General features: G+C 47.5%; 3 protein-coding genes across 8 annotated transcripts in view; 1 reads left to right on the plus strand and 2 right to left on the minus strand.

The window, feature by feature from the left end:
- The window catches only part of PKNOX2 (PBX/knotted 1 homeobox 2), a 316,850-nt gene extending 309,021 nt beyond the window's left edge, over positions 1–7,829 (minus strand). Inside the window, exon 1 of the mRNA XM_039250244.1 lies at positions 7,779–7,829. The gene's annotated coding sequence lies outside the window, so the exon portion shown is untranslated. The remainder of the gene's footprint in view (positions 1–7,778) is intronic.
- Positions 7,830–8,823: 994 nt separating this feature from the next.
- Positions 8,824–25,426, plus strand: TMEM218 (transmembrane protein 218). 5 transcript variants are annotated; one of them, XM_039250257.1, is made up of 5 exons: positions 8,824–8,912; positions 9,793–9,897; positions 20,324–20,433; positions 21,317–21,419; positions 24,686–25,426. In XM_039250257.1, the coding sequence occupies exons 3-5, from the start codon at positions 20,324–20,326 to the stop codon at positions 24,818–24,820; spliced, it is 348 nt and encodes a 115-aa protein (XP_039106188.1). In that variant the 5' UTR covers positions 8,824–8,912; positions 9,793–9,897; the 3' UTR covers positions 24,821–25,426. The 5 variants fall into 5 exon arrangements, with proteins under 5 accessions (XP_039106188.1, XP_039106186.1, XP_039106184.1 ...); XM_039250255.1 differs by having other exon boundaries at positions 8,852–8,912; positions 9,709–9,897; XM_039250253.1 differs by lacking the exon at positions 8,824–8,912 and adding an exon at positions 8,926–8,993.
- Positions 25,427–32,072: 6,646 nt separating this feature from the next.
- Positions 32,073–56,522, minus strand: SLC37A2 (solute carrier family 37 member 2). Of its 2 annotated transcripts, XM_039250219.1 has the most exons (19): positions 56,151–56,522; positions 43,360–43,441; positions 42,782–42,875; positions 42,572–42,650; positions 40,830–40,965; positions 40,303–40,379; positions 39,510–39,676; positions 38,861–38,904; positions 38,420–38,572; positions 37,991–38,081; positions 36,587–36,649; positions 36,179–36,264; positions 35,620–35,668; positions 35,349–35,422; positions 34,988–35,066; positions 34,747–34,844; positions 34,398–34,462; positions 34,140–34,196; positions 32,073–32,641 (listed from the first exon to the last, which is right to left on the minus strand). In XM_039250219.1, the coding sequence occupies exons 1-18, from the start codon at positions 56,207–56,209 to the stop codon at positions 34,166–34,168; spliced, it is 1,527 nt and encodes a 508-aa protein (XP_039106150.1). In that variant the 5' UTR covers positions 56,210–56,522; the 3' UTR covers positions 32,073–32,641; positions 34,140–34,165. The 2 variants fall into 2 exon arrangements, with proteins under 2 accessions (XP_039106150.1, XP_039106151.1); XM_039250220.1 differs by lacking the exon at positions 34,140–34,196 and having other exon boundaries at positions 56,151–56,521.
- Between the last annotated feature and the right edge of the window lie 8,784 nt (positions 56,523–65,306).

Raw genomic sequence — 65,306 nt, forward strand, 5'->3', positions numbered from 1 at the left:
AATAAATGTGCAGAAGAGTTAGAAGCTTCAGTTAATCATAAGCTTTAAAAGCAAACAGATGTGACCAATAACATTCTAAGGACACTGCAGTGCCTGATGGTTGTGGAGTATCCAGCTCGAAAGAAGCAGTAATAGCATTACTGCCCTCCAAACTTACGTGATGTATTATGATGAATTCTAGCACCAGATTCTAAAAGATGCCTTAATATGTCACAGTTCAAGTCCAGCCTGAAAGCAAGCAAGCAAACAAACAAACAAATCACAGTTCATCCAGATCGCTGTAACCAGGAAGGTGAAGGAGTCTAGAAACAATGAAATAAATCAAGAACAGGAGACCTCTGTGTGTGCTTAACTTGGAAAGCTGAAAACTAAGGGAAGATTTCACTGGTATCTTCAAATATTTCAGAAGTGGCCTTTCATATGTTGCTACAAATGGCAAAGATAGACACAGGGGGTAGGACTTAGGAGGAGGCAGAATTTGGCTCAGTGTAAGAAAGAACTTTGTAAGATTCACAGCCACCCAACAATCAAGTGGGAAGCCTTGGGAGGTTGAGAACTCTCTGACCCTTAATGTATTCAAGTGGAGGCCAGATAACTAAGTAAATATCTACCAGAGACTTACAGAAGAGAGCAAGACGTCTAAATTCCTCATCATGTCATATGAGCCCTTCATGACACAGATCCCAGTGACACCCCTCGCCCAACTTCATCTTCTGCCCTTACCCACCTCCCATGTCTTCAGCCCCAGCCCATTCCATACCACGGACACTCTGAACTCCTCACCTGTCACCTGTTTGCTATTCTGTCTCATGCTGCGAAATATTTGCATGTGCCGTTCCCTGTCCCTAGAACCGTTTCCTTCTTATCCTCTGCGGCTAATTTCCAGTCATCCATAAAGACCCAGTTCAAGTATCAACCTTCCCTGACTCCTCTGTTCCCTGCCCTGTACTTAGGAAGCACCCTAGATTTCCCTCTGATGTAGCCTTTATTGCACAGAGTGCTTTTTCTTGTTTGTCTCAAACAACAGAATGTGAACAATTTGAAGGAAAAGACTATGTCTCATCTCCGTGCCTCCCGTTTCTAGAAAACTGCCTGATGGAGGGCAGATGTTCAGTTTTTGAAGTGAATTGCATCAGGCCTTTATTCCTTAGGTCAAAACATGACCAAGGGTCAGGCAAGATGTAGAGTTTACTGGAGGGGCAATCATCTCCAGAAACAGAGGGTTTAGAGAAATGACCCATTCCGGGAAGGGCCATCCTTCTCAACCGTGGACCACCTAAATAATTACACATTGTGCTTCCTTTTTCTTTAAGGAATCTGGCTTCCCTGCCTTCATTTCTCAAGCCCCCAGCCCTTTGTCACCCCCCTCTTTCTTCTCCTTGATCCCGACTTAACATGCTCCCTGTGTCTCCTGTGTCAACTGGGGGAATATTTTGGCAATGCAATCAAAGAACCAATTCTATTTATCATCATTTATTTATTAGATTAACTTAAGTCACATCTACTGCCCTCAAGGCCTCTGAGTTTGTGTAGCAAACTCATGTTAATATTTTCTATTGAGGATGGTTTGGCATGGTGCCCCAAAGGTTAGCAAAACACGGTTCTGGGGCAGAAAATCCCAGAACTGAAATCCTCAAGGCTTCTCTTCCTCCTTAAGGACAGGGATTCTTGCCAACAAAAAAAATGGGGAATATTTATGAGACTACCATCTCAAGCTGTGCCATACCTAGGTATTTGTGTGCTTCTCAGAGAATTATATTCCTAATCCTGATTTACCTCTTAGATGTCCTTCCTAAGTAGTAGGTCTTTCAATCCCAGAGCACAGCACCAATCTATAAAAAGCCTTTCAATCCGAGTAGCTGGGAGCTCAAATAAGATTTGTGTTCATATTTTAAAATCCCTCCATTTTGGCCATCTCCTCTGACTCAGAGCCTAAGAATTTGTGACTACACTATCTACAGCCTCAGCCTGACCCTGTTCTGAAATGTCCGGATGGAACAGACTGAGCGCTCGCTGGCGTGACCTCAGCCCAACGGGGGCATTTTTCAGCCGCTGCTCAGGCACAGTGAACTTCCCCTCTTGTAAGGAAGCATGGAGCCCAGGCCTGTCAGGGTCTGTAACGATGCCTCCAGACATCTGCTCATCCAGAAACCCCACGGTTCTTCTAATACTCTCACACTTGCCCATAGAGCATCATGGGTTTCCTTCCCCCACCCACCAAATGTTCCTGTACAGACTCCAGCTGAGTTTTGCCATATATATCCACCCAGCAGCTGCCTGGCATGTGCCTCTCTCTAGGGCTGCCGGCCTCTCCTCCTTCACAAGAGTTTAGGAAATCAGAACGCACGGAATCCTTCTCTTGCTGGTCGGTCGCTTGATGTCAGCTGTCCGCAGAGACAGCGGCTGGACTGTGAACCCAGAGGCTAGGGCCACTGGCAGCAGTGGTAACAGCTCTTTCTGCCATAAGAAGCTTTCTATCCTCCTCCCCGTCCATAGGAGAACAAAGGGACATTAAACTCCACCTTATCATCACCCTTGGCACTCTCCAGGAGAAGATGCCAGTTTGCAGAGAACAAAGAAATCCCACCTCCATGAGAGATGAGGAGAAATAGAAGGAGCCTTCTCACTCCACACGGTGGGGATGAAGCACCAAAAGCTGATCAAGGGCTTGGTATGATGGGAATCAGGCCGCACTCTGGCCATCCATTGCACTGACCGGTATTCGGCACGCTCATTCTGTTGTTGTTTTTGGCCAGTCAGATCAAGTCGCCCCTCTGCTCAAAACTCCTCCAGATGCTTCCCATGTCACCCAGGGAAAAGCCCAGGGCTCACAAGACCTCCTGTGGACCTCCCCCAATGCCAGCCACACTGCCCTCCTTTGCTCTCCTTGGAATGTGCCTGTGGACCTACCCCTGAGGGCCTTTTGCCTGCTTGGCCATTGGCTCTTCACTCTCTCACTTCCTTGAGGTCGCTGCTAAGACTTCACCGCAGCAGAGAGATCTTCCTTCACGACCCTGTGTAAGATCACACTCCTCAACCTACATACCCCTTCATTATTCTTCATTCCTTCATCCTGCTTTTCTTCCTCAGAGCACTTGAAAGCAGCAGGTATTTTACATGTTTATTTGCTGCTTATCTGGCTCCCACTAGAATGTAAGTGCCATGAGAGCAGGGACTTTTTCGGTTCATTCTTTATCCCCACAGGCTGAAAGCCATCCAGGAATACTCAGTATAAACATTTGTCAGATGAATGAACACATGAATGAGTGGCCCTCCCCCTAGGCATCCATACTAATGACATATGAGCACTTGCCTTGAGCCAATAAGCAGGCAGTGCCTGACCAGGAAATGGAGACTCTTGCCCTCTAGCCCAGCTACTCCCCTATTTTCCAGAACTCCAGCTTTTCAGCTGATTACTAGCATAATGCGAATTCAACTGTCTCTCTGCCAACCAGCCTTTTCCTGTTCTCCAGCTTAACAGACCTTAGAACTCCTTCTAGCATGAAACACCTTCCCAACTATCAAACAAGCCAAATGGACCCCATCTTTAGGTGGCTGAGTATACTAAAACATTTAACTTGGTACTCCTTTTTTTAATGTTTATTTACTTTTAAGAGAGAGAGAGAGAGAGAGAGAGAGTGCAAGCAGGGGAGGAGCAGAGAGAGACACACACACAGCTCTCCAAGCTGTCAGCACAGAGCCTGATGTGGGGCTCAAACTCGTGAACCAGGAGATCATGACCTGAGCAGAAGTCAGACACTTAACTGACTGAGCCACCCAGGCACCCCTAATTTGTTATTATTTTTTAAAAAGTATTTTATTTAATTTTGAGAGAGAGAGGCAGAGGATGAGTGGGGGAGGGACAGAGAGAGAGGGAGATACAGAATCCGAGGCAGGCTCCAGGCTCTGAGCTGTCAGCACAGAGCCCGACACGGGGCTCAAACTTGTGAACTACAAGATCATGACCCGAGCCGAAGTTGGACGCTCAACCGACTGAGCCACCTAGGCACCCCTAATTTGGTATTTTCTAATGTTAAAGCCAAACAAGTTCTTCCTTGTACGGACAAAGCAGTCCCTTTAGAAAACAGACAAAATACCTGGCTGTCAGTTGCTGAGCCAACAGGTTGAGTTTTCTCTGAGGGATATCCTGATTTGTAACAACGGACAAAAAATTCAGAAACCCAAAGCCTGTTACTTGTCTCATCCGTTTCTGAGTCCCACCAAAGAGGGAACTTCCTTTCTTCCAACCAGGGAAGCAGAGGCTTTCACAAGACACAGTTTACAGTGATGCTGAAGGAAGCTGTCCAGGTTTGGTTTCGATCCTATTGTCCTACTCTGTCACCTCCCTTATCTCCCAGAATCCAGGCTTAATAATTTACGGTGGAAAGACATTTAATAAATAAACGGCCAGATTGGAGTCGTCAGCTCTGCACAATGGGGCTGTGTGCATCTTCCGCTCGGCTTCAGCAACCGCTCTCCCTGGCTTGCTTCAGCTAGAACAATCCCATTTGCTATTTTCATAAAATTAGCTCCTCTGCAGTTTCTATTAATCAGAACATTCTTTGGAGAGAATGATACTGGGATTTCATCACCATCTGAGTTCAACCGTTATGTGAATCCGATGAATTTTTATGACCTCTATGAGTGGCAGAGAAGGTAAAAAACTTGGGTGGGCTGATGTAAGTGGGCACAGAGTTCTTCTCCTCATATCAGCTGAGGTCTCACAGACAGCAGAACCCAGGTCAGTCTCCCCCGTCACACATCTGAGCAGCTTTCACTCCCCAAACGCGTCTCTTTTTATAGATCTGTAATTCTGAATCTTCTTGGGGTCCTGGGCTCTTAAAAATCTTACAAAAGATATGGATACTGTCCCCGGGAAAGCCTACATATGCACACACACACTAACTCTTACCATTCAGGGGGACTGTGGGCACTCCCCTCTCCTCCCCACACATGTGGTCCATCCATGTACTTCAGAGCAGTAACTGCCACCTATAGCTTCTTAATCATCCTTATCTCCCTGAAGAAACTTAGACTGGAGTAGAAACTCAGCCACCTCTGAATTCCTTTGTTGAAGAGATTTTTTTAAAAGAGAAAAAGAGCATGGAAGTGAGAAGGTTTTTTCATGATGGTCATACACCTTTTGAGAGATGAGAAAACATGAAAAAGAGAAGACACTTCATATTGGCTGAAATAATGAAAGCCCAAGTCCAAATCATAAATTGATTATAGTGCACTGCTATTTGTCCAGATGAGCCACGAAATCAAAATGTGGAAAAATGTGATGAGTTCTCCTTGCCTCCTGACTATATAACACCTATCCCATCGGGTGTAGGATAAGCTCTACATAAGAAAAGACTCAGCATGGATGAAAGAAACCTTGGACCCGTGGAACCAGGATTCTAGTACTAGCTCAGTTCACAGACTGAGTGATTTGGGGCAAGAAATAACTTATCTCTGTCAGTGTTCATTTTTGTTTTCTTTTGCTTTTTAACATGGTTTCCAAAGTCTGTTTCAGTACCAACATTCCATGGGGCCTGATTCATCAGAGGCATCCAAGACAGAATGGCTCAAAACATTGTCATAAGGGCCCAGCAATAAATATGTTAGGCTTATGGGCCATACAGTCACAGTGTTAATTACTCAGCTCTGCTGTTGTAAAGTGAAAGCCACCACAGATACCTCGCAAGCATGCCTGTGTTCCAATACAACTTTACTTATAGACACTGAGCCTTTAATTTCACATCATTTTTGCACCTTTCTCCTCCCCACCCCCCAACCATTTAAAAATGGAACATTCATTCTTAGCTTGCAGGTCATACAAAAAACAGATGGTGGGTCAGATTGGGCCCCCAGACCACAGTTGGCTGACCCCTGGTCTATAGCATCAGGTGAATATTATGATCTGGAAAACACGGGGAGAATTCTGGATGAGGTTGGAAAGCCAGTAACCTGCGTTCAACAACTGACAATAGTATTGGGAGAAATTTTTGTTTGCCCAGTTGCCTAATTAGCAGAAGAGAACAATAGTAGCTTTGTGTCTCAGCTAATAACTAACAAGTACGTAAGTTTTGGGTACATTTTCAGACCTACAGAAATGCTCACATAACCAGACATCAGAAAGTGTACATAAAAGATTCAGGACTCTCTGACAGAAAAAAAAAATTGACTATAAAATGAGCCAGAAAACTCCATGTCTTCTCCTGAAATCCCTCTTTGCACGCCATTTTCTAATGACCTGTTTTTGCTACCTTTACCTCTATCAGACAGCATAACAAATGATTTTACACATTAAAGACAGAGGAAAATTAGACACTGGTTTCTATTGTTATTGCTCGAGCTTTTTGGTTTGTTTAGGAGGAAAGAAAATTGTAATTAAATGATGGGCATATATATATGGCAGCTATGTACAAGCACAGTATTAGCGATACGTACACAGCAGAGATTTGGAGCCACGTGGAGAGGCACTACATAACACTTGACATAGGAGACAATTTTTAAAAAGAGAAAGATTGGATAGGCAAGTAATCAGTCTTCTCTAGAGTGAACTTTGATTAAGGGATGGCAAAAGATGGAGCACTACAGTGACAGCCCTCCTCTCAATTTCAAAGAGAGGGTAGAATATCATTATTTAATCAGAAAACTCACACCTCCTTCCAGTTAGGGGGTGAGATATGGGTGGGGCTTGCGGGGCAGGTCCCTTGATGTGAGAGGGACTAAAAAGTCCCCACATTCAGGAAGATGTAAGAGCTTTGGAGTGCCCTCTCAGCCATGCCTTATTCTTTTTTTAATTTTTTTTTTTAAGGTTTTTATTTATTTCTAGGAGAGAGAGAGAGAGACAGCGTGAGCAGGGGAGGGTCAGAGAGAGAGGGAGTCACAGACTGAAACAGGCTCCAGGCTCTGAGCTGGCAGTCAGCACAGAGCCCGACGCGGGGCCCGAACCCACGAACCGCGAGATCATGACCTAAGCGAAAGTCGGACGCTTAACCGACTAAGCCACCCAGGCGCCCCAGCCATGCCTTATTCTTAACTCACAATTAAGTCAGCCTGATCAATAGATGTGGAAGAAGGTTAACTTTCCCAATCTCAAACTTTTGAACACTGTCTCCTCAAAACACAAAGAACTCAGAACTGGTCCTGACCAGCTTGTCTAAACAGTGTTCTTTTTCCATTATCTGCCTCCATTCTAGCTTAGACCAGTCTGCACATTGCTCCCCAGATACTCAGTGCTCCTTCTCATCTGTCTCTTTGTTCAGATTGTTTTCTCTCCCTGGATTCCCTTCCATATCTGTTCCACCTTTTCCATCACTACCCAGATGCCAGGGCCCAGCTTTAGTTCTAGCTATACCATGAAGACCCTCATTAACGTCAGCCAAAACAATATTTCCCCCCAAATAATACAAGAGAAACTACAAAATGCTCTGCAAATATGACGTACTATTATTACTATTTTGGGGAGCATTCAAGTTTGGCACATGGTATATCTTCTCTAAAAGTGTCTCCTAATTGTTTCATATGCTGTTGGCGGTAACAACGCACAGCCTGTTAAGGAAGGCAGGAATCACATGGTAATTTTTTTGTATCCTCAGAGTCCCTACCAGTGCTTAGCTACAGTGACCATTCAATTCCAATGAAATGAATTAACTAAAATAACGGCTTTCTTAACCTCAAAGCTTCTCATTGGGCCAAGTGGTAAGTTGTTAAACACATAAAAAGTAGTCGGTTAAGACGTATGACTGCAGACGAAACCCTGAAAGTAGACTAAATTTGAGACTTACATTCCGTGGATTTCAATCATCCTCTTCCGTTTTACTCATAAAGCTATGACTCAGGCCCTAAAGTCCCTAAATCAGAGATTCAGTGTTCCAAGACTGAATGGTTTGCTTAACGGTGTTTCAGAATTTTGTCTCAGGTCAAAGGTTCAAATACTGCAGTTCTCAACTTTGGTATTGTTTGTTTTGATCGGTGTCTGTTTTCGTTTCCTGATTCAGCAGTGGAGTACGCATCCACGGTCCTATTTCCTTTGGTTGGCCTGATTTATGGATGTTTTGGTCTAACAGCCATACATAGCTTTGGGACAAAATCACGGCAAGTTTTAGTCTGCAGTTAGGTTAAGTTCAGTTCCAGCTGCCTGGAGGTGTGGCTACAGATTTACTTGACGACCCTGGGCCTTGCTTCCTCAGTCTGCCCCATGAGAAAAACGACCCTTGCCATAGTCTACTTCCTAAGGCTACCGGAATAACCCTAAATAAAATAAGGCGAGGTAAGGACAAATGAAAACATGATGCTGTCACACTTGTGCTTCGGCCTCTGTTCCCTCTGCGGGGTGGAGTGGAGGCGGGGTTTAGGGACTCAATACCTGGGCCTGACCCCACCTCTCCAAGGCTTAATCTGACTTGCACCAGAGTCCCGCGGCCCACCCGAACCACTGTGTCGGGGACTGAGACGTCCGTCAGAATCCCAAACAGACATTAACGTATAGATTGCTGTACAAATCGGACTTCGCGATGAGGGGAAGGTGTTGCCTTCGTCCGCTTCTCAACCTGGCTCTACAGTCTCCATAGTAACACCAAGGCCGGGAGAAGGCGCTCTCTCCCGCCTAACAACCCGCCCCCAGGATAGACTGACCAATGGTCCTATGGGTTACCTAAGGGATAGTGTGATTGACACCGGGGTGGGACGGGGGGGCGGAGCCATGACTGCCTCGATCCAATCGAATTTGAGGTCTGTCTCGACCAAAAGCACCAACCAATCGAAGGACGAAAAGAAGAGCGACGTGCCCACCCACCACGCTCGCCGTTGCCTGGAGGCCCTGAGGACGTAAGCAAATAAGAAGGAAGCTGGGCGTTGAAAACGCGACGCTGATTAGCGGATCTGGAGTCTCCTGGATGGAAACCTACTTGTGATTCGTCGTAAGTAGATCAAAGCCCCTGTGGGGTAGAACTGGCCGGACAGAGAGGTTTGAGTAGGGGACCTGGGAGAAGCAGAGCCAGGTGAGGGGGAGGTGAGAAAAGTGGGGGCGGCTGAGAAGGGAGAAGGGCGGAGTCTGGGGCTGAGGAGAATGGAAGGAAGCGTGGGTGGATGGCTGTGCGTGGTCTCCCAGATCACCCTTACCAGATCTGAGACCCAAGGCCTGGTGGCTAATAAATACTTAATTGGGAGATTAATTAGGAAAGAAGGAATGGTTTTTGTGCTCCTAAGAAAGTGAAATGTTAGGGCCTGATTCCAATACTTCATGATCGAGACCTTCATCCTTCCAGCTACTGGGAGGTAGCCGGGCGAACATTCTTCACCTGAGACCTGGAGGCAAGGTTTTCCTGCGCCAGTTTGAACCAGCTACAGGACTGGGGAGTGACGCTAGAGCCCTGGTTCCAGGGGTATTGACGATCCAGCACTAGGGTGCTGCTGTCCGGAAAGCCCATGGTGATGTAGCTTATAGTCGCTGCGGCACCTTCAAGTCCAAACACCGCCCAGGAAAGGGGGTGGAAGGACAGGATCTGGATCCATTGATCCCCTTTTTCTCTCAGTGCGTTAAGCGATGATGCCATATGGATGGCATTAGGTAGCTCCACGATTGATTTCTCCCAGGCTTTCATTCTACTTAATTACAAAGGTGGGAGCATTATCCTAATATATTAAAATTAAAGGCGTAGTGAAATGCTTAATGTAGAAAAATAAATGACCCCCTCCCCCCATTATATGTTGAAGGTTTGGAAGGCTATAAAGGAAACGAAAAAAGAATCCTCCAAGAAGGGCCATGCACTCCTGTAATCCCTGTTTTCTGCCTTCAAGGGCTTGGGCCAGTGACAATCCAAGAATGGATGAGCTAGCTGTCTCCCACCACCAGCAGCACTAGGGCCAAGTTACCGTCCATGGAATCCACGTTTGTACTGAACCGTAAGTCATCTTGTAATGGCCGTTAGTATTCTCACCCATGATGGACAGCGCTGGTGAACTGTGTATTCATCTATAAGGCTGTATATGCCAGCGTCAGGGAACTTAATGTATGCCTCTCTGTCCGTTTTCTCTGAGAGCTGCACGAAAGGGTATGAGAACCAATGGTGAATGAATGAGGACCACACTATACATACCTCTAAAAGTTTTGAACAATCTCTTTCCAAAGAAAGACCTCACAGCGTGAGCACTGTGGGGGGGGGGGGGGGGGGGGAATTGGCCTCATAGCTGTTCTGGTTATCAGCTACTAAACAGGGTGTTCAAATTGAAACATCATTTTATTCCGATTCTAGTCTACCTGCTTTAAATGCCATAGACTTAGGTAAATGGACTTACTCTGGAAGCCAGGTTGGCTAAAGCATCCATTCTCAAGGTTTGAAAAAGTCCTGAACATTAATCAAAAACACCATTGTTTTCATTATTTTACATATTTATAAATACATATTTTATTACAAGTATTTTTCCCACACTGAATTTACAAGATAAAATGACTAGATGTTCACTCCTTTCCAACAACAGCACTCTATATACTATATCCAGCCTTTCCTTTAGATTGGTTATAAAGTGATGAACCTCATTCTTTTTTTTTTTAATCTTTATTTATTTTTGAGAGACAGAGACAGAGTGTGAGGGGGGAGGAACAGAGAGAGAGGGAGACACAGAATCCAAAGCGGGCTCCAGGCTCTGAACTCTCAGCACAGACCCCGATGCAGGGCTTGAACCTACGAGCCGCAAGATCATCTGAGCCGAAGTCAGACACTTAACCAACTGAGGCACCCATGTGCCCTGTGATGAACCTCATTCCTGTAAGAGCTTGGGGATATTTATTTCATTACTTTAGAGCCATGTCCTATACGGACCCCAGTGTCTCATGAACCTTTAAGCTTCCATGGGGGATTGAAGTGCAATGTTTCTAATAGAAGCTACTTCGGCTACCGCTTGCCCCGGATTCTAGGCGTTAACGTTGGTCCACATTTTACAGGTTAATTGTGCAACACCCAAATCAGCAGCGATTAAACTTAACTAGTTATCGTCTTAGAGTGGTACAGGTCAGCCCAGTCAACCAGCAGGAAACCTGAGTCCTCTCTCCCACTTTTCCCTCCACCCTTTCCATTTTCACAGGTAAGGCAGGAGGCCAGACCTTCGTCATCTCTTACCAGAGAGTCCCCTATTGGTCATTAATCTCTGGTCTCTGATCTCTATTCATACGCACTGAGCCACCAGCTACCTTTTTAAAAATTAAGAATTATCTAAAAAATTTCATAAAGAGAGACTATCACACTGTGTAGTATAATGAATACCTCTCTGCCCTATTACCTGGATTAACAAACATTAAAGTTTGGGCACCTTGGCTTAAGTTTTTTCTTTTAAATAAATAAAATATCCCAGATTTAATTCTCAGATACCTTTTGTTCTCTTGTCTGGCCCCATTTGCCTGCCTTCCTTCCCTCCCTCCCCAGAGGCAAACATTCTTTTGAAATTGTTGTACATCATTCATGCCCATGTAATTGTATTTCTGTGGTATATCTGTACATTATAAATGATATATGTTAGTTCCTTAATTTAAAAAATACAAGTAGCATACTGTGGGCTTCATTTTGTCATTTACTTTTATCACTCAACATTTAAAAATAATTTTTTTTAAGCCTTATTTATTTTCAAGAGGAAGAGGGACAGAGATTGTGAGCGGGGAAGGGGCAGAGAGAGAGGGAGACAGAGAATCCCAAGCAGTCTCCACACCATCAGCACAGAGCCCAACGTGGGGCTCGAACCCATGAACCGCAAGATCATGACTTGAGCCGACATCAGTTGGACGTTCAATCAACTGAGCCATCCTGGCACCCCTCAACATTGTTTTTGAGATACATTCATATCAATACAGATAGCCAAGTTCATTTATTTTAAGTGTTTCTTATGAGTATATCATATCCTATCTATTCCCTTATTGGTGGACACAGGTTTTTTCACATGTTTCGCTGTTATGAAAAAAACGTGTCTCTTAATGCAAGAGTTTTTTTCTAGAACAGTGGTTCTCTAAGGGGATGATACTGCACTGTTGGTCATGTTGGAGTCTGTGAGACCGTACTTGGTTATTAGGAGGCATTCCTGGGGTTTACAGAACGGGGCTGGGATGCTAGGCGCTCTGCAGCGAAGAACTATCCTGAGTCCCCCACAATTTTTGAGCGTCCCACAGGGTAGCCTAGAGCCTAGCTCCGTTTTTCATATAATATATTTTTTTCTGGCACAGCTTGATATAGTAAAATTTCCAGGAATGCAACTCAAATGTAAATCAAGGGGGAATTATACTTACTTGTGTTTTGGAACTTTAACAAGAGTTGTTCACCACTTGAGAAAATCGCATAACCGAAGGCAGCCCAGCTCGTGGTATTTGAGTTGCCGTACAACACACCTGCACGAGCCTGCGTGTGCAGCTTTTGCGTCCGTGGTGATTCTAAGTTTAGGTGCAAGCATCTGACTGCCGTACTTCATTATGTATTCTAGTGTAGCCAGCCTGAACATTTGTATATTTAAACATATGCTGTTTTATCATGAATTACTTTCCATTTAAAATCGGCTGGTTATGGGATATAAAGTAGAGGTCGACTATTCCTCTTTTCTGATTGGATAATCATTTGTCCCAGCCCCTGCTATGAAATCCTTCACCTGCTGAATCCAAGCCAACTCTGCCCTGTACAAAGTTCTCCTGAATGCACGCATCTGTTTCTGGGTTCTCGATTTTATTCCGCCGATCCATGTGTCTCTATACCATATCACACTGTTTTAATTACCTTGGTTTTATAATGTGTCTTGCGGCAGTTGGTAACAAGAAAGGCAAGTCTCCATCCTAGTTCTCAAAATTGTTTTTGCTATTCTTGGGCTTTTGCTCTTCCATATGAATTGAGGATCCGTTTTCAAGTCCCATGAGTTCCACAAAAATTTATTTTGAGATTTTGGTTAGAGCTGCACGGAGCTGAAATTGAGATCTTTTAATATTGAACCGTCCCATCCAGGAACGTAGGTTATTTCTCTATTCATGTCTCTTTTGTTACTCTCTTCAGGCCTTTAAAAATATATACCTTTTAATAAAGTGGAGCAATTTTTGCTGTAAACACCATACACAACTTTTTTTGGATTTATTCCTACTTACACACACACACACATTTTTCTATTACAAGAATTTCAAATACATTCAAAAGTATAAAAAATATCAGAGCAAACACTCATGTAACAACGACCCCACGACCAGTCTTTTTTCACGTTACCCCCCTCACCTCCCTTGTCTGGATAATTATGAAGTTCCCAGACACAATTTTCTGTTACCTGTGTTATGTGTCTGTATGTATACATGTATGTCACAGTCTTTCAGCCGTGTGACCACAATATCATCACATTTTACAAAATAAATAATTATTCCCTAATACCATTGACTATCCAGGTCAGAGTTCCCAGGTTGTGACGTTGGGTTTGTTTGAATCAGGGTTCCAACTACTCTGTGTCTTTGTCAACACTTGGTGGTGTTGCCTTCTCCAGAACAAAGAGATAACCAATGATTTGACTTTGAACTGTCACTTCTTAGCTTCCACATAAATGTTGACAAATACTTTAGCCCTACCTTGTTTTTATTTTTATTATTATTATTGAAGTATAATTGACCTACAATGTTATGTCAGTTTCAGGTGTACAACGTATTGAATCTCTGTGACTTCTTTATTTTATACTGGAGGTTTGTGGCTCCCCAGCCATTCTGGTGGCTGTATAGAGGGATTGCAATTTGGTTTTCATCTGCAATTTCCTAACGACTAATGCAGTTGAGCGCCTTTTCACACATTTATTGGCCATCATATATCCACTTTAAGTTTCTGAGATATACTGAAATCTCCACTAAATTTATGGGTCTGTCCATTTATTGCAGTGATTTTTGGCTTTATCTATTTTGAGGCTTTGTTTTAGGTTCACATTTGTCCCGAGTTGTATCTATTCATTATGCTCTTTGTGAATATTGCTATTAATACCTTTCAGAGCTTTCCATTCTATTTTGTTTGATACTCATATTGTTTCAGTAGATTTTTTAATTGTGGTAAAAAAAAAAACACACATAAAATTTACCACCTTAACCATTTTTAAGTGGTTAAGTAGTCTTAAGTACACTCACATTGTTGTGCAACAGATCTCTAGAACTTTTTTCATTTACAGAATTGAAATTCTGTATGTATTGAACAACATCACCGCATTTCCCCTCTGCCCCATGTTTTTGTTTTGTTCGTATTTGCTTTTTCAATCTCTTTATTAGCAGCCTTTATTTTCCATGCAAAGAGCTGGTTTACAAAAAAAATCTAAGGACATGTGGGTGGCTCAGTGGTTGAGTGTCTGACTCTTGATTTCAGCTCAGTTTATGATCTCATGGTTCATAGGATCTTAATCTCCTTCATCTATTTCACCCACCCTCCACCTACCTTCCCTAAGGCAACCACCAGTTTGTTCTCTGTACTTAAGAATCTGGTTTTTGTTTGTTTGTTCACTGGTTTTGTTTGTTAATTTTCACATATGGTGAAATCATATGTTATTTCTCTAGCTTATTTCACTTAGCATAATACTTTCTAGCTTCATCCATGTTGTTGCACACGGCAAGATTTCATTCTTTTTTATGGCTGAGTAATATTCTAGTGTCTATGTGTGTGTATCACATCTTCTTTATCCATCCATTTATTGATGGACGCTTAGGTTGCTTCTGTATTTTGGCTACTGTAAATAAATGCTGCAATAAACATAGGGGTGCATATATCATTTCAAATTAGTGTTTCCATTTTCTTTGGGTAAATACCCAGTGGTAGAATTACTGAATCATATGGTCTTTCTTCCTCCCTCCCTTCCTTCCTTCCTTTCTTCTTTCCTTCCTTCTTCCTTCCTTTCTTCTTTCCTTCCTTCCTTCCTCTCTGTGGGGAGATAGAGGGCATGAGAGCATGAGCTGTGGAGGGGGCAAAGAGACAGGAGAGAGAATCCTAAGTAGGCTCCACAGTGTCAGCCAGAGCCCAAGGTCAGAGCTCGATCTCACAAACCATGAGATCATGACTGAGCTGAGATCAAGTGTTGGACGCTTAACGGACTGAGCCACCCAGGTGCCCCAGATCATTTATCTTTTTTTTTTTTTATTTTTCGAGGAAACTCTCTTCTGTTTTCCACAGTAGTTGTACCAATTTACGTTTCACCGGTAGTGTATGAGGGTTTGTTTTTCTCTATGTCCTCACCAACACTTATTATTTCTTGTCTTTTTAATACTAGCCATTCTGACTAGTGTGATGTAGTATCTCATGGTGGCTTTGATTTGCATTTCCCTGATGATGAGTAATGTTGAGAATCTTTTCATGTGTCTGTTGGCCATCTGTAGGTCTTTTTTGGGAAAACGTTTCTTCAGGTCCTCTACACATTTTTTTTAATGTTTTTATTTACTTATTTTGAGAGAGAGAGAGAAAGAGCATGAGATAGGAAGAGCAGAGGGAGAGGAAGAGAGAGGGAAGGAGAGAATCGCAAGCAGGCTTGTTGTCAGTGCAGAGGTCAATGTGGGGCTCAATCTCATGAACCATGAGACCATGACCTGAGCAGAACTCAAGAGTCAGAGGCTTAACTAACTGAGCCACCAAGGCACCCCTACCCAGTTTTTAATCAGATTAGCTTTTTTGGTATTGAGTTATAGTTCTTTACATGTTTTAAGTATTAACCCCTTATGGGGTATATCATTTGGAAATATCTTCTCTCATTCACTAGGTTGCCTTTTTCTTTTGTTGATACAAACGCTTTTTATTTTGGCATAGTCCTAATATTTTTGCTTTTGGTTCCCTCGCCTGAGGAGACATATCCCTAAATATGTTGCTATTGTTCTTCCTTGGTTTTAACCCCTCAAAAAATGTGCCTTTCTTATCATTACAGAAATCTTTACTATCAATATTTCCCAGTATCCTTCTCACCATGACTCCTTACACCCCATGCCTTCTTTTTTGGTTCATTTTCATTCTTGCTCAAGTATACCTGTGACAGGTGAACTCCATTTCAGTCTCTGGATGTCAGAAAACATCTTTATTTTATACCCATTCTAGCAGGAGCCTTGCATGCCAACCTGCGCAGCACCCCTACAGAGAGATTTCAGTTGTCTCTGCCAGGCTCCTCTGGGTTTCTCACTTTTGGACTGGTTTTATGTTGATCTTACTTGAGATTCCCATAGCACTTTGGCAGTATGATTTGAACCACATACAGGTGTGGGATTAGGAGTCAGATTCCTCTTGGGTTATTTCTTTTTCATCTGTGGCCTGAGGCACTTGGCCAGCCTTCTTCCAACCTAAGTCAGCAGCAGATGTTTTTAGTCCCTGATCCAAGGACAGGTGAGACTTGTCAGGGCTTATCTTTAGGCCTTGATCTTTTCATTATTATTTTTTTTTAATTTTTATTTCAATTCTAGTTAGATAATGGGGCACCTGGGTGGCTCAGTCAGTTAAGCATCCCTCTCTTGATTTTGGCTCAGGTCATGATCTCAAGGTTCGAGAGTTTGAGCCCCACATTGGGCTCTGCGCTGACAGTGCAGAACATACTTGGGATTGATTCTCTGTCTTCCCCTCTCTCTGCTCCTCCCCCACTCATGCACACTGTCTCTAAATAAATAAATAAATAAATAAATATTAAATAAATTCTAGTTAGTTAACATACAGCATTATTGGTTTCAGGAGTAGAATTTAGAGATTCATCATTACATACAACAGCCACTGCTCATCATAACAATTACCTTCTTAATACTCATCACCCATCTGGCCCATCCTCCACCCACCTCCCTCCATCAACCCTCAGTTTGTTCTCTATCATCAAGAATCTCTTCCATTTGCAGCTACGGGGATGGAACTAGAGGGTATCATACGAAGCAAAATTAGTCAGAGAAAGACCAATATATGACTTCACTCATATGAGGAATTTAAGATACAAAACAGATGAACATAAGGGAAGGGAAGCAAAAATAGTATAAAAACAGGGAGGGGGACAAAACATAAGAGACTCTTAAATATGGAGAACAAACAGAGGGTCACTGGAGGGGTTGTGGGAGGGGGGATGAGCTAAATGGGTGGGGGACATTAAGGAATCTACTCCTGAAATCATTGTTGCACTATATGCTAACTACCTTAGATATAAATTTAAAAATAAATTATTAAATAAAAATAAAAAATCAAAGAGTCTCTTATGATTTGTTTCCCTTTTTCTTTTTTTCCCCCTCCCATATGCTTTTCTGTTTTGTTTCTTAAATTCCACATATGAGTGAAAGCATAGAGTATTTGTCTTTCTCTGGCTGACATCATTTCACTTAGCATAAGACACTGTAGCTCCATCCATGTTGTTGCAAATGGAAAGATTTCATTCTTTTTGATGGCTAAGTAATATTCTATTATATATACATATATATGTGTGTGTGTATACACATATCACACATATACACACACACACATCAGACATACATACACACCACATCTTCTTTATCCATTCATCAGTCAGTGGACATTTGAGCCTTTCCATAGTTTGGCTATTGTTGATAATGCCGTTGATGCCTTGTTCTCAGTTTCAGTTCTCTGTATCATGGGTCTGAGACCTCATCTGTCCAGGAGAGGACCACTCCAAAAGTCTGCAGCTGGTTTTGGTACCCCATAGGTACCCCTACAGGCTTTGGTACCCCTTTGGGCTCAGCTCCTGCTTACCACTCAGGCTTTGAATTACACTTACATTTATAGCACTTAAGGATTTTCCTTTATTGCGTCTGAGCTCCACTGTGTATTGAATTCTTTTTCTCTGTTTTATTAAGCATTTCTATGTGTTCACTGTTGTGTGAGGTACTTGCCTTGTTAGGTCTGTCCAGCATATTGGCCAGAAGTTACAGTCCTCTTTCTAAAGCTAAATATGATTTCTGTGGACTTGTTAGCACTGCTTCATTTATTCATCCAATAAATATTTCTTGTTCATAATATCCATGGTGAGAGCTGGGGATACTGTGGTGAGCAAGACATAAAGTCTCTGCCCTCATGGCATTCGCCATGCTGGCTGGAGACACAGAAAGTCAGCCTGTAAACAATAAATAAAAATGGGAACTACAGTCAGTGAAACGCTCCCTGAAGGAGATAAGGAGTGATGGAGAGCAGTTGTTTGGGGGGTTACTTTAGCGAGAACTGACGGGGGAGACCTCTCTGAGGAAATCAGGAGGATTAGGAGAGGCCAGCCGTGCAAATACTGGAGGGCTCATTGGGGGCCGGGGACTAATTCTAGGCCGTGGAAACAGCAAGTACAAGGAGCCAGAGGTGGGGAACACCTGGAAGTTTCGAATTACTGACATGATACCATGTGCTCTAATGAGGGTGGGATTGCCCCAGTTAGGTTAGAGAGGCAAGTGGGAGCCCCGCCTCTTATGCTGGCACTCCTCTCTGCCCACCCCATCCCTACCTGTCCTCTTGCCACACTGATTCTTCCTCAAATGGATCTGTGTGAAGTCACTTCTTTGGCAAAGCCCTCCTCACTGTCTCAGTTCCCACTGTACTCTGTCTCCTTTTCACAATGTGGTATGGAGAGTGGTTCCCATGGCAGTGTTCTCCAGGGAGCCTACAGCTTCTGTCACAGATATGTCTTATGTACTCTTGTAATCCCCAGACTGTGGCACAATGCTTTTACATGGTAGACGCATAATAGATGTCGACTGAATAAACATTTGTTTGGTTTTTTGGCAGTTCATCCTTAGGGCTTCCTTTCCAATCTTTCCAATGCCTTTATAACAGAACTCCTCATAGATCATAATTTTTGTGGTCTTTAAACCATCAGGGTAAAGAAAAACCATCAACTGAGGAGGAATTTATTTGCTTAAGATTTGTCTCTGATCCTGAAGGGAAAAGTCGGTGGGGGGGGCACTATAGAATCAGTGGAATGGGTGAAATGGTGGCCCCTGAAAAGATTGTACCCACTTCCTAATCCCTGGAAACTGTGAAGGTGACCTGATGTGGAAGAAGGGTCTTCACAGACATAATAATTGAGGATCTTGAGATGAGATCAAACCAGATTCTTTGGGTAAACCCTAAATCCACCACAAGTGTCCTCATAAGGGACTGCAGAGGAGAAGATGGAGACACCCAGGAGAAGGCCATGGGAAGACAGAAGCAGAGATTGGAGCCATGCAGCCACAAGCCAGGCGATGCCTGGACCTCCAGAAGCTACAAGAGCCAGGAGGCATTCTTCCCTAGAGACTTTGGAGGAAGCCGGGCCTGGTTGACACCTTGATTTCAGACTTCTGGCCTCCAGAACTGTGAGAGAACAATGTTCTGTTGTAAGCCACCAGTTTGTTAATACATATCCCTTCACCTTATGCCTCAGTTACCTCTTCTGTAACATGGCTATAATAATATCTACCTCAGAAGCCTATGCTCATGATTAAATGAAATATGTTTGTAAGGTACTTAGCATACCGTGAACGCTCAAAAATAGTGACAGCTCCTTTCTTCTTCATTGTCGCTGTCTTTGAGGACTTAGGAATTTGCTTCCTTTTATGAATAAAAACTCAACAGTAGAATGGGACATTTCTGTCTTGTGACTGTCTGGGGAGCCAAAGCTCACACCACAGACTTGGCCTGAGAGCTTCAACTTCCACACTGGCTCCGTAGTGCTTGACTTGGATCCTGGTGTCTTCACAGCCCTCCATTAGCATTTTATATCAAGAGTGAGTTCAGCTTGATGCTGTGGGTTAGGGAAGCCAAACTAGAATTCAGATACCAAGTTGGAAATGACCTACATGGAGCAGAAAGCAACCTCTCTGTCCTCGCTGAAAAGAAAGGTTTGGGGATTTTAAATTTCTAATTCCTTTTTTTTTTTTTTTAATTTTTTTTATGTTTTATTTATTTCTAGGAGAGAGAGAGCATGAGCAGGGGAGGGTCAGAGAGAGAGGGAGTCACAGACTGAAACAGGCTCCAGGCTCTGAGCTGGCAGTCAGTACAGAGCCCGACGCAGGGCTCGAACCCACGAACCGCGAGATCATGACCTAAGCGAAAGTCGGACGCTTCACCGACTAAGCCACCCAGGCGCCCCTTAAATTTCTAATTCCTATTAAGGGATCGCACATTCCCAAAGGCCTGTACTGATGAATCCTACCACACCAATCATCACAAATTCATCATAATGAGTTTGGACTTCCTGTATTTGTATTTGTGTTTGTGTTTGTATTTGTATTTGTCTGAACACCATTATAAAAGCAGGGAGTGTGTGGAAGACAGGCGGTACCTGCACACAGAGGGCAGACACTTCATTGTGCCAGGAAGGCCCCAGGGCTGAGCTGGGCTATGGTGCTCATGCTTCCTTTCTCCCACAGATGGCTGGCACGGTGCTCGGAGTGGGGGCCGGTGTGTTCATCATAGCCCTGCTCTGGGTGTTAGTGCTGCTGCTGTGTGTGCTGCTGTCCAGAGCCTCTGGTGTAGCAAGGTAAGGCTTTCTCTCCAGCTGGGAGTCCACGGTAAAAGCAATTAGAAGCAAAATGGCTGATGCTCATTAAACATTTAGAATCCAGAAGATGATTTTTGCAATTACTGGCAGTTTGAATGAATTGTATTTTAACCTGTTATCATAAGCACTGACTTGTATTATTTATGATCTGAAGCAGAGGTGAGAGAGGGGAAGTGGTATTTTCTAGTTTTCACTGTAGAGAAGACAGGGTGGGGGGGACACGAGAGATGAAAAGGAAATCTGCTTTTGCTGCCTGTTGTATTTCGTGTGTGTGTGTGTGTGTGTGTGTGTGTGTGTGTTTCTTAATGGTTCAGACTTAGGGCACATGCAAATCTAGTCCTTGAGGCTCTAACCTGGGCCTGGGGACACTGCAGGAGCGCCACGGGCTTGGGCTGGCTTTCTCTCGGTCACTGGCCCCAGAACACTGACTCTATCAATGCTGTAGAGCTGTGCTCTGGCCAGTTTTTCGGTGTGAAGCAGCGAGCTACGTGATTTACCAAAGTATTCTAGTCTGAAAACAAACAGGTTGAGAAGAGGGAAGGGCTGCTTTGATTTTTTTTATGATTATGACATGTTTTTGCAGAGGCAAAAAATGAAAACTCCCAATTCCCATTCTTAGGAATTGGGAATTACCAGGAATAAACAGGAATTCATCCAGCCGGGGACCTGTCTAGAAAGAAGGGCTTTGTGATGAAGGGGAGACCATTTCTAAATTCCCTGGACAGTGTGGACAGCAGGTCTCTGGGCCTCGTTAATAGACTGAAACTTAGAATATTGGCTCCAAGGAAGAGCCAGTCCAGACCTCACTGATTAGAGAGGGATCTGTAAAGCATGCCCATGACATTCTGTCTTTTGACCCCAGGTTCTCTGTCATTTTTGTATTCCTTGGAGCTCTGATCATCACATCGGTTCTGCTGCTCTTCCCTCGAGCCACTGAAGTCCCAGCCCCAGAGGTCAAAATGAAGGTAAAACTATTGGTTTTATTTCACCTTCCTGAGTTATAACTCTTGCTTTTCTCAGTCTAGACCTCCATCCTGCCCTGAGGTGTTCCTCGACGTCAGGTCGGCTGAAATGTGTTAGAAGTGTAAAGTTAAAACAAAGGTGGGGAAAGCTGAGAGTGAGTTTTAAATTCCCCTGTCCTTCCACCCAGGCCGAGAATCTCACTCTGATTCCCACGTGCAACACCACTGGGCAGTTATTAGGCAGAATCGAGTGCATCTCCACTGTGCATCGAGTTGAACAAGCAGTGTGTCCGAAAGCCACCTGATTCTGTGGGGCTGGAGAGGGGACAGTGAGTTAGGAATAGGAATAGGGCCTGGCCCTGAAAGGAAAGCATCCCCATTCTGGTAGTCTGGGCTCAGAAACTCGGATCCTGGCCAAAGTGTATGCAGTGCTCTTGGGGTTGCCCTCCATGTGTTTGATTTTCTCCACTTGTGGTGTGAGGAGAGGACCTTCCGTAGAGATCAGTGGGGAAAGAGAATTTCTGTGGGAAGCAGTAATTGTAGAGGCAGTTGAATTCAGTACTGACAGTCGTCTACGAGATCGGCTGGCCCTCATTCCCGGAACACCATCTGCCAGCACTCACCTCTCTGGGGCAGGGGGTTGTTACCCTCTCTCACAGCCCTTCTCTGGAGACCCCACCTATTCTAGCAATTCCGGACTTGGGCTCTGACTTTACCCTAAGATCTTGGTAATGGCATTGACTTCTTATCCCCCATTTACCTTCTAACGGCTCCTCCCAACCTCCCATTTTCCTTTTTAAAGTGGTAATTATGATAATAGCTGATATTGTTTAAGGGATTACTATGTGTGAGGTTGTTTGCTAAACATGTTGTTTGCATGAGCTCACTTAAACCTTAAGACAACCCTAAATAGCATGAAGTAGGTGCTATTATTATCCCCATTTTATAGGTAAGGACACTGAGGCTATAAGAGGTTAAAGTAACTTGCCCAAGGTCATACATATATGGGAAGAGGCAGAGCAAGGATTCAAGCTGAGGTCTGTCTGCAAAACCTTCATTGTTGGGAACTCAACAGAATATTGGGGGCCATCCCAGAGAGTTCATGGGTGAGTATTTGATACTAGATGACAATACACAAAATTAAACAACTTCTGAACTAAAATTGGCACACATTTCTAACTCTGTGTAGGACTAATCATGGCAAAAGGGAGGAAATTTGCTCTGAAAAGTCCAAGGGACATAATGCCACCCAAATTTAAGGAATTATTTCCATATACATTATGCATTTATCAGCACACATGTGGGAGCCAGGAATAGACTCCCACCTTCGTTTCCCTGTCTGAAAGGGAGAGAGTGATGAAGGCTGCCATATTTCTGGATCGCTGCAGATGTGAATATTCGAAGAAGGGCACAGAACAAACACTGTTTTGAATTTAATTCCTCTATCCTCTGTCATAGGAGTTTCAGACCCAGGAGAGAAGAATGAGGTTTGAGCAAAATATGTCCATCAGCATGGCCAGCAGAATTGGTGTTCTCATTTTCAGGTTTTGAGAACTGGCCCCTGCAGCAGCCTGGCTCAATACTGTATCAATAATACATGACCTGGGCCTTCTGCACCCAAGGCCTGCTAATTGGCTAATTAAAAAGTGAAACGTGTCAAACGAGCAAACATGTAGCCCGCAAGAGACTTGTTCGGTACTGGAGCCAAGGTCAAAGTTATGTTAAAGCTGTTTTATCAAACTGACCTTTGTTGTAAGTTGGCTGTTGGGGTAATCTCTGGAGCAGCCCTTTTCTTCTTGGTATCTTTGGATCTCAGCAATCAGAGCACTGCTACGACTTGACAGGTACTTTGTGTATTGCCACTGTATTAGTTTCCTATTGCTGCTGTAACAAATCACTACCAACTTGGGCTTCCAACACAGATGTTTTATCTTATAGCTCTGTAAGTTAGAGGTCCAAACGCAGCCTCCCTGGGCCAAAATCAAGGGGTTGGCAGGGCTGTATGCCTTCCTGGAGGTTCTGGGGAAGAATGTTTCTTTGCCCTTCCTAGCTTCTAGTGGCTGCCCTTGGCCAGCAGCCCCCGGCTCCATTTTTAGAACCAGCAAGGTAACATCCCACCTACTCTACTTCCATTCTTACATATCTTTCTTTGACCTTCTCTTCCGCCTCCCTCTTCCATGTTTAAGGACCCATGTGATTATACTGGGTCCACCTGGATTGGATAATCCAGGCTTATCTCCCTACTTTAAGGTCAGGCAATTGGCGACCTTATTTCCTTTGCCATGTAATCTAACATATTTACCATTTCTGGAGATTAGGATGAATTTATTGATCTAATGGAGCAGGAACATGAACCAAGTGACAGGGTGATTTCACAGCTTCCCAAAGGGAATAGCATCCAAAATAGCATCCAAATACATTGCCATCCAAAAGGCAATGGAGGCAGACAGGATAAGGACCCAAAAAATGTCTACATCCTAATCTTTTTTTTTTTTTTTTCCTGCCCCACCATTTCGATCTGGGGAGAGTAGAGCCCTGGGAGTGGACAGTAGACAAATGGGCAGACCCAACTCTTAAGTATAGGTTTTGTCAGCAAAGACCAATAGCTTTGGGGCCTCAAGTATGACTGGTTGAGTGACAGCCAACTGTATGATTGGGACACATTATCTATCCTTTAAGGATTTTAGTTCTCAGGCAAATGGCCATTTAACCTAACCCTTGGAGTGCTGGGTTATGAATGTTGATGTTCAGGAAACTTCTGATGAAAGTTTTCAAGAATCACCTTTCCATTTTGACAATGAGCCCTCCTGAAACAGCAGTGGGTTGATGAGTTGGGGGCTTCGACCTTGGATACATAGGGGTTTATTATACAATTGTATTTTTATATATGTTTCAAATTCTCCATAATAAAAAATTAACAACAACAAAAATGAGACTTTCTAAGACCAAGCAAGCAAGCTTCTCATGAACTCCTTCAGGTAACTGATTTCAGAACATAAAAGAGCTCATCCAAGGTCTTCAGAGTGTTTATGAAACCACCTAAACCGAGCCTTTTTTTTCCCCCCATGTACTTCGTTAATCTCTTCTTTATATTGTATTTCCAGCTCAGGGAGTTATTTCCCAACCATTTACAGAAGAGACTCAGATCAGGATGTTTCTGGAAGTCACAAATACAAACAGCCTCTGAGCCCACTCATCAAAGATTTCAGATGAGCACAGCCAGGGTGCTGAAGTGATCGTAATTTCCTTTTTGATGTTTCTTTCTGCAGATTGTGGATTCCTTTTTCATCGGCCGCTATGTCCTGCTGTCTCTCCTCACTGCTGTCTTCCTTGGAGGCCTCTTTTTGGTTCTCATTCATCATATCCTGGAGCCAATCTATGCCAAACCACTGCGGTCCTACTGAGCACTATTCAGGAAAGCCAAGACCCTGTTCTGTCCTTTGCTTTTGCTGTCATTAATGAGCAGAAAGGTACTGTTCAGAGCCTTGTTCTGACAGCCGTCATGCCTTAAGATCAGAGAAATATCCATTCGCGACTGGGACAAATGCCTTGAATCCTGGCTTCCAGAAATGGGGTTGCAAAATTGGCCCTGCAGAGATGCTTCTCACCATCTTCCGAGGAATACTGCTATCTTCTTGGCCCTTGTTCCTCAGGTCTTCTATCTGTTTTGACGGGGAAATAAAAATAGTGTTCTGCTTCTGGTAGATTTTCAATCAAGACATCAGTAAGTGGATTTCGGGAAAAGGTGCACTTTGGCTTTCACTGTCCAGTAGGCAGAAGAATCTCGTCCTTTTGATAATACACAGGATTCTTAGTTACAAGGTTGGGATGATTTGGAAAGGAAAAGCACTCCAAGTTCAAAAGCTTATTTTAGTACGATGAGTTGGAAGACTTACCGAGATGTTGGTCGTTGACCAGTGTGCACATGGTGTCACAGAATCTGTACAAGCAATGGCTGTCCCTTCTCTCTGCTATAATAAAGCAATAAACAACCGAAGGACTGACTTTCACTTCAGACTCTTGGCCACAGCTTTCTCAGTCTGTATTCTATATTTCAGGTTTGCTTAGGGAATAGAAGAAGGGTCTGGAAATGGTTGTTTGTCTTGCTTCTGCAGATCTCTGAATTCTTTCAGGATTTGGTAGCCCTGTGTGCCTTATTTAATTCTTATAGGGTCCATTTTGGATTATCATCATTTCTTGTCATCTTTGTAGCCCTTTCTCCAAAGCTGGTAAGAAATTATGTTCCTAGGATTAGATATAACTTTATGCCTATCCGAAATCCCAGATCACCCAACACTTGTCATTAAATGGAGGAGCTCTGGGCTGTTTCTACTCTGGAAGTCTCTCCTGACTCCCTGGAACTAAATGAAGAAGGATCTTCTGACTTAAAATTAAGAACGAGAAAACGAGTTAGAAGGAGAACTTTGAGCACGTGCTTTATGCCAATAGGATGCTAGTTCCCCTGAAATCCAATTTATTTAAATTTTATAAATATTGATTATCGTCCCATTTTAAAGAAAAACTTAAGGCTTAAGGAGATGAACGGACTTGCCCAGGCATCACACAGCATCCAGTGTGCACGCCCAGGTGGGGCAGACTCCAGGGCTGTCTCGGACTGAAAAGAAAACCCACTGAGCTTTGTGGGACTTTGAGAGCTTGAGGAAGTCAGGGCCATGTCTTCACTTACTCTCCTGGATCCTCCCGTCAGTGTGGAGAGGATCCCATCCCACCACCCTAGTGGGGGCTAAGCTCTAAATTAAAAGAGGAGAGAATGGATGACTTTTGGGAGTCATGGGCCCTTGAAGCCCAGGTTTATTTATTTCTGCATTTGAACTGTATCTTACTCAGTTTGGAAAACCTTTGCAGATAAGGCTTTGCCATAGAACCATTCAAAGGAAATTGTTTCTTCATCTGGCCCAGGGCCCACAGGTAAGAAAAGAAAGAAGAAACATCCCACCAAGCAGATTGGCGGGGAGAGAGGAGAATGCAGACACGTGGAGGGGAGTTGGGCAAGCTGGCAGTCAGGCTCTGTCCTCCCTCAGGACACTTTCACTGAGGCTCCCAGATACCTGTGAGTCTCTGTGCAGAGAGACAGTCCACGTGGAGCACGGACTCCTAACAAGCACAGGTTGCCATTTGTCACCTCCTGGGAGACTTGCTGACAAATCAAATCGGGGAAAACTTGTAGATTTTGACCCTGAATCCATCCTGTTATTCCCCAACAAAGGTGTCCAACTTTAAGATCAGTGGATAATAGCTATGAAATTTTGGGTGACTGCTTACATGAGGAAAAATGTGTGAAGGCTGGAAACTAAATTCCTTCCCAAATACCACTGCTATCTAATGCGTGTGTGTGTGTGTGTGTTTTACACAGATATAAATGACAGGGAAAATATATATATATATATACTTTGTACAAAGTATTTTAGGTTGGCCTGCCTCCTATAGATCCCAAGTCCATAACTACCAAGTATGGGGAAATGAATGATAGAATGATAGAGTACTACTCTCTACCTTCATACTCAAAGCAGTCATGGTCAATGCCCTGTGTGTGGGATGAGTAGTAGAAGGCTGAAACATGAATTTCACTGAGGTTCTACATGGGCCACCCATACAATGTCTAATATGGCTCCTCTTGTGCTCACTGCCTTTCTAGAGACGGGGCTTCGAGGTCATCTTAGTGTCCCATTCACCATTCTTTGATTGAAGGCCTTAGAGCAGGTTGTGCTATACTGTTCCTTACCCTGTGGCAGAGGGACTGTTCCTTACCCTGTAGCAGAGGGGACCCTGCAGCAGAGAGACATGTGGTAATCCCCACTGTTTACAATTTGGAGAGGGAGAGCAAATCAAGAGCTCTACATGAAAAGCAGATGATTTCATGGCCTCTTAAAATTGTATCCTGACAAAAGCTAAATTACCAGGGCACCACACTACCCCGCCATGGAGACGCTGGTCTAGTCCGCTAGGTGGTGCTGTGTGGTATATTTTAGAAGTCTGTCAAGCCCACAAAACCTGCCTCCTAGGTCATTTTTTGACAAGTTTCTTAAACTTCTTATTTATAAGTAATACTAACATTCTTTGCTGATACATGGTAACAGCAATTTGATCTAAAACCTCATCAGAATTATTGTACCAATGTTCAGGGACGAGGGAATGCACAGCCATTCATTCATGCGTCATCCAACATGTGCCACCATTCATTCAGCATTTACTGTGAGCTTGTTGGGTATAAAGCATCAGTCTTGGGATAAACCAGCCCAAGAAGTAGGCTCTGAGCAGTCTAGGCTGCCTTCCTAACCATCCCAGGATAAAAGGATCCAAATTATTTTTAAATGTTTTTATTCTAACATAAAGCAATCCATGTCTTGTTCTAGAACTTCTCTAAGACATAAACTGTTGCATCAGCTCTATCTCATTACTGCTTCAGTTGAATTTTTATTTTGATTTTTATTCAATGTGTAAAGAGACCTGCTGCAATTATTTTAAGAAAAATAACAGGCAGAGAGATAAGATTTTAAAGGTTTCCATAGTTAGTAGTGGGGCTCAAACTTGACATGGGGATTCCTGACATCTCTCAGTCCTCAGATAACTTAAAGATCATTTTCGGCTCTCAAACAACTCCTTGTTTCTACATTGGTTAATAATTTTTTTTTTTTTTAAGTTCTTGGTACTCATCTTTTCCCTAACCCATGTCTAAAAAAGGCAAAACCTTCATTAAAGAGTCTCTAATTAGCATCTAAGGTACAAATAATAAATATTTTGTCATAATGTCTTGGCTTAAACCTTTAAGTATTTGGCTGTTGTTACAGAGCAGCAAGTTTCCAGATGTGGGAATTGGAAATAGTATGCAAGTGAAGTGTCGATTGTCCTCACAGGAGCACAAAAAGTCAAGGTTGGATGGGATTTCCTAGTTTATAGGGTTCAGTCTTTATTCTCTATTTCCATCCCAATACTTGGAAATATTCTATTCCTCACAGGCTAAAATCACAATTTTCATTATATTTACAAACATGTTCCAAGCATTTTTCTAAATGCTTTGTAAATACTAAGTCATCCTCATAAGCAACCCTACCTCATAGGACTCTTAAATGTCCCCATTTCACGGATGGGGAAACGGGTAGAGTGGTGAGGTGATTTGCTTGAGGTCACTTAGGTCAAGGTTAAATAGGAGTCAGGATTTGAAATCAGGTGGTTTGGCTCCAGTCTAAGCTTTTACATACTTTATATTACACTATCTTGCTCCATAAAATAAAGAAAAACGAGGGAGCAAGGTCAAGCAATGCAAATCCAGTGGAAAGAAATACCAAAGAGTAGCAGCCGATTCTCATGGAAAACCCAGAATCTTCAGACTGGGCAGCAGTCTGAGACAAAGGGCCCTGGGACCTCGCCGACGACTGCATTTATCCACCCTGTGGTTTTGGTGGGTTTCTGCCCTGTTGGACTTTGGCTTCTCAGTGGCTGAGAGAGATTCCGTGGAGCAGCCCATGGATGGAGTTTTCAAGGACCAGCACAGCAGTCTCTCTCTTAAGCACTGTCCACTGGAATGTTTGATACTTGGGTTGGTTTTCAGAAGCGACAGTGGAAGAATCAAAGCAACAGACCAAGAATGTACTTGTTTCTTGATCTCTGTTTCTAACATCATTATTGGCAGTTTCTGTTCACTCAAGGGAAAAAAAAAGTTCCCAGGACCCCAGCCCCCAGCCCCACCCCAACACACACCCTCTTGTCTCAGTTTCCTGGGACATAAGAAATGACAGTAGGGATCAAAATCTGGGCCCAACATCACAGACAGAACAAGGTTTCTTTTTCTGGTATTCATCACATCATGTTGGGAATCCTAAAGAATGCATTTAGCACAGGCCCCATCTTCAAAAGAACTCGGGGTAGTTACACAGGTAGTGTTTACGCTGTACCTGAACGCTACCTAAGCCATCCCCTCCACTTTTTTTCCCTTTAATCTTTGGGGATTTCTTTAGTTTTTCTGTCTTCAAATTGAGGTTGTCCCAGTTTTACCCTGGGACCAGGTAATAACTTCCTACTGCTATAGTAACAAATTACCACCAATCTGGCGGTTTAGAAGAGTACAGATTTGTTATTGAACACTTTTGGGAGATCAGAAATCCGAAATAGATCTCACGGGGGCTAATATAAAGGTTTTTGAGGCTCTCAGGAAGAATCCCAATTCCTTTCCATTTCTAGTGTCCAGAGGCTGCCCACACTTCTGCCCAGTTATATATACCCTCTGTCTTCAGAGCCAGCATCTTCTAATTTGACAACTGGACACTCTGGCCTGCCTCTTTGATTGATAAGGAGCACAGCGTACCCTGACAATCCGGCATAGTCTTCCCACTCATGGTCCTTAATCACATCTGCGCTTAACATATTAAGGGGGCCTGGGAATTAGGCTGTGAACATCTTTGGGAGAGGGGGCATTGTTCTGCCAACCACGGAATATCGGGCCCCAGCCTCCACGGCTAAGGATCGCTCCTTCCACCCTCCACCCTCCGTCCTCTCCCCACCTCACTGCCCCCTTATCTCCAGGAGCACTTTCAGGTCCCCAGGGTCCCCACCCCACACCCATGAAGTGTTGAGTCTCTTTCCCCCAACTTAGTCTTGCTGAAAGCCTCAGAGTGCCAAGGGTTCCCTTTCTTTTCATTACTTCTTTCCCGCACCGCCCCCCCCCACCGCAACCACACACCACCCCAGCCTCCCAATGGCTCTCTAAAGGAGAAATGCAAAAAGAGTTATTGCTTTTTAATTACAAGTGCTATTGTAACATCTATAAGGAAGAACACTTTAAGCTTAATTGAGACCAAATGTGAAGTTAAATTAAATGAATAACTAATTAACGTAATGCTCCTGCATTAGCCCCAAGTGAGTGCTGAGGCCCAGGGAGAAGGCAGGTAGCAGGCTTGTGGGGAGTGGGGGGAACAGTCTGCACCCAGAGCTGAAGCGGGGCAGGGAGCCTCGGACCTGGGAGACAGGGCAGAGGGTCAGAGCTCAGGGCTGGGGTTCTTCCACCTTTGGTATTTCCCCCAAACTCCCACCGCAGCCCAAGTCTGCGTTTCTGAGCCAGGCGCTGCGCTCCACAAGCCTTCCGATTACCGGAGCCACGCTACCCCAGGCCCAGGCACCAGCAGGCACCTCTCGTTCCTTTCCGGTCCCCATGCTGCTCTTTGGGGGCTTGCTCTGTATTGGTATTAACTCTCTCCCCCTCTGGACCTTATCAAACTAACCGCCTGCCCAAGTCCCATGCATTCCTCCTTCTGACGCCTTCCACATTCTTCTTCTGCCCAGGGATCACCCACCTGGCGGCTCCTCTCCCTTCGGGCGTCCGAGGGATGGAGAAGCCTCTCAGCCGTAGTCATTACCTCCCAGTGACTTTCCCGTATTGTTTTCCTGTTTCTCACTTCCCCCTTCCCCAGACGAGCTCGTAGGGGGCGGGAAGTGTGTCTACCAACGAGTCTCCCTTCACACCAGTCCTTCCAGGTAGGCAGGGGTAGGACTATTTTCTCTGGATGAGGACACAGGCTTAAAGGTAGTCAGTGGTGGGTGGGGCCAGGGAAGCGGAAGTCCCCCACCCCCGGAGGAAGTCTCCCCGGCCTCCCCACCTGATGCAGTGGAAAGAAGGCCGAAAGTTGGTCAATAAAGCGCCCTCTGCTCCTGCCTCCCCACCGGGAAGCAGAAAGGTGTGCGGCCCACGGCGCTCTGCAAGGGGATGGTGGCACCATCTAGTGTCTGCTCTGAGAGAAGCATCCGTGAATGCTGGGAGTAGTAAGGCCTGGCCTTGGGGACCTCCAGGTGCCTCACTGGCTCTTGCTTTCCAAGTCAGGGTGAGCGGCCGCAGTCGGAGGCTTACCACTGTGTCACCGCAGCAGAGTGTACAACCTGTGTCAGTGCTGCACTGGCCCAGGTGTCCCAGTGAATGGGACGGCTGTGCCCGGTATGGGCTCTTGCTCCCGGATTGTCCTGCAGGTCATCAGCGTTGTCATGAGCACCCTAGGGACTGCCCGTTGTAAGCAGCCCCAGCACACGAACCCCGTGGTCCTGGGACCCCAACAACCCACACGGCTGGGCCAGGCCCCAACAAGGGTGAGTATGAGCACAGCTCGCAACAGGAATCCGTACTGTGCTGATGGGTGGCTCCGGAGATCAGGGAGAATGCCAAGAGCAGGGCTGGCATGCAGCGCTCCAGGATTTGCGGAGGCCGGGATAAGTACAGGGGGACATGGAGGAGAAGAGGCAGGCGGCAGAGAGCTCCAGGCATCTGCATGTGTGACAGATGCTGGAACGAACCAGGCAGCCTTCTTTCCTGCTAGTCTTGTCATGCCGGTGCCTGTATCAGGGCAAAAGTCCTTGCTCTGTGTCCACCATCTGCTCCCTTCCGGGAGGAGGGCTAGCAAGCAGTGACTGCGATGTCCTGGTACCCTATGCACACGCTGGTGTTTTCAGTCAGGCCTTCCTCCCTCCCTCCCCAGCACTGCACTGATATTGGCTCTTCCCCTGAGGACACAGAGGGCTGGCAGGAGACTGAGGCAAGGGAGGCCCTCACTCTCTGGGGCGGCGCAGGCCCAGGCCCAGGCCCAAGGGGGATTCCTCTCTAACTTTTGCACCATCAGCACCCCCTCGCGTCTCCCTAGTCCTGGCCCTGGAGGATATAGCAGTAACACTTTAATCGACTTAGGTCAGGAGTTAGAGACAGGATCAAATACACGTGGGGGAATACACGAGAAAACCAGCTCGTGGACAAAGAAGTGAAGTGAGGCTGGGCAGCTCTGAAATAGTGTCAGAAACCCACCGGCAGGTACAGGCTTGGTCATGGAGGTTCACACTGAACACGGGAAGGAGAGACACACCTTTGCCAGGCCTTGGTCCACGTCAGGCCTCTGCCTTCCTTCTTGGAATCTGAACAAGCTACAGTCTGAGTACAGCCTCCCCTTACCAAGCTGGAGAGGAGACACCACTCAGCTCTGATCCCCGGGCCCTCCTGCCTGCGGCTTCCAGAGCGCAGGCCCTTGAGCCTTCCAGTCCCTTCCCGTGGCAAATCTCCTAGTCCCTTAGCCAGCCCGTGGGCTGGCTAGTGTTAGGTCAGGAGGCTTGCATCAGCCACATCTGCGGCAGTTTCCATAGTCTTGCCCCCGTGGGGGTAGGGGGAGAACTCTTTGGGAATCATTTGGGGCCCTCCATGCCTCTCTTCCAATCAAGGCCCTCATATTTCTTTATACCTGCAGGAGGAGAGAGAGGCAATGGAAGAGAAAGTGAGGCACAGATTAATAAGCCAATGGTAGGAGCACGGAAGGCAGGTTTAATAGGGTCCCTTAATAATTACCTCTGGTCCCTATTCTCTCCCATTAGGGCACCCTCTCACCTCAGCTGAAACTAGCAAGCCAGGATAATAGTGAAAACCTTACAGCGTCTGTACCACATCTGACAGATGTATCTGAGTATCACATATCCCGTCTCATCTCAGCCTCCGATCAATCTTGCTGGGTATTTAGGGATAAGTGCCTCCATGTTATACACAGAAGGATGTGGAGCCCTAAGGTCTTATCAACAAAAGTGAGCAGGGAAGTCAGGATTGCCCAGGGATTTCTGGTTCTGGGCCCAATGCTCCCTCTACCCTAACAAGCCCCTCTGCTCCCCACACAATGGCCTTCTAGAGAAGGCCCAGCCTAGGGTGGCAGCAGCATAGAGAAAAGCAGACGCTGCTAGGACAAGCTGAAGGCCTTAGGCACATTCCATGAGTTCTGAGCCTCTCATCCAGAGCCGAGAGAACCAACCTCTCACGGGTGCGGAGAGGTAAGCGGGCCTGTCTGAAGTCAGACTCAGTTCCAGGCACGGAGCAGATGCTTAGCAAATATTCAGCCCCCTTTCCTGCTTCCTTCTTCCCCTCCGAGCCTCCCCACAGGCCTGGCCCAAGGAAGCAGACGGGAGGAGCACTGGTCCCCCTGCCCTCCCCTCCCCTCCAGGGCCGGCAGACAAGTACTCTGCTCCTGCCTCCTGCTCTCAGCTCCTCTCCCCCTGAACGTGGAAGACGCCATCCTTAAGGGAAAGTGCTTCCCCAGATACGGTGCTGGTTGCCATGACCCCAGGGGCTTCTGCCACACATTTAACATCCAGGACCAGGTCCGTGGCTCCGGCCAGTGCCTCACTAGCCAGAGCCTCCTGCCCAGAAGGAGAGCCAGAAAGGCCAGAGAGAGCATTACCCACAGCATCAGCCATAGCCCGGCCTCTTGTGGGCTCTGCCTTGGCCACTAGCCTGTCTGTGCGGCCTCCACACCCGCCACCACTGGGCAGTACACAGAGAACACCCCAGGCCAGCCACCGAGGCTTGATTGGAATTTTCTTCCAGAGGCTTTGATTGGTAGTTGCTTTTTTCTGTACACCCCAGGCAGAGGGGCCAAATGCTCTCGGTTTCTGGACTTCAGAAGGTACGGATGGCTCAGAGGCCGTGTTCAGAGGGAAAACTGTTTCCCTGGATCCCGCCTCTGTCCTCGGGGTACATTCAAAGCCCTAAGGAGAGGAGTCTGCCAACCTCTGTGGCAGCTCAGGCCCCTTAGGAAACAGGCCCCAAGCATCATGCTCTGCTCGGGCAGACAGTCTTTGGAGCTGGCCCCCATGGAAAAAGGAGAAAGTCGGAAAAATCACAGTGGAGGAGAAAGGATTGGCATGCAGGCCCCACTCTAATGGCACATTAGTCACCTACTTGAAGAAAATACTCACAAAAGTCATGGGACTTGAGGAAAATACTATCGCGGGTGGGTTAGGGCCAGACTAGAGCTATGGAGACATATGGGGACAACAGAGGACACATTAGCGGGGTTGGGGGTTGGGGGAGGGCACCACAGAGCACATCCAGGGAGGGTCTGGCTCCACTCTGGGCTACAGGTGGGCTCAGGCTGGGTGCTGAGCAACTGAGCACTGGTTTTAATGCCCAGAAGAGGTGAGGTTGCAGGGGAGGTTGCTGTCTGGAGGACTCACCCTCTGTCTCTGCCCAGGGATGACTTCCAGGCGAGAACCTCTTTGTACACCAACCGGCAGAGGAGCTGTGGGTAGTTCAAGGCCCCCAGGGAAGGGAGGGAAATATTAGCAATGAACATGTGGTTAGTCCCCAGTGCTAGGTGATGGGGGGCTGGCAGGAAGGAAGGTCATGGGCACGCAGTTTCATCTGGCAGGGGCTCACCCATGGGAGGCAAGTGGCTCTGCGTGAAAGGCAGCTGTTCTCATGTTCCAGAGCCCCTCGTGGCCAATGCTTTGGACCTCCCAGGTTCTAGCCTAGCAGGACAGGACATTCACCCCATACCCATCTGTGTACCCCAAGAACTCATACCAAGCAGGCCAGGATGTCGGCAGAGATGAGCATGTAGAAGACGTTGTTCCAGCCTGTGGGGGAAATAAGGCCAGCCAGGAGGGGCCCCAGAGCTGCACCTGTGCAGAATGCAGTGTCAGAGAAGGGCACCCAACGAGGGGCCCTGAGCCTCCCTGCCCACCCGAGGGCAGCGTTCCAAGAAGTGTGCTGACGACAAGGCTCAGGGCTCGGCTGCCAGGAGCCAAAAGCTAGAGTCACAGACCTATGGACCCAGTGCCGTCGATGATGGCCGTGACAGTAGAGAGTGCCTTCGCATTGCCTTTCAGGCTCTGGTGAGTTCCCTGGGGAGAGAGAATGGAGTGGGGAGGCTCAAATGGAGGGGCAGCATTAGGCAGGACCAGGGCTGGGAGTGGGCTCACTTGGAGAAAGGCAGCAATTGGGGCTTGGAGTTGAGAGGAAAGGCTGGGGCAAATGGTGGATTCTGAAGGACTTTGAGGATCTCATATGCTAGGATCTCTGTGCCCCGGGGAGGGGGCAGGGATGTGGGGAAACAGACCTGGAGCCCCCAGACCCTGACCAGGCCCCCAGAATCCTGACCCGACCCCAGGGGGCAGCCCACTTACCAGGTCAGCAGAGACTGCAGTGGTGATGAGCGCATAAGGGCCATTGACCAGGGCCCCACAGATGATCAGCATTACTGAGGCAGTAACAGAGACTGCTGGTTAGGGATGACAGGCCACCACCAGCCCCGGCCCCAAAGCAGGTGAGACCACCCCCTCTAGAAGTCAGGCTGAGAACCTCCACTTCCCTGTGCCTCCCACCGATGCCCCCAAGCCGGCTTCCTGGGGTCCCCCAGGCAATGCTTCTCCTGTGGGCTGGCATCCACGCCCTCACCTATGGAGTTGATAATCCCATTCTGACCAATGAAGTTATACAGGAACATCTGAGAGGGGAGAGGGGAGAGACAGTCATGCCCAGGCTTCCCTGTGGGCTGCCAGGGTTAGATGGAGCCCAGAAGTCTGGCACACCCTCTCCTGCCAGGGAACCTCAGAGGGCACCTTACTCCTTTTCCTTCTCAAACCCAGACCTCTGGGTCTTTAAATGTCCCAGGGATGGAAGGTCTAAGACATGGCAATCTACTGTTGCCCTTTTCTCAAAAAGGTTTCTCTCTTATCTAACCTTAATTTCCTAAACTCTCCTTGGCCAAGAACTTTAACAGCTGGCCTCCCCCTTCTCTGCCAAGGCCAACTCGTTGCTAATCCCTTTCCAAAATCCTTAGTCCAAATCTTCTTTCCTGTGCTCACCCTGGCTTCTTCTCCCCCAGGGTGTGTGCACAGGGATGGACACACACGCAAGGAGATGGGCATGTGCATAAATGCCTGGGTGTGCACATTTCAACAGCCCGCATGAATCCATGTGAGCACGTGGACTACATTCTTGGGGTTATACTCACCATGGGGGCAGCCAAGATCAGCATGACGCAGCAGGTGGTGGCCCTGCCATTGGTATAGTCAGAGATAAGCCCCGCCATGATGCCGCCTAGAACACAAACCAACTCACACACTGCTGCCCCAGGTATAGCCATGGCTCCCCAACTACATGGCACCACCAAGCTTGGCCCCATCTTCTACCCAGTGCTAGCCGGGGCACGGGCATCCAGAACCAACAGAGCCTCTCCCTCTGAAGCCCTCCCGGCACCCATTGCTCATGGGAAGATCAAACTCAAGAGCCAACTTTCTTAGGGCCACCCAGCTGGGCAAGAGCTGCCCTGGTCACATCGCATTGGACCTGTCCCGTCCTTCTACTCCCCCACAAGAAAAAAGGGGAATGCATCCTGAGACAGAACAGGGCAGGGTCTCACCTATGATGCCACCAACATCGAAGAGGGTAGACAGGTCCCCAGCCTGTTTGGCACTGAAGTGAGCTATGCAAAACACAAATATGTGGTCAGACCTGGGGGCCCGGTGCAAACGTCCTAGAGCACTGACACCATAAAACCCCTACAGAGCGCCTGATCTGGTCCCACTGCCTCCTTTTTCAGATGAAGGAGTGAGGACCCTTGGGGAAGTCATCAGCCAGGGTCGCAGGTAAATCTGCAGTACTTTGGACACCCTTTCTGCCCCTCCACCCCATCCTGGAGTTCCTTCTCCCCCTACAGGTTGGCCTTGAAGCCTCGGAAAAGGCTTCCCCTGAAAGCACTGGGGTCTGGCCCACAAGAACCCTGTCCCACTGGGCCACCTTTACCCTGGGGACACAACTCTCACTGAGCCACAGCTCAACCAGCCACATTCCTGGTCTGCTCCTGAACAACAAGCCTCCGCCAGGAGCCTTCCCACTCATCTGAGGTCTCTGCTAATAAACAGGGCCAGGAAGGAGACTCACAGGCAAATGGAGACCTCAGGTCCCAGCCCTTATCCTAGAATTAGAATAGGGAATGTCCAGAAGCTTGAATTGCAGCTTAACCCTCAAGGTTGACTCATACTCTGAAGTCAGCATCAAGGCCACAAAACAAAGAGTCACAGTATCCATGGAGCCACCCTGGTGCTCTACCTCTATCTTTGAGAGGGGCCCTGTGGCAGGACTGTTGGGCAAGATATGGGCTGGGATTTGGCCTTGCGTAATCTGGCCTTGCGGCATCAGTGTGTGTAAAGCAGCCTTGGCCCTCCCATAGGGCTTGGAGGGAGCAGCGCGGCCCCGGGGCAGAGGGGCTCAGCCCTGGCAGAGCTCTGCGGTCAGGGGCATGAGACAGGGGGCCCAGAAGGAGGGCAGTGCAGCTGGCCCAGGCATGAGGCATCAACACCAGCAGGCTCCCGGCAGCCTCTGGGGAGAGGAGAGCAGGCGGTGGGGTAGCTCGCTAGGCCCTCTTCCTGGGGTTGGAGGAGGCATTCAAAGGCACACCTTCCCTAGCACCATCCATCCCACTCATCTGGGAGCCAAGCAGGCCTGAGGTGCGTGCTCCTATACGTAAGGCTGGAGAAGAAGTTAGGCAGGGTTACAGAACAAAACTTGGAGTTCGTAACCTCTGGCTCAGGTCCAGGAGAGGAAAGGTGGCTAGAATCGGGGTCTCTGAGGCCATGTACAAAGTCTAACCTCCTACTCAAACAAATTTTTTAAAAAGTCTCCTCTTGCCCTACGAGAGGTTCAGCAGACATCCTGCCCATACTCTGGAGTCACGTACATCACGTGACAGGTTTCCTCTCCCTACCAAAGATGGCCTTGGCCTCTCGGAGACCCCATCCTCACCTCTTCTTCCCCTTGAACTTACCCACATTGAAGATGTAGAGGGGCAGCCAGTAGAGGAAGGTGTAACTGACCAGCTTGGCAAAGAGCAGACACAAAGAGAATTCGACCACACCCTAGAGAGCATAACAGAGGCCATGATGGAAGAGAGGTTCCCTGGCCCAGGGTAGCCACAGGGGCTGGCTCAGCACCCCCAGCGCTGCCGCCACCTAGCCAAGCAGCAACCTCAAGTACGCCTCCAATCTCAGTGAAAGCAATGTGCCTGTGTTCCAGTGCCGTGTCAAGGCAAGCCTCCCATATTACTCTCTCCAAGTTGGCTACTACTTACCCTAAGCCTCTCATGTAAAGAAATTCTAGAAGCCCTAGATCACCCTGAGCATCCCCCCATCTCTTGACATCCAGCAGAGAACTCTAGAGAGCCCCCAACTTCCCTCCATTCCACAAGTCTTCTCACCGGGATCCGGAGTGCCCCAAGGAAGCTGATAGCAGCAGGCTGAGCACTTGGCTCCTTGGAGCACCTGGCGGCCGTCTCCAGGCTGCTCTCCTTGTTAGTGTAGGGACTACTCCCAAGGTCCTCAGGGCTGTACTGGTTCTCTTCCAGACCATCCTGAACAGAGATGAGCCCTTGCTGTGGGCACACCCACGTTCCACCCCCCACCAGCCGGAGGTATAAGGCACGTGAGAGGTAGGGGTTCCCAGGCTGGAAGAGGTACGCCCCCCCCCCCGGACTGAGCCGCCATCTGGCCAGGCCCAATCAGGCTGTCGGTGAGCCAACCCGAGGACCTGACATTGAGCCTGTGAGGTAACCTGTGGGTGCACGGGCCCCTCCTCCAACTCTCTAGTCCCCTCTCTGAGGATGGACGGGCAGGGTGGGGGTTGGGTTGGGGGTGCTCACACTGGTGTGGTGCTGAGGAGGCGTGCAGTCCACATCTTCAGGGTCTGAAAAAAACAGCCTGCTAAGAAGCTTCCCGGCAGGCCAGGCCCCCACTCCCTAACGTGGCCAGTCTACTTCCCAGCATGACAGAGCCTGGACCCTGGGCTAGGGAGGCGCCTTCTGGGCCTGGCTTCCCTCACAACCACCTGTGTCTGGGCTACAGGTGGGTTCAGACTGGGGGCTACTGCCTTGTGGACTTTCATTCTCTTATTACAAAGTGACCACGTTGCCTGGCCTAGCTCTGTCTCCAAAGGCCATCAGGGAATGGGGCAGAGGACAGCGCATGGAGAGGGTCCCGTCAGCCCCACCTTCCCCGTCTCACGCTTCAGAGTCAGCTGGCACCCGCCGAGCACAGCTACCGGCCATGCGGCCTAACTGCACATCTCACTGACACCCGCACTGACCCCCAGCCCTGGGAGGTAGATGCTCTTCATATTTCACAAAGGAGAAAACGGAGGCCCAGAGCAGTTGTCTGTCCCGGGCTACGCACAGGTCCTCCGGCTCCATGGCCAGTAACCCTCCCCCTGGAGCCACTGACTGCTCTCAGACCCGGAGAGGAGAAGCGGGAGGCTGAGTTCTGAGCCCTGTGGGGACGGAGGAGTCCACTCACACTCGATGAGAAAGAGGAAGGTGATGACACCCATGGCTGCCGTGATGATGCCAGGCACCACGAACGACAGGCCCCACTGCTCGTTCACCCAGACGCCAGCGATCAGGGAGCCCAGGATGTTGCCCACAGATGTGTGTGAGTTCCAGATGCCCATGATGAGCCCCCGCCTGGAGGGGAAGGAGGGACGACAGGGAAGGGAAGGGGAGAAGAGTCCAAAGCTGGCTGCCTCCAGCCACCAGGCCCAAAGACAACCAGTCAGGGAGGACGGGAAGGCTGGCCCGGTGTCAAGCAAGTGACAGCAAGGCCTGGGGTCCTGCTCCCTTCTTCTAGCAACCCGAGGCAGTGCACGTGGGGGCTTCCAGATGAACCCCCCCCCAACCCCTTATCCTTTGCCTGGTGGGCCTCCACCAGGGTCACTCTGCTTCCAGGGGACACTGGCAAAGTCTGGATTTTTTTTATTTTTTTTTTGCACGAAAGCCAGTTCAAGTACAAAAGAATAGTAACAATAATAATAAAGTTTTAATAGGCTTCATTTTTGTCGTTCTGCAAGATGAGAACTTGTTATAAGGAAAAAGCCTAACTAAGCTTGCCTGTCTTTATGGATTAAAGCCTTAGCTGTGAGCCAATCAGTCCTGCTTTTTAGTCACTAAACGTGACTCAACGTGAAAGTCAGCAAGACAGACACGAGTTTCTAACCCTTCACCCTGAAATTATACTAGGGGCCGTGAGTGGCCTCCTCACTCCCCACAGCCCTCCCGGGGTACCCCCACCCCTCCTCCCTCACCGCACTCACTTCCCCTTCCCGAACCAGTTGCCAACGCAGGTCACCACCGAGGGCCAGCCTGTGGTCTGGACAAGCCCATTACAGATCTGCAGGGAGACCAGAAGTAAGTGGGACAGGCCTGGGCCTGACCCCTCCCAGGGGTCAAACTCCCAGCTCTGACCCCTCCCAGGCCAAGGGACCTCCGTGGCCCACACGGCGAGCACCCCCTTCCCTCACCTGCACACACACACACACACACACACACACACACACACACACCAATGCCACAGGTTGGTTTCTCATCTGGACAAGATCCTTCCCTGCAGAGACCAAGCCCCTCAGGCATCTCAGGGACTGCAGGGTAGTGCTCAGTGCAGACTTTTGGGGGGTCTGTGTGATCATAGGACCCCGAAGCTCAACGGAGGAGCACGGGGCTGGGGAGGAATTGTTCGCAGCCCAAATCTGCCATGACCTAGGGGTGTCTGGGAAGGACCAGCAGCCTCCGCGATTCTTCCCCTGATGGAGCAGAGGTCTGAGTGCAAGACAGAGGTGCATACCTGGATAAGCACAAAGTACCAGAGCATGTGGATGTTCCAGAAATATCCCAGGCCAAAGAGCGAGGTGAAAAGGCCACTGAGCAGCATTCCAGCCGAAAGGTAATAACGGAGGGGGAGCCGCTCCCCAAAAATCCCGCTGGAAAAGAGAGAGTAGGATTTGTGGTTCGTCACCATCTGCACTCCTCATTGCTGCCACCCACTTCCTCCCCTGCCATGCCACAGACACGGCACTGGCCTGGGTGGCCACCAGTGACCTCCGTGTTGCCTGCCACAGGCCAGGGACACTCTCGGGCCTCCACTCACTGGACCTCCCTGCCTTAGCTGCCACTGCTGAACACACACTTTAAAGTGTCTCCTTGGCCTCCTCCCCTCGCTCCCCTCAGGTGACCACAGGACATTTACTTTCCCTGGGGCGCAGTTTCCTGCACCAGTTTTATTGTTTTAACTACCACCTAGATAAAAAATAGCTCCAACTGCTATTTTCCATGCTTATCTCTCCCCCTGCAAGATCACACCCAGTGCCTTCTGGACATCTTAACTGGGTGCCCCCAAAACATCTGCAACTCAACACTAAGACTGAATGCTCCCTCCTCCTTCCCCACTCAGTCCCTTGGCCTGCGCCCCATCTGAGTGAGTATGGTACCCCCGTGCTTAGCCGCTCCAGCCAGAGACCATGGAGCTTCCTGTTTCCTGCAGACCCTACCTCTTAAATAGTTCCCCGGAGCATCAGCTCTCTTCATGTCTATTATTCCTGTTCTAACTCAACGTCTCAAAGCTCATCAGGGCCACTGTCAAGTCTGTTCCTTAGCGGGAGTGAGGAGGCCTTCGGTCTTGTCCTCCTTTGATACTATCTTCCATCCTACCCACAATGATAGGTCTGAAATGTCTGCCTACACCTGAACACGACACCCCTGGGGACCACCGGCAGTGGCTGTCCTGTGCCCGCATCTGGCACGCAGCAGTCTGGCTCTTCAGCCCCACCTCTCACTACCACTTCCAGTTTTCCACTCTGCTATTAAAGCTGTTACAAGCACACCCCCAGCCAGATCACACTGGTTCACACCTGCCTTTCTTTGCCTGTGCTGTTCCTTCTGCCCAGCCACTTCTCCACTGCTCTTCCTCACTTCCAGTATCATCTCCTCCAAGAAGCCTTCCCTAACCCCTCTTCCCTCATCCCAGCTGGCATGAAGTGACTACCCCTGGGCCCCAGCGTGGCCTGCTGCCACCCCCATCGTACAGCCACCACATTGCTTTGTAACCAGCTGCTGAGGATTCGGGGATCTTTGGTTCCTGGCAACAAACACCGGGCTTGCTATGTAAAAGCCATGCTCGCTGGGCTGATCTAGGCCCAGGACAGGACAGCGGTTTTCCTAGTCGTGTCTACGTCCAGGGCCACCCTTGAAGGATCCCAGTTCAGGACAAGCCGCATTTGTCCAGCCGCACCACCACCAATATAATCTTAGAGAATGGCCGCAGAAGGAGCATCCAGGAAAGACTTTCCAGGAAAAGAAGCTACTAAAAGTGGGAGTCTGCCAGGTGACGGAGGAGGCCAGGTGACCACGGTGAGGAAACGAGGGTGGCCAGGGGCTGGTGGTATGTGCCCAAGTCTGGGTCTCATTTCCACCTGGGGGAGCCATCGGCTTTTTCACTTCAACCCTGGGGCCCGCAGGTTAGTCGAGGGGAGGCAGCAGCTCTGCTCCACGCTGACTCTGGGACGGTCACGGGCTCTGCCAGTCTCGTACCTGATAAACATGCCGATGGCATAGGCCACAAGGAAGGCATTGTCCACGGCCCCCAGTAACTCCTTGTAGTTGTTCTTGTCTGAAAACAGATGGCAGAGACAGAAAGCGGGTGCTTGGCTGCCCCTGCGAGAAGTCCTCACTGGCCCTGGACAAACCCTTCCTGGGGAGGGGTGCCGCCGAGTAGGGAAGAGCAAGTCGTGCTGTTCCTACCAAATGGAGCCCAGTCGCACCACGTAGTATCATTGAGACTGTGGCTGTCGTTGATGGGCTTGATCAGCTCTGAGCAGTTCTGGTGCAGACGGCTCTGAAGAGGCAGTAGGATGAGTGGGTCAGGGGTCCTCTCCCAGGCTCAGAGCCCACCCAGCCCAGAGAGGAGCAAGCAATCTCCCTCCCCAACCACACCAGCACCACTGACTCCCCACTGGGCTCCACGCTCCTTCTTCTGCCACGACCTCCTGCAGGAATTGGTTATTGGGGCCAGTGGCCACATCAGACCCTCGGTGAAGGGCAAGGGGAGTCAATGAGCAGAGCCCAAACAGCCCAGGATCCTGGGCCTCTCATTCCACCCACAGCCAGCAACACTGCTGTCAAAAGGAACATGCAGGGAAAGTTCCCCGGGAAGAACAACTGCTGAGAATGGGGCTTGGCCATGTGAAGGGGTGGTCTCCTGATGATGGTTAAGGGAATAAGAATGGTATTGGGCCAAGTTCCAGAACATTCTACTACAGTTTATTTTTGCTGAGGCCCAGCATCTTTTGCATTCTTCCTTACCACCAGGCTGGCCTCACCTTGACAACACTGATGGGCTTCCTGGACATGTGATAACAGGTGTAAATGAAGAAGGTGAGCAGCAGGATGAAGCCTCGGAACCTGCAGGAAAAGGCAGACATCTGGGTTAGCAGGAGGTCAGCCTCCACCGGAAGCTCAGACACAGTCTCCCATGGGGCTTCCTCCGCCAACCCCAGGGCCTCAGCACCACCAACTCCCTACCTTCAGGCTCCCCTCCAGGCAGTTCCATGGACAGAAGCCAAGGGGAGGGTAGGAACAGATACCCAGAGTCCAGGGCGCTCAGGGAGCCCCGTCTCTCTGGTCCCAAGGCCCTTCAGCAGAGCTGGCTCAGTGCCAGCACCCTAGATGACTCAAATTATGCCTGCCCCTCCCCCACCCCAACTCTTGTCATTACCATCACCTCTATTGTCCTTCAACCTCACAAAGGTCAGGATGCCTCTATGTGTGCCAGTATGAAACATGGTGGCAGCAAAAGTAGAAGTGTTTTTTTAATAAAAATACCAGAAATGGTGAAAGTGGATGAGGGGCTGACACTGGAGAAGGGTCTGTCTCTAAAGTGAGCTCAGTACTCCTCTCAAGCCTTGAACGTAGCAGAGATGGCACCTGCAGCAACCCAGTTAGGGCAGTAGCCAACAGCGGGAAATCTGGTGACAGAACCCACATCCTCTTCCCGGGCCCGGTTTAGTCTATCCCACTGGACAGAAGGATCATTCTTTCCATCTGTGGCTCACACATCACACGTACCCTCTCCTACCGCTGCTTCTCATCCCAAGGACCGGTCTGGGATGGAAAAAACAGTTCAGCCAGCCACCGCTAAAGTTTCCACCACATGCCCAGCCACTGCCCTTCTCCTGAGGGTCTGGGGAAAGGGCCCCCATGTCCTCCTGAGTCAGCGTCTGCGTCCCCAGCAGAGCATCAGCTGAGCTGAGTCAGCCTCAGCCCAGGAAGTACGTGGAAAATAGACCTCAAAGCAGACCCCCAACCCAGGAGAAAAGGTCAGGCATTAGGAAAGAGCCAGAGCCTTGGTTTATTCAAGATCTCATGGAGAAGGGTGGGGAAGGGTCAGAGGGGCCTCAAAGCCCTTTTCCATCCCTCAGCTCCATGAACCTGACGGGCAGGACACCCAAGACTTACTCTTCCATCTTTAGGGATCTGCCTCCAAACCCCAAACATGTCATGAATGCTACTGCTTGTGAAATACAAGGGAATTTCAGAAGAGGTGAATTTAGGCGGGGCTCCCAAGCACCTTCTTCCTTTACCCTGGGCTTGAGCTCCCTACCTGGGTTCTCTGATGCCATTCTCTCCACTACCTCATAGTCACCTTCTGAAGAGAATGGGATTACACACGTACCCCCTCCATCACCTGCCTAATCATGTTTTCAGTGGCTCTCCATCCTGTTAAGAATGAAGGTCCAACTCTTTAGCCTAGATTTTAGGCTCCTCTACAAACAGGTCCCTCTGGCTACCAGTTCCCGAGGGTAGATCACAGAGGTCCTTCACGGACGTGAGCCCAGGAAATGTGAGGTTACTCCAAGTGAATGTCCCAGTGACTGACATCGGAAGACTTAGTGGCAGCAATGTTTTCCGGATCCCACCAATCGGCATATGCCTCATAATTAATTCCCAGTTCAGAGACTTGTAGAATCTTGGTGGGGGGAGGAGGGAGTGCTCGGCTGACCTTCTTCGAAGGGTAATGGATGAAAGCAAACTACAGTCCTACAGATAACCCGTCCAGTGTCCTGGCTGGGAAGCTACTTGGTTCAGAAAGAAAGCTAAAATCTTTGAGCGATGCTTCTAATGCACTGTGTAACCAAATGCGAGTTCCTCAATCTTTTCTCCCTCTGGTTTCCTCATCAGTTGCACATGGATGATAGCACCGACCACATCTATCTCAAAGACAGGTGAACAGAGCATTACTCTCACCCTAGTCCCTAGGTCCCTGTTGTACCATCTTTAAGAACCCCTTGCCCCCCGCCCCCACCCCTGCCAGGGCTCAGCGGAGCCTATCTTGGCTGCTATGTGGGTACAGCCACCGCCCATGGAGACAAATCAGATTTCCTCTGCATCTGAAAGACCCCTGAAGCCCCACTGAGGCTCCCGACTGTTGTCCCATGACAGGCCCAGCAGTGAGAAAGGCCTTTGCCAGCTACAGAGCCTGGTGTTGCCTGGGAAGCCCTCGCAGGAGCTGGTCAGAGCCAATGAGGGCCCCAAAGGTCTAGCACGGTGTCCAGGCACCCTGCTCCTCCCGCACGCACTTCCCACCATCACTCTGCTTCAACTCCAAGCTTGCGACGTGATGGAACAGAGACTCTGGCCTGTGGTGGCCTGCCCACGTGCTCCCTTGGGAGTAGATGAGGGGGATCCGCAGGGGCCTACACTGGTAACCTCCCCTGAGAGATTCCAGCCCCGCCCTCCTCCAGGGTCCTGGCCTGCCCTCTCTCCCAGCTCTGACCCCAACCTCCAGTGGAAAATGTGAGACCCAAGAGAGCAGTAGGGGCATGAGTCTGGGGGTATGGAGGCAGGAGGCCCTCAAAGGTGCTGCGAAGCCAGGCCCGGCATGGGCGCCCCCTGGGACTTCCTCCCTTGCCCCCAAAGAGGCAGTGGGATGAGCTCAGAATCCCATGGCTACCTGGGCAGGGCACCTATAAGCCCAATCTACCTCTCATTCCACAGGCCTCTTTCCATTCCATTCCACCTTGGCAGCTATTCTGAGGAAAAGGTCAAGGTCCCGCAGCAGTTCAAAGGGGACTAGGGTCATGGATGGAGGTGGGGGGAAGGGCTGAGCTAGGCTGAGGCAAAGGCCACTGAACTCATGGTCTCTCACAGGAAAGATAGCTGATGAGTTCTAAGCATGAAGAACCACAGGTTTCACTTCTCTTCTCTTGAGCTGCAGAATCAAGAGGCCCCAGGAAGGGAGCGGGGACAGATGGCCCAGGGGGGCTGTGAGGGGACGGATGGCAGCCCAGGTGGTGGGCCAGGCTGGGCCAACAGACCAGGCATGAAGGATCGTACACGGTGAGGCCCCCGTACTTTTCCAGGTGAGGCTGGCTGCCCCGCCCCCTAAGTCCTTGTTAGCAAAAAGTGGCCCTTTACAGAGTTCTACCTCCCCGTCCTCAACACTGGATACTCAGTGACCGGGCTAGATGGTGAGGCTAACGAGCTATCTCTTAACGATTAGCTGACAGTCCAACTACCGACCTTATTAAGATTTTGCTAGCGCGCCTGGGTGGCTCAGTCAGTTAAGTGTCCAACTTCAGTTCAGGTCATGATCTCACGGTTCATGGGTTCGAGCCCTGAGTCAGGCTCTGTGCTGACAGCTCAGAGCCTGGAGCCTGTCTTCGGATTCTGTGACTCCCTCTCTCTCTCTGACCCTCCCCTGAGAGGCTCACACTGTCTCTCTCTCTCTCTCTCTCTCTCTCTCTCTCTCAGAAATAAATAAAACATTAAAAAAATAAATAAAAGGAAAAAAAGACTTTGCACTAGGACTTCTTCTGAGGTGAGGATAAGGAACAACGTGTCCCAAAGCAGCAAGGGGTTAAAAACAAAACCCCCAGAGGACCCATTACAGTACCACACCAGTACAACAACAACAAAACCCCAAGAAACAGCACAGCAGTGGGATGCTGGCCTTGGGAGATGGTGGAGAGGAGCCCCCTCTCCCCAGTAGCTACCCAGTCAACCCCCAGTACCTGCCTCCTGCCTCCTTGCTTTGTAACCACACTGCTACCACCCCTCCCAACCCTTGTAAGGCCAGTCCCTCATCAACCATTCCCTACCTCCCCCTGCCTCAACCAGGGGCTGCTAGTCGGGGTCTAGGGCTGCTCAGGGCGCTAGTCGGGGTCTAGGGCTGCTCAGGGCTGGGCAGGCTGTGGCTGCAGGTGAGGAAATGGACTCTGTGGCCCATCCTCAGACGTGCCTGTTCTGGGGCTCAGCAGATCTGCAAAGGATAGATGCTGGGAACAGTTAGAGCCAGGCCAATGGCGAGAGCGCCACCACCCCGCCTCCTGTCATATCTTCCACGGCCACTGGGAGACACCCCGGTAGGGGAAGGCCAGCCTGGAACGAGGCCTCCCGACACCCAGGACGGGACAGAAACAGGATGGTCCTGTCAGGACTGAGGGCACAAAGCCATCTTAGGGGCAGAAAGTCAACTCAAGGGATCCTCTCCTTGTTACTCTTCCTGCAGCTCAGTCTCAGCAGCTTGCTCAGAGAGATCAGTCCGACTCAGGGCTTTATCCCAAGGTCCTTTGCGGCCATTGGCAGGTAGTCTCAAGAAGCCCAGGACTTTATAGGGTAAATGAATAGATAAGATAATGATCACTTTTAGGAAAGAAGAAAGCTTTGAGAAGAAAGATCTGTAAGGGAACCCAAGTGCTCAAACAGAAGGAAAAGACAAGGCTTGAAGCTACAGCTACAGCATAATGTTTTGTTTGGGCAAGTGGAAAACTCTGGAAGAGTTGGGAGATTTGGAAGGGTTTGGAAGAGATGGTCAATGCTATGCAGACAGAACAGATGGAAACGTGCCAATGATGGCGGGGCTGTGGTCCTGCCCGGAGATCTTCCTCTCAAGATTCTCTGTACACCCAGCCCCACGCCTCACCCTCACCCACCCCTCTTCTGAGCATGAAGGATCCAGGGCAGGAGGTGTGAGCGCAGCAGAACTGCCCATCTGCACCCCTGCCCCCACCCCACCACCCACACACCAACTCAGGGACAGCCAGACGGGGGAGTGGTGGGCTTCGGGGACTCTACCCCTGGTGTCTGTCCACAGTTCTGTTGTTGCTTTGGGGACAGCTCCACTCTGCTCTCAGCACTCGGTTGGTACAGTTTGACTGGGAGAAATAAGGCCTTCACAGACCATTCCAGACCAGTTCATGGGCTCTAGGTCAGACAGCCCCACCCAAAGCCAGGGAGGTACCAATCTGCTCAGTAAGAAAGGAAAGAGGAAACAGCAGGGAGGAAGAGGAAGCAGAAGGCAGCAATCATGAGGGGGGAGGGGTGGGGAGCCACCACAGGGTCATATGCTCTCAGCCAGCTCTGACCCTGAGGGGCCCCAGGGGATGGGCGCAGAAATAGTAGTTTTCCCTTCAGTTTCTCCTCCTGGATCTCCCATTCCTTTCCAGAGCAGCCCGTTGCCACCACAGCTCATTTTAAGGAGCCCTTTCTGGGGGTGCCTGGGTGGCTCAGTCAGTTAAGCATCGGACTTCAGCCTAGGTCTCGATCTCACTGTTCCTGAGTTCGAGCCCCGCTGTCAGGCTTTGTGCTGACAGCTCAGAGCCTTGAGCCTGTTCCAGATTCTGTGTCTCCCTCTCTTTCTCTGCCCTTCTCCCGCTCGTTCTCTGTCTCCCTCTCAAAGATAAACATTAATTAAAAAAAAAAAAAAAAAGGAGATCTTTCTGTTGCCCTTCTCAAGCACATCTTCGCAGTTACCAGGAAAATCAGACAAGACAGAGCTACTTAGGCAGCATGACGGAATAGGGAAAAGAACGTCAGACTTAGACCCAAAGAGGCTCAGTCCTGCTGCTCGCTGTAGCCTTGGGCAAGTAGTTTAACTCTCTAAGCCTCAGTTTGATCTTCTTTAAATAAGATAATAAACTCCTACACACAAGACTGTTACAGGATTAAGTGAGATGTAATGGATGTGGAAGCATCTGGCATACAGCGGGTTCTTGGGATGCACTTGAATGTCTCATGTGTCTGGTAAGGGTGGGCGCTGGGATCTGGCAGTGTGAGGCCTCCGCAAACTCCTGCACAAGAGCCACTTAGTCGAGCTGCAGCCACTAGGCAGCCTCGGTCTCTCCAGCTCACACGGGAAGGTTAGGGTGTGGGGACAATGGCGACGTGGGAGTTCACAGCTCCTGACTCCCTGCCTGCCCGAAGCACTCCTTCTCCCTGTTCCTGCTCATCCAGCCGGTCCTCCTCCCACAGACTTCTCTTCTCCTTGTCCTAAGCGGCTCCCCCTCACAGGGCCCCAGGAAATGGGCCCATAAGCACCAGCCACAGCCATCTCTGGCAAGGTGCCCACGTTGCCAGCTGCCCCCAGACGTGCCCACGCAGACGCTAGCACAGAAGGCAGGGCACCGGCCCAGTCCAGGTCTGGGAGGGCTCTCTCAGCCATGAACAAGCCGTCCACCCCATCCTGACACGGAGGGGGAAGGGCAGTAGTATCGGCTTCCTGGGCAGAAACCTCAGTCTCTGACTGGTTGCACACTTCCGGCTGCCTGTCTCTCTCAGCCTCGTTTCGAGGGAGTGCTCCCTCCTCACCCTACGCCCTCGCCGCTGCAGGTCCACGATGTTAGTCCTGAATAGACAAGTTGTCTCCGCTTCAGTGCCTTTGCTGGCTCTGTGGTCTCTGCTCTAAATACCTGCAGACCCACCAAGTCCAAGGCTACTTTTCCCTCCCGATGAGGCTGGATCAATCCCTCCCTCCACAGACCTGCCCAAGCACTTAGCAATGACCCAGGACTAACTAACTGTACACCTGGCACCGGGCTAAGTGCTTTAAATACCTTCCCATGTGACCTCACCAAAGCTCCACGGCACAGGTACATTATCATTTCCATTTGTGGACAAGGACCTGAAGCCTTTAAAGGGATTAAGAGATTTGTGTGAGGCCAAAGGGCCCTGTGATCTTTTCCCTCTGGCGCTTTCACCCAGAGGACAGAAGAAAGACCCCAGGCCTGGGAGTCTGACCGACCCGGATGCAAACTCCAGCCCAGTCACATCCTAGCTATGCCATGTTGGACAAACCACATAACTTCTCTGTGCCTCCTTATACCCACACGTTGGGTGGTGAAACGAATCATCGCCTGGCGGTGAACTACAGATAAACAATGTCTGGCACACAGCAGTAAAAGAAGTGAGTAGGGTAATAGTCAATAATTAATGTGGAGTCAGTGTTTAACAGGAGCCTGGAACTGGTCTGAGTACTTTCCACACGCTACCTCATTTACTCCTCACGACAGTCTTGCGAGGTAGGCATTACTAGCACCCTCACTTCACAAAAAGGTATCCAAACCCCAGAGCCAATCCACCTTCTGTTGTCCTAGTCTAGGTTGGCTTTCATCACTTCTGCTTAATTAAAATACCCTCCTCCGGGACCCGTGGAAGCAGTAAGTCTAATAACAGCACACATCCTCTCTTGGGTTTGATCCTTAGTTCCAGGAAGGTAGGACCATGTCTTCATCACTGCTGGCCTCAGAGTTCAAAATAATAATGTGCCTCCAGTTGGAAGTACATTAATGTTTAGTGTTTGATAGGAGTCCAAACCCACAGTCATCAGAAAAGAAGTAAAAGAACACTTACTGAGTGTTCATCAGCCACCGGAAGTCAAGAATTTTCGCCCATCATGATTATCCTCAGGAACCCACCTGGTTGGGGGACGCCTGGGTGGTTCAGTCAGTTAAAGTGTCCGACTCTTGGTTTCAGCTCAGGCTGTGATCCCACAGTTTGTAAGCTTGAGCCCCATGTCGGGCTCTGCACTGACAGCACAGAGCCTGCTTGGGATTCTCTGTTTCCCCCCTAATCTCTCTCTCTGCCCCCACCACCCCTGGCACATCCTTTCCCCCTCTCCCTCAAAAATAAAACAAAAGATTAAAAAAACATACCCACTCACTGTTTTTTACTGAAGAGGAAACCAAGGCTTAGAGAAGTTAACTGCACAAGGCATACACCCATGCAGGTCCATCTTAAATCTGGGGGATGCTGGAGATCACGGGACATAGTTCAAGTCACACTTTCAAAAGTGTGTAAATGACACATGCGGTTGTAGAAAGCTATGTTATCTGTATTCATGAGCTCTTATAAATGCTGGTGAGGGAGCATCTGGGTGGCTCAGTCAGTTAAGCATCCAACTTCAGCTCAGGTTCATGATCTCACAGTTCATGGGGTGGAGACTTGCATGGGGCTCTGTGCTGACAGCTCAGAGCCTGGAGCCTGCTTCAGATTCCGTGTCTTCCTCTCTCTCTCTCTCTGCCCTCCCCTATTCATATTTTCTCTTTCTCTCTCTATCTCTCAAAAATAAACGTTAAAAAAATGTTTTAAATGCTGGTGTGGGACAGGCTGTTTACTGTTATCTACCCTCCCAATCCCCATTTTCTCTAAAATAGAAGTTATTTGGTTAAAGGATATTAATTAATATACATGAATGAAACTCTATTAGAAACAATAGTGGCAGATAGGTACAACTTGGCATATACAGGGATGAGATGTATTTTCGTTGATTAAAAAGAAAAAAAGAGAAATTTTTTTCCAGAAGTAAAACAACTGGTCATTCCAGACAATGAGGGACAAAACCTGACTCGATAAATGTGTGAAAAGAGAATTTGACTTGCCTTGGATTATAGTATGTGCAAATGATGAGTCTGAAAATAAGGGATTATGTTAAAATTTTGTTAAAACCTGGCACAGTTTTTATTTTATTCATATTATTTTCAAAAAGAGGCTGTGGTTCCTTTAATATCAAATATGTCAATGCAAAAGTAGAACTTGGCTTTCTCTCTGTTAAAATGACAAAATGTTCTTGAATATTGGTTATTGGTCTGCTCTTAAAGAGAGGTTGTAAAATGTTATTCTCTTACTTCCTGTGTAATCTGCCTAGATATCTGGCGGAAATTCTGTGTCTTCACAGAACAATTTTCCATACCTTTTAAAACAAAGATTTCCTTGGGAAATAGGGAAATAACTAAGTTTCCTTACAATGTTACCTTCTGTGTTTTTCATGTATTATTGTCACTTTCAAATGGGTAGACAAGGACCATTTCTTAGGCGCTCATCATACGCATTCAAATGTCCTAACAACTTTTGATTTTTGTCTTCCCCAAATCAAGTCCTACACTTGAAATAAAATAAAATTTTCTGGGTATCTTTTATCCATACAACTATCTCTGAGATGTTCCAGAGGGTCCCTGGAAAATCACAAAGATTTGTTTTTTTCCACTTTTTAAAAAGAGAGGTGCTACAAATAATTAGGTTTATTTGGTATGTTGCTACTGAATAACTGCGTGGAAATAACTGTGAAATCAGAAGAAACTCAGCCTTCTCTAGGTTAAATTTCTCAACGCAAAAGGTTATTATTTACATAAGTATTTCACAAATTGCATGCTGTATGAGAAACTTCTACAGATCTCTCAGTGCTCTCTGGGCCCATGATCTGCCGCCATGTATCAGCACCCTGGTGGTGCTTTGCCTAATGACAACAGTACTTGATTTCTGTTATGATTGAAAATGTTACCTGGGCTGCAATCTTACTTTAATTTGAAACTAACACCTTCTAGGTCAGTGGTTTTCAACTCGTTGCACATCAGACTTTCCTGTGGAGCTTTATTAAAATACAGATGTGAAGGGGCACCTGGCTAGCTCAGTTGGGAGAGCGTGCAACTCCTGATATCAGGGCCGTGAGTTCAAACCCCATGGTGGGCATAGAGATTACTTAAATAAACAAAATATGGATGTATAGGACTACTCCAGACTTTTACTGAATCTCTTTAGTTGATATTCTCGGTATATCCTTGGTATATTCTATAAATTATGTCTCGAGATTTTTAACTATCTTGAGATTTTGTTCCTCTATAAAAACTGTGTTTGTTCATTTTTAGAAACCAGATGCAATGTTCACCATCTTCTTTGAATTTACCTTACTACATTTGTAGACATTGTCTAGATGTTTAATTGGCTTTATTTTGTTTTGCATACTCAGCAACAACCAAATTTCCTGGTTAGCTGCATTATTCTTGTCATGGTTTCTCATCAGGTCGTTTACTTTTGAAAATTATCGTAACCAGTTAATTCATACCTTTTTCGGTCTCTGTCACCTACAGACAAGTTTTTGTTTCACTCTGCTGCTTCCTAAAGGTTCTTTAGTCGGCTATAGGCCAAAGGTTTTATCTTTAGCAATGAAGAACTATCTCAGAAAAACCCTGCACAGGGCACTTTTTCTCATGGCACTGCCCACACATCTTTAAGAACATACCAGTGCAAGGAGTCAGAATTTCCAGAACTGTAGTGAAGAAGCAGATAGGTTTATGAGATTGCTACCCTGAGATTCAGTGGAACAAGAATTAATCACATAGCCCTAAGTGAACTGATGAGGGAAGGCTGTCATTTGTGTCTGGAATATTCTTAATGTTACAGTGTTTGATGGTATGTAAGGAAGCCCTTTCTATTTCTTCTGCAGCTGTCTATAACCCATAAGACTTTAGTACATTCTGTTTTTGTATACTGACAGGAAATACTTGCGACTTTCTTATTCTCCCTACCTGACCACCATGCCCCCTAAATTCAGAAACTTTTGTTGAGTCTTCCTGCTTTTTGTAGCAATATCGTTATTAGTGAAAGTTCAATAAGAATCCATCCTTTTAAAAATGTTTATTTTAATTTAATTTTTAAAGTTTCTTTATTTATTTTGAGATAGAGGACATGAACGGGGCAGGGGTGGAGACAGAGAGAGAGAGAGAGAGAGAGAGAGAATCCCAAACAGGCTCCACACTGTCAATGCAGAGCCCAAAGCAGAGCTTGAGCTCATGAACCGTGAGATTACGACCTAAGATGAAATCAAGAGTTGGATGCTTAACCTACTTAGCTACCCAGGTGCCCCAGTCTTTTTTTTTTTTTTCTTTTAAACCAGGATGTAATTAGAAAAATTGATTATATAATCAAGGCTTGGCCTGGACTAACATATTTGACAATGATGATCATTTAATCAGATATAACCAGCCCCTTTTAAGGAACTAAGGCTGACCTCGTGGAGCCAATACTAATAAAACCCTCCCAAGAAACCTGGCTTACTGTGTTCCCTTATAGGCAAATAAGGAAAGTTATCTCCTGGCAGGCCCAGGAGGCTTAGGATATTTGGGAGGCTTTGAGTAAAGAGGATTGCCCAAATTTATAGGTATAGCAGGCAAAACCTAGGGTAAAGACCAGTGTCTTGGCGTGACTCACCAATCTCAAAACAATAAATAATAAAAAGATCGATCAATCAGTTGATCAATAGAGGCTTTTAAAAGTCCAATCTAAGACTCCTTATGAAAATTTCCAGCAAAGCAAACTTAACAAGGTTTGTATTATAGATTAACACTATTGCTGCACCTATACACATAATCAGATCGAATGTAACAAGATCAACCTTATTTTGTGATCAAGAATAATTTCTGAGACTATTTTTGATCAAAGCAGGGGAAACTATAGAGAAAAAAATGTTTTACTGGAAAACTCTATCTACAGGACACTCCTCCAGTTATTGAATTCTATCTAGCCTTTCATTGACTTTGGGCTATAATTCTTTGAAGTGGTAGGGAACTGATAAGTCATACAAACTACATGTATGAAGTGACAGTCTCAAATTAATAGTCTTTCCTCCCTCACAACCTGTGGAAAAATGTTTTTCTCAAAATTCCTGATTTATAAATGGACATTCTCTTTGTATTTTTTTTAAGGTTATTTTATTTTGAGAGAGAGAGAGAGAGATAGCTCACATGGGAGGAGCAGAGAGAGAAGGGGAGAGAATCCCAAAAGCAGGCTCTGGGCTGTCAAATCAGAGCCCAACATGGGGCTCAAACTCATGAACTGAACCATGAGATCATGACCTGACCCAAACTCAAGAGTCAGATGCTTAACCGACTGAGCCACCCTGATGCCCCTGGATTTTTTTTTTTAATTGTGGTAAAATACACATAACATGACACATTTTTAAGTGTACAGTTCAGTGGCATTAAGTCCATTTACATTGTTGTGCAGCCATCCCCCCCACCAATCCCCAGAACTTTTCATCTTCCCAAGCCAAAACCCCATGCCCATTAAACACTAACTCCCTACTCCCTCTTCCTGAACTCTTTCTTAACTGATCATAACATCTTCTGGCTCCCTCATTATGAGAAAAATAAAATCTTTAACATATGTTCATTTTTATATCCTAGCAGAGTCATGTTTTTTCATCTTTTTATGAAAAATATCTTTTCACAGTCCTAAACTCAAGGACGATCAAATACATAATGTAAATGAACTAAAAAGGCTGGAACTGGTAAGGACTGTCCCCAGTGAAGGCATCACTGGCTGGAAAGCGCTGTGGGTGATTAACCATCCCAACTTGCCCCCAGACTGAGGGGGTTGGGCATGCAGGGTTTTCAGTCTTAAAATTGGGGTAAGTGGGTCATCTTAAGAGCTCTCATGCTCTCTAAATGTAGTCCTCAACCCCTAGTAATATAATCTGAGAACTAGGCATGATGTTTGTTTTTCAAGAGGAGCCAGGAATCTGGGTCTGTCAAATTTTACTATTTGTAAATGATGGCAACTAACCCAATGTTTAAAAAAAAAAAAAATGTGCAGACTCCCCCAAACGGCCCCTGGGGTGGCCCCTGATGAAGAAAGGGGTGAAAGCCCTCCACCCCACCACACACCCCAACGTGCTGTGGCCTTCACAGCCTTCCCCCACTTGGTCAGGAGGAAAGCTAACTGCAGAAGCCCCGCACTCACTGTTGGGGTGCTAAGGGGCCGCTGAGATCAGAGGGGTGTGCGCTCTCCCGGTATGTCCCTTCGGGGCCTAGACACTGTCTTCCCACCCCCCACCCCCCCGCCCCAAAGATGAGGTCCCAGGACCACTGAGTTCTGGCTTTTGTGTTATTCAAGGAGTAGGAGAGAACAAAAGGGACACCCAAAACTCCAGCCCGCCCCGGCTCCCCCGTTCCCCACCAAACCAGCCCAGGGTGGGTGTGAGGCCGGCCCGGCCCCGGCCCGCCCGGCCCCGGGCGCCCGCAGCTGCTCCGGGCGGCGCGGCCCCAGCCCCGGCCCCGCTCACCAGCTGTCCCTGGAGAACGCGCGGAGGAACCAGACGCCCGGAGCCAAGGAAGACCGCATCGCGCCGGCCGGTGTCCAAAGCGGAGAGGGTGGCCGAAGGCAGGGACGGAGCGGGGCGCGTGTCGGTCGCTGGCGGTCGGCCGGGTTTAAATGCCCCGCGGCCCGTCCCGCCCCGGCTTTGCAGCCGGCCGCCTGCAGCCCCCGCCCCTTTGCACCTGAAGGGCCTCGGGGTCGGACGGCGCGCACGCGGCCCGACCGACCTCCGGCACCCGCATTTTCTCGCGTTCGGTCTCTCGGCTGGGGTCCGACCGCCCTCGGAACTTCTAGGGGCTCCTCCTTCTGCCTTGCACTTTCTGCGCACTTCCCGCCTGGGCGCCGAGAGCGGCGAGCCCAGACTAGTCAACTGTTCGCGACCTTGCGTCCGCCCGCAGCCCGGTCCTGAGACGCCCTTCTATCCTGGGAAGTGGCTCCTGACACACACCGGGAAACTGAGGCACGCTGGGAAACTAGTACCGACCCGACACCCCGTGGTCCCCAGCATTACAGTGACCTGAATGTGGGCGCACCCTCAGAGCAGAGGTTTTACAGGGAGTTACAATGTTGGCCCAGATATATCTCCCGGCTGGGCAGGGGCTCTCTGGCCCGCTCAGGGTCCAGGCTGTGTATGGAGCCAGACAGGATTCTACCATTCCCCCTTCCCAGAAAGACTCGCCTTCCATCGACTCCTGTAGGGATAATCTTGCAGCCATTCCTCCTCTCCCTTCTGGAGGTAGCAGCCAGGGAGCACAGAATTCTGTGCCCTTCAAAGCACTCCTCAGATAGCCTGAAGATTTCCAAGGTGTGTTCCCATCTATAAAAAGAAGATATTGTGGGACGTCTGGGTGGCTCAGTAGGTTAAGGGTCCAACTTGGGCTCAGTTCATAATCTGATCATTTGTGGTTCCAGCCCCACATCAGGCTCTGTGCTGACAGCTCGGAGCCTTGAGCCTGCTTTGGATTCCGTGTCTCCCTCTATCTGTGCTCCTCACCTCCCCAACTTGCGCTTTCTCTCTCTCAAAAATAAATTTAAAAAACCATTTAAAAAAATTTTTTAAATAAGATATTGTGAGATCTTTGGATATGAACCCAAGGGTGAATTGTACAGGGAGCAAAAGGAAGCATTCACCTGGAGGAAAAAGTTGTTAATAGAACATAAAATAGAGACGGGTCTGTTCAAATTGGCTTCAGCCCTAACACCACACTACCCAAAGCTCCTAGGAGTGGCCAGGCCCTAAGTGCGAGGTCAGCGAAATTAAGCAACAATTCCACCAAACAGGTCAGGGCCCAGAACAGAGGGTCTGGCTATTTCCAGCCCTAGAATCAAGCAAAAAGAGGGTAAGCAGAGGTTTTACAACCTCAGGGGGTGATTCCTGGTGGCAGAAATGAAGACGACAAGCAGAGGACAGGAGGTAAAGGGATGGAGAGGAAAGAGGAAAGGAGATGGAAGGAGCCAGTGCCAGATGAGGTACAGTACAGAGAGGTGAAACACCAATGGCAGAGCATAGTGAACAGCGGCTACCTTAATCCTTAATTATACCACTCACTGTGTCTAGATGTCCATCCATTTCATTCTTACAAGTCAGTGAGATGGGCCTTATCCATCTGGGAAGCATGACTATCCATCTTGGTTTACCTGAGATGATCCCAGAGGACACCTGATGTTTCAGAATGTATGATGGGCCAGTTCTGGGGTCAGTAGCACCCGGTAGACATTAGGCCTGAACGAAAGCAGGTTAAGGGGTAGAAAACAAAGTAGAATAATGAGTTGCTATCCCCAGGAAGACGGCTATTTGTTCCTAAGGGACTGAAGAGGATAACTCTGAAACACAAATGAGCCAAGAAAGCCACTGACGTTACTCGATGCTAGACAGGAGGAGTACGTGGCCATCACTGGAGGAATGGAGGGGACCATCTCCACGGCTCCAGAGGGGCTAACCAGACTTCCACCGTGTGGAGCATCTCTTGATTTCAGACAGTAAGAGGACAAGGAATAAGACTCATCACTGCTCGTTTCACGTGCCTCTCAGGAGACATGGTGCCTGTGCGTCTTAATGGACCATGCTTGCCCGGGGCTGGAACTCTGAGAGACATTACTAATATGCCCTCGTGGTGGCGTGGCTAGTGTGCGCTGAGTGCCAACAAGTGGCTGGGAGCAGGGCCACTCCTGAGATAGTCTTTGCCTTATTCCAGTTCCTTCCCCGTGAATTCCAGCCACATATTCCTGTTCAGGAGCCAGAATGGGAGCTTGGTAATGTCCTTGGTAATGTGACTCTTACTGATGTCCCTTACTTGCTCCTGTGGGTAAGCGGGACAATCTCCTTGCTTCCTGCAGCTTTAGGGGAGTGACAAAGAGGATGTTATGGCTCAGATAATCCTTTCACTCACCTACACAAAGCTCTCCACTCTTGACTCCCCTTCCTGTTCTCTGGCACCCCTTCATACTCCTCAAAAACCCTGCAGGGTGCGGACAGCAGTATCTGATGGCAAGAAGGAAGGAATGGATGAGTTACTGAATCAAACTAAAGGAGAAGATCTCGAGTTCTTATTGTAGACAATCCTATCATTTCTCAGAAATGCTTACTGTGGTTTAGTATCAGGCACTTACAGGACAGGAGCTGACCTTTTCGTCCATCAAATGCCCGTTCCTACTGCTAGCAAGTGTCTCTGCTTGCCCACAGGACTTGCTGGGTAGCCAGTAATCTGTACTGGCCTTTTTAAATATGGCAACAGCGTCCTCCCTGGTTTTTTTCCAAGGGACCCAGGGACCCAAAGGCTCAAGGAAAGCCTATGAGAAGTGCCATGAGAATAAGCCATTAGGCAACAGAACCCCAAAATCCAACCACACACATGCAAGCATTATTCTCTGAACATACTGCCCTCTTCCCACTTCTGTTTTACTAAACTGAGAGTGGCATCATTTTTTTTGTGATAATTATTGTGAAATTTCTTGATAGAATCAAGACCCAGACCCTAGATTAGTGGGGTAGGAATTGGGATATTAGAGGAAACAGAATCCCTTTAAGGATTCAATTTCAGGGCACCTGGGTGGCTCAGTCAGTTAAGTGTTAGACTCTTGGTTTCAGCTCAGTCATGATCTCACGGTTTCTGAGTTCAAGCCCCACATCAGGCTCTGCACTGACAGCTGCAGAGCCTGCTTGGGATTCTCTCTCTCCCTCTCTGTCTGTCCTCCTCCCCCCCTGCTGTCTGTCTCAAAAATAGCTACATAAACATTTTTTAAAAATAAAGATTTTATTTCATATTAGGCTTTTTAATTCAGATGCTGAGTACTGTAGTGAAAACAACATAGGCTTTGAGGCAGGGTCAGTTCTGACTCAGATATTACTACTTCTCTGAACCTCAGTCCTTTCACCTGTGAAACATGGGTATTACATCTACCCTGCAGGGTGGCTGTAAGAATTAAAAATTATGCATATTAGGGCACCTGGGTGGCTTAGTCAGCTGAGCATCTAACTCTTGATTTCCATTAAGGTCATGACTTCACAGTTTGTGAGTTTGAGCCCCACATTGGGCTGTGTGCTGATAGTGCAGAGCCTGCTTGAGATTTTCTCCCTCCCTCTTTCTCAGCCCCTCCCCAGCTCATGTGCTCTGTTTCTCTCTCTCAAATTTAATAAACTTAAAAAATTATGCATATAAAAAGTGCCTGGCCAGATTAAGCAGGTTTGGTAAGTGGAGCAATTATTATTATATGTGCACGAGATATTGCCTGCAGTGGACAGACACCAACGGTCATTACAAATGAGAACAAAATATAGGCATCAACACTGGAGTCGTAAAAATCACCAGTGAGTATAGCAAATAGGTTTGACTTGTAAATCCTTGATGTCCTGTGTGTATATATGTGTCTCTGTGTGAATGTGTACGTATATGGGTACCTGTCTGTATACGACTTTACTCAGTGAAGTCATTGTAAGCATCATGATAACACATGTTGAGTAATTTGGGGTTGACAAGGATGGATGTATGGGTTGAGTGAAGTGTCATAAAAAATGAAAGAAGAAAGAAGCTATTATTACCTCAAATATGTCAGATGCTGACATTTCACTAAGAAGAACTGCAATTACATTTCTTCCAGCCAGAGCACCTGGGTGGCTCAGTCGTTTAAGTGTCTGACTTCGGCTCAGGTCATGATCCTGCAGTTGATGAGTTTGAGCCCCATGTCAAACTCTGTGCTGGCAGCTCAGAGCCTAGAGCCTGCTTCAGATTCTGTGTCTCCCTCTCTCTCTGCCCCTTCCCTGTTCAAGCTCTATCTCTCTCTCAAGAATAAATAAACATCGGGGCACCTGGGTGATTCTGTTGGTGAAGCCTCTGACTCGATTTTGACTCAGGTCATGATCTCACGGTCCGTGAGCTCGAGCCCCGTATTGAGCTCCGTGCTGACAGCATGGAGCCTGCATGGGATTCTCTCTCTCCCTCTCTCTCTGCCCCTCCTCTGCTCTGTCTCTCAAAATAAATAAACATAAGTAAATAAATAAACATAGAACATTTTCTTCCAGCCAACACAGTCAAAAGATAGAGATAAGCAAAGTGACCAAAAGATTTTGTTTCAGTGAAAAGACAATGTTCTGAAAGTTTGGCAAAAAGTTCTAGACTTGATATAACCGGTCAAAAGTAAGGGCTTCAGTCTATTCAAGGCAGGACTTGGTCTTTAAAGGAGACCACTATCAGCCGGACAAGGAGGCAGCCCTGCTCTCACGTGGTCACCCAGTGATGGCAGCCAATGTATGAGGGTGACCTAAAAGCAGGAAAGGGAGGAGCAGATTGAGGAAGCAGTTAACTCATTAGTCTCCCAAAGTCATTTTGTTGGGGGGAGGGGGGGACAGAAATATAAAAGAAGATACAGTAATGAAAAAAGTGAGGTGGCCTCAGGCAGCCTCGTCATACAAGCCGAGGACAATTTCGGGTTGCTCTAGTATCCGGACATAACAGTTCACTCATCTATTCATTTAATAAACACTTGTTAAGTGTCAGCTCTGCGCCAGGCACAGCACTATGCTCAGGATACACTGATATATAGGATAGGTGCCGCCCCTGACCGCAAAGAACTTACAGTTGCATGGGACAGAGATGGATAGAGACATAATTCCACCTCAACGAGCTCCAGTAGAATAAATCAATTCAAATAAGAAATAGCCTGTAGAATTATGTTCATTCTGCTATGGTGGCACCGAGAAGGGGGCAGACAACTGTGACAGGCTTCACAGCAGGTAATACAAGCAGCAGAACTGAAGTACAGCTAGGTGCCTGCCAAGCAGAGAAGAGACGAGTGGCCGAGTGCACAGGCACTAGTGGGTGCTCAACAAGGGGACAGGGAAAAGCACGATATATTTAAGTGGTGCATGCGAAATCCACGTAGCTGGAGAGTGGCATGCCCAGAGTGTGGAGCTGCGGAAGACAGGACTATTATTCCTGGTTGTAAGATACTGAAGAGCCTTAGAAGTCCGTGTGAAGGGCTTGGGATTTTAGCCTTTGGACAGGATATGATGAGGAGGTTTTTAAGAAGGATTGAGACATGATCAGATTTATGTCCTTAGAGGAGAAATGGCCATTTGAAAGCTCTTTTTGAGATTTCTCGTTCTGGGTCAAGATGGAATAGACTCAATTCTCCTTACTCTCACCAAATGCTAAAAACCATGGGCATTATATGTATATAGCCACATATATATGACTGTGAAAAAGTGGAAAGGAAAAGGTAGATGGGCTACGAACAGATCTAAGGAAAGACAGAGTAGTGATTTGTTTGCATTTGCTTTTTGCTTCATCTATCCGGACTGGGCGCTGGAGAAGACAGCCATCTGGAAGAGCCAACAACGCAGACAAAGAGAGAGAAAAAAGAAGGAAAAAAGAAAAGCAGGCTGTATCTAATTAAAGGATCCAGATGGGGGTAGTCTAGCATTAGCCACCCTACTCCCACCAAATACCACAGAAAACACTGTGGCGCCTCCCCTCTCCTGTCAGCAAAGGCAAAGCAGACAGTCAACACCCATTTGGGCCTGGCTATAAGGAGGTACCCCCCCCCCAGGCCCCAGTCAGGGTGGTGCAAGGAAACTAAAAGGGGAGGCCCAAACTTTGACCACCTTTCAGTGGTGATGAGCACCTCGCCCCTAACACCATGGTGTCAAGTAGAGGACAAGTGGGGAGCAGTTAGGAGGCACCCTCCCGATCCCAGGCACGGTGAGGTCCATAGAGAGCCAGGACTCCCACTAACCAAGCAGTAAGGAGGTGTCCTTCTCCAACGCCCACCAAAGGGTATCAATGGAGGCCAAGTAGAAACCTGGATTTCAACCACCCACCTGGCAGAAAGGGTTAAAACCATAATCCAAGTGCATGCTATCCCTTTCTTAAAAAACTAAACATTCACTTACCCTATAGTCCATTAGGGATACTCTGGGCATTTATCTCAGGTAAATGAAAACTTCTGTCCATACAAACCTGTACACAAATGTCCACAGCAGCCTTATCTGTAAGAACAAAATACTAGAAACAACCAAGATGTCCCTCAATGAATGAGCGGTTAAACAAATTGTGCCCCCCCGCCCCATACCATGGAATACAATTCAGCAATAAAGGGAACGAGCTATTGATACACACGGCAACATAGATGGATCTCAGTGTCATTAAGCTGAGAGAAAAAAATTAATCTCAAATGGCCACTTGCTGTATGATTCCATTTATATAATGTTCTCGAAATGACAAAATTATGGAGATGGAAAATGGATTAGTGGTGGCTGGGGGTTAGAGATGGCGGTAGGCAGGAGGGGAGTGCGTGTGTGACTATAAAGGTAATTAGAGGAGACCTTTGTGGTGATGGAAGAATTTTGTATCTTGATTGTGGTGGTATTTACACAAATCTACACATGTGGAAGTGGCATACATAAAACCATACGTACATATTGTACCAACATGAACGTTCTGGTTTTGATATTCTACTATAGTTACATAAAATATAACCATTGGGGGAAACCAGGTGAAGCCTACATAGAACCCATCTGAATTACTTTTACAACTTCCTGTATATCTGTAATTATTTTTTATAAAGTTTTATAACAAGCCAAGGGGAAAAAAAGCAGCCGTTCATCAACTTTTAAGTTCCTTCCAGTAGTTCTCAGCTTGCTAATTCTAGAAACAAGACATGAAAAAAACATAAGAAATTTACCTTTGAAATACAAATCTCTCTTTTTTTTTAATGTTTTTATTTATTTCTAGGAGAGAGAGAGAGAGACAGCGTGAGCAGGGGAGGGTCAGAGAGAGAAGGAGACATAGACTCTGAAACACGCTCCAGGCTCTGAGCTGGCAGTCAGCACAGAGCCCGACACAGGGCTCGAACCCACGAACCGAGAGATCATGATCTAAGTGAAAGTCGGACGCTTAACCGACCAAACCACCCAGGCGCCCCAATACAAATCTCTTTTGAGAATACGCTATGGAGTAGTGGGATCAGCTGTCCACATGAGTCAAGTTAACATCCAGAAAGATTTAAGTACTGTTCCTTAGATTCTAAGTTCTTAGTTGTATTTTTTTTATATTTTTAATGTTTATTTTTGAGACAGAGAGAGAGAGAGAGACAGAGTATGAATGGGGGAGGGGCAGAGAGAGAGGGAGACACAGAATTGGAAGCAGGCTCTAGGCTCTGAACTATCAACATAGAGCCTAACATGAGGCTCGAACTCCCCAACCATGAGACCGTGACCTGAGCTGAAGTCGGATGCTTAACTGACTGAGCCACCCAGGCACTGCCCAAGTTCCCAGTTCTTATTTGACACCTTCCTCTGCACCACTGGATGACTAGGAGATAATCTCCAGAGACACGGAAATTCATAGAGAGTTTATAGAGAACTGGCCTACCTGATTTATACAGTGCTGGTGGTAGAAAGATGAGATAGCATCTCTCCCCAAGGACTACTCTGTATGTAAAATCAAACTCCCTCCTACACCTGGAATAAGTGTGGAACTGCCTCCCCACCTTACACTGCTGTTCTCTTAGGTCTCCGAGTGGGAATACATTTTAACACTGTGAGGCAAGAAGAATGAAACAGGGAGAACAGGTTGGACAAATAAAAATTGGAAATTTGGTTTAGAAATCAGAAGCACGTGACTTCAAAGAACTATACTTTTCACAGGCAAGGATTGGAAAGTCTTCAAGGGAAGAATTTTACTAGCAAGATTTTAAAAGGTCTGAATAAACAAATGAGTGCCACCCAATAAAAACTGAAGATATTCATGCTACCCCTCGATGTCTGTGGCAGCCTAGGCAGGTCCCAGGTCTGGAAAAACCCTCTTATATCTCCTTTGGCCCAGTAATGCTTTCACCCTAGAGTTTCTCCACAAAACCCTTGAGTAGTAGACCCCTGGCTCCTAATACAATAGTGGCATGCCTTATAAAATACATGCCTTGTAAAATACACAGGCTGCAAGATAGAAGAATCAAGTCCAAGATCGAAATTCCTGGGACAAAGAGTCCTAATCCTAGACCTACCTTCTGAGTTCTTATTTCTGTCCCAAGTCTTCCCTTCTTAAAATCAATGTCATCTGGATAGTCACTCTATGTCAAAGTGGGCTTTAATAATTTTTATTTACTGAACACTGTTTCTAAACCTTGTTTATCCCTTCCTACCAAAGAACTTGGACAGGTTCTTCTGAGTTTATAATGACAGAGCTTCAGCCAGAGAAAGTGGGACATTCTCAGACCTCTCAAGAATAAAAAAACAAAAAAAACAAACAAAAAAAAAACCAAGCAAACAAAAAACAAAATTCATCAGTTTCTTTCAAGTCTTTGTGTATTGCCTTCTCAAGTCCTTCAAGTCTTATCAAGTCCTTGTCTATTTAATGCACCAAATGAAGACATACACACACCCACACCTCAAAATTTTAAAAAATCTAGTCAAATTAAAAACAGGTGAATTAAAGAGTTCAGGTAATTAACAGGTATTTAAAAGTCAAATCTGACAGCATGTTTGGAGATTTTACCTAAATGTAGACAGAAGACCACCAAAATCCTACAGGAGAAAATAGGCAGCAACCCCTTTGACCTTGGTCACAGCAGCTTCTTAATTGACAAGTCTCCAGAGACAAGGGAAACAAAGGCAAAAATGAACAATTGG

This window comes from Hyaena hyaena, unplaced genomic scaffold, assembly GCF_003009895.1.
Source record: "Hyaena hyaena isolate Hyena2069 unplaced genomic scaffold, ASM300989v1 scaffold_364, whole genome shotgun sequence".
In the NCBI taxonomy this organism is placed as follows: Eukaryota; Metazoa; Chordata; class Mammalia; order Carnivora; family Hyaenidae; genus Hyaena; species Hyaena hyaena.

Coding starts and splice junctions, on each gene's coding strand:
- TMEM218 (XM_039250257.1), top strand. CDS start 20,324: ATGGCTGGCACGGTGCTCGGAGTGGGGGCCGGTGTGTTCATCATAGCC. Junction 20,434..21,316: donor AGAGCCTCTGGTGTAGCAAG/GTAAGGCTTTCT, acceptor TTTTGACCCCAG/GTTCTCTGTCATTTTTGTAT. Junction 21,420..24,685: donor CCCCAGAGGTCAAAATGAAG/GTAAAACTATTG, acceptor TTCTTTCTGCAG/ATTGTGGATTCCTTTTTCAT.
- SLC37A2 (XM_039250219.1), bottom strand. CDS start 56,209: ATGCGGTCTTCCTTGGCTCCGGGCGTCTGGTTCCTCCGCGCGTTCTCC. Junction 35,669..36,178: donor TGATCTTGGCTGCCCCCATG/GTGAGTATAACC, acceptor CTCCCCTCTCAG/ATGTTCCTGTATAACTTCAT. Junction 34,197..34,397: donor TCCCTGGGCAGAGACAGAGG/GTGAGTCCTCCA, acceptor ATGTCTCCATAG/CTCTAGTCTGGCCCTAACCC.